This window comes from Mobula birostris, chromosome 5 (genome assembly GCF_030028105.1).
Source record: "Mobula birostris isolate sMobBir1 chromosome 5, sMobBir1.hap1, whole genome shotgun sequence".
Taxonomy (NCBI): domain Eukaryota; kingdom Metazoa; phylum Chordata; class Chondrichthyes; order Myliobatiformes; family Myliobatidae; genus Mobula; species Mobula birostris.
In genome coordinates, this window is record NC_092374.1 from 33,061,744 (window position 1) to 33,133,832 (window position 72,089).

At 41.2% G+C, this 72,089-nt stretch overlaps 1 protein-coding gene across 3 annotated transcripts; it reads left to right on the plus strand.

Annotated features, from left to right (window-relative positions):
• Positions 1-296: 296 nt before the first annotated feature.
• mtx3 (metaxin 3) lies at positions 297-37,335 on the plus strand. Of its 3 annotated transcripts, XR_011885973.1 has the most exons (11): positions 297-687; positions 4,029-4,098; positions 7,893-7,969; positions 11,730-11,822; positions 14,197-14,379; positions 24,833-24,909; positions 28,719-28,876; positions 32,876-32,962; positions 33,966-34,045; positions 35,073-35,320; positions 36,839-37,335. XR_011885973.1 is itself a non-coding variant. In XM_072257821.1 (10 exons), exons 1-10 carry the CDS (start codon positions 607-609, stop codon positions 35,172-35,174), a joined length of 1,008 nt encoding a protein of 335 aa, XP_072113922.1. In that variant the 5' UTR covers positions 297-606; the 3' UTR covers positions 35,175-37,335. The 3 variants fall into 3 exon arrangements, 2 of the variants coding, with proteins under 2 accessions (XP_072113922.1, XP_072113923.1); XM_072257821.1 differs by having other exon boundaries at positions 35,073-37,335; XM_072257822.1 differs by lacking the exon at positions 32,876-32,962 and having other exon boundaries at positions 303-687; positions 35,073-37,335.
• Positions 37,336-72,089: the final 34,754 nt, after the last annotated feature.

Below are 72,089 nucleotides of genomic sequence, written 5' to 3' on the forward strand. Positions count from 1 at the left end.
ACACACCATAGCAAATTCCTAATGGCAAATGAAGTTGACTGATGATTAGTTGCAGATGCCCGAACCCACACTCCCGTCATCAGATTGTTGTTTTGTGGGATCTTGCTGTGTGCTATTGTAGCATCTGTGTTCGCTCGCGTCAGACTAGTGATTACACTCCAAGAATATTTCACTGGCTGTACTGTGATCTCGGACTTCCGGAAACTGTATTTGTGATGCCACACGATCCAAATTCTCTCTTTACATGGTAAATACAGAAGAGATTTACGCAATTGTGCAGGACCCCTTTAAGAACGATTGTTGCAAATGGGCTTTTTTGTTTGAAAATAACTTATTTAGAAGCAACTCACCTTCTCCAATATGGAAAATTAACACTACCATAGTTTGTGCCTTCAAACTGGCATTGCCTATTTAAAACGAACGACCCAAGAACTAAAGAATAATAAATAGAAGGTCGCATGTGATTATTCAGTGGGAGGGGAGAGAGTTGGAAGACCTGCATTGCGTAGCAGGTTGAGCGCTGGTAAGAGCAGGCAGGTTGCCTGCGGTAGCGGCTGCCGGTTCGCCAGAATCAGCGAGTGGTTCCGGCTCAAGTGGAGCGGAGGCATGGCGTCGCCCATGGAGCTGATGTGCTGGGGAGGAGACTGGGGACTGCCCTCTGTACACACCGACTCGCTCATCATCTTGGTAAACAAAAACCCCACTCGCTTTTGTTTCGGGCGTTAACCGTGCAAGTTGTTCCAAAGGCGCTTGGGAGTTGCGTGTTTAATCGCTTCTCGCGTCGGCAGCGGATGCTCACTGACGAAGAGGAAATAAAATATATAACATTAGTCAAGCAGTAAAATAAGAAAGCGAGGCGTTAAACGAGTTCCTGCTTACGTGTGTGCGCGTCGTGGAGGTGTGTGACCTGCCATTCAAGGTCATGCCGCCCCTGGCAGAAAGGGGTGTCTGGGGTCTCCAAGGGTTTGTATTCTATATTGAGTTCATGAGAGCTAAATACGTGTTTTATTTTCTCAGAGAAGACGAGTTATGGAAATAAATTGTATCTTTGTAAAATTCTGTCGTCCTGACTCTTTGCAAGTCAGGCATAAACTTTCTGACTATAGAGGGTAAAATGTGTGGGCTAAGGGGGCACACGAGCTATTAAACGCCCGTAGATAATAGACCATATAATGAAACCAATACAAATCACTACCTTTCCTAAAAACAAGTTTATGTGTTATTAGGCTTTAGTATGTGTTCATTGTTTAATCTGCACTACAGAATATGAAAGTGCATATCAGAGAATAGTGCAGATCTGGCATTGTTTAATGCACAGGGAGATAATTAACTGCGGTGTTACAAGGTAATAACAAGATGAGGAATGTGTTAGAAATTTAACTTTGGGAGCAATTGAAAGTAATGTATTGCCAATATAACATGCATTATGAAGATGAGAAGTGATCCAGGAGTGAATGAAATAAAAACTTGACGCATCTCCTTAGAATGGAGGAGCTGTTAGCAAAGAGATGGATGGAGAATACAATTCTGTGGTTGCTGGGTAGAACTTGCTCACTCTAATTTAGAGATCTGCCAAACTCTGAATATGTTGTGAAGGAATCTGGTGATGTAGAGGTCCAAACACAGAATTAAAACAAATATATCCCAATTTAAGTCCACTATGATGTTTATGCTATCACTGAACAGATTTAGGAAGTTCTGTCTTGTAGGAAGGTGAATGAGAATAAATCTCTCAGAAGTGTACATAAATCTTTCCTCTCTTCCCCTCACCTCTTGCTCTGACTTCTCATCTTTTCCCCCTAGTCCTGATAAAGAGTCTCAGCCTAAAATATCAACTGTTTACTCTTTTCCATAGATGCTGCCTGGCCTGCTGAGTTCCTCCAGCATTTTGTGTGTGTTGCTTGGATTTCCAGCATCTGCAGATTTTCTTGTGTTTACACAAATAGTTTAGCAGTTTTAGGTGAACTTTTCCTGTTTCAAGTTAGTTAGTATCATAAGCTACCCTGATTTTATTTTTCTTAATCTTTTGTTTGCATTCCTTTAAAATATATTCTGTGCTTTTCTACAAATTGATTCTACCTAAAATGTTACAGCAGAATAAGGTCTCAATTTATTGAAGAAGGCACAAATACTTCTCTGCGTTATTTAGTGGCTGCAGTAATGGATGGACAGGTTCCTAGGCAGTTACAAAGTAGAAGGAATGTCACAAGTTTCACACTCCCAATTGTATCATTGACAAAACACTTAACTGGATTACTGCTTTAAACAAGCTTCAAGGGATATTGTCCTTTTGTACCTGATGGATTTCTGGAGAGTCAGGAGACCACAGACACTGGAATCAGGTGCAAAAAAAAATCTACTTGGGGAACTCAGCAGGTCGGGCAGCATCTGTGGGGGTGAAATGGACAGCTGACATATCCTTCATCTGGAGTGTTTTTTTCCCTCCACTTTTTTCTTAATGCAGGAAAATAGGCTTTCCCTTGAGGTCTGTGATCTATAATGACTTGAGAAATGTTAAAACTTATGATGTGAAATAAAGATGGTCATTACAAGAGCCGAGAGGTAATGTTGCAGCTATATAGGACCCTGGTCAGACCTCACTTGGAGTATTGTGCTCAGTCTGGTCACCTCACTACAGGAAGGATGTGCAAACCATAGAAAGGGTGCAGAGGAGATTTACAAGGATGTTGCCTGGATTGGGGAGCATGCCTTATGAGTGTAGGTTGAGTGAACTTGGCCTTTTCTCTTTGGAGCGACGGAGGATGAGAGGTGACCTGATAGAGGTGTATAAGATGATGAGAGGTGTTGATCATGTGTATTGTCAGAGGCTTTTTCCCAAGGCTGAAATAGCTAACACGAGAGGGCACAGTTTTAAGGTGCTTGGAAGTAGCTACAGAGGAGATGTCAGGGGGAAATTTTTGACGCAGAGAGTGGTGAGTACGTGGAATGGGCTGGTGGTGGAGATGGATACAATAGGGTCTTTTAAGAGACTCCTGGATAGGTACATGGAGCTTAGAAAAATAGAGGGCTGCGGGTAACCCTAGGTAGTTTCTAAAGTAAGTACATGCTTGGCACAGCATTTCAGGCTGAGGGGCCTGTATTGTGCTGTAGGTTTTCTATGTTTTTCTTTGTCCAGACTTGTACAGCATCTTGCTTGCCCCAGAACTTCCTCATGCTGACCATGTTGGCCACCATTCGGGCAGTTTCTCAACTTCAATTCAGTTAATTTGGCCACCAGCCACCCTTAAACTGGCCACTCCATTATCACTGAAACAGCCCACAGCGCTACATTCCTGTGAGATAGATAATTTGTGTTCCTACATTTCCAGCCTCTTGCAAATTCCTGATGGCCTCTGTGCAGCTTTCCTTCAGCAGACTGATTCCTGAGGTCAGGAATTCCTTCCCTGCCTTGCTTCTGTTCTTTCCTTGAAGCCCTCCTCTTTGTCCATGTGTTTGGTCACCTGCCTTAATATCTCGGTAAAATCAACTTTAACCTGTTAAGTGAAATATCCTGGAAGAGTTTACTGTGTTAAAGGTGCTGCCAAAATGAAAATTAGTTGCATAATACAATTGTGAACTGGGCTGTTTATATGCAGCACTGGAGGTTCATTTACATTAGATTAGATTAGATTACCTTTACAGAGAAGAAACTGCCATAATCTGGCAGGTTTACTCTGACCACAAAGGGAGTTTCAATGCTGAAATCAGATTAAGACCAGGACAGAAATAGCTTTATGCTGTGTTTAACACATTACAGGCAATAAATGCTTGAAAGTGACAGGGAATTCATAAAAAAACACTAGAATTAATCCTACTCACTTGTTTTAAGCATGAAAAATCTTGGTGAAGGGTCTCGGCCGGAAAAATTGACTGTTTACTCTTTTCCATAGAAGCTGCCTGGCCTGCTGAGTTCCTCCAGCATTTTGCGTGCGTTGAAATGTTCCTTGACCCCCGATTATCTGTTTTTAAAAAACTTAAATGATCATTTCCTGTGCTTAACGTACACTTCGTATCTCTTCTCACTGCAGGCTTATGCCAAATTTTCACGGGCTCCCCTGAAAGTGTACTTCATTAATAATCCATGGAAAACACCTACAGGTACCATTTTATGTATTTAAACTGCAGTAAATTTTCAGACTTTATTAAATGCAATCACACGGTTGTCATGGCGTTTACATCAATGTACAGTATAAGGGTGATCTTGCATCTAAAAAGAAAGCATGTTTTCTGATGCACAGGAACTTCAAAGTTTTGCCAGCAGTGAAAAATTATTTATGTTCAAAATAACTATAAGTTCTTATGTCAGCATGTTATAACCTGAGAGAATGGGTTTAAAATAAATTTCAATCATATTGTCTGAAGTACGGTTTCTCCCCTTCCACATCTCATCTCCCCCCCCCCACCCCACCCATCCATCCAAATATACTATAGTGATAAAATTGTAAGAGCCTTTCCAAAGTATTCATCAGTTTCATTTGGAGCTTGATATACATAGAGTATTGTGCAAATATTTTTGGTGCATATATATAGTTAGGGTGTCTAAGACTTTTACACAGTACTCTAGTAATTTTATGTTTTGCACTGTACAGCTGCAAAAAAAATAACTTTCATGTGTGCAAAAGTCTTAGGCACCCTAGCTATATACAAACGTATATGTGCCAAAGACTTTTGCACAATACAGTACATAACTTCCTAATAATCTCTCCAAAATAAATAGAAGCATTTACACACAGGTTATTAAAGATGTCATTTGTGTATAAATGAAATATTAAAATCAAACTTATTCAGCATTTTAAATTGTGTATCTATTTATTATTAATTAAATATAGATTGAATAATGACTTTTTTGTAGTGTTGGTTTGCATCCTGTACTAGGATTTTCTGTTTGTTTTTGTTTTCACATGTTTGGTTTTAAATTTAAACCAATCAGAAAATCTGGATTTCAAAAATGGGGTAATGGTAAGATAATGCATGTATAGTTCTGCTTTGACATTAATCTCCTAAAAGAAAGGTCAAGAGCTGTCTCAACCCCTGCAAGGTTTCTGGCCAGATCCCAAGGATGTCTGATAAACTGAGCTATACTGAAGACATTATCTGAACTGATTTATTTGCTTCTGTCCCCATAACCAAGGTTGTTAATTTACTGAAGAGGAAATCTATGAATAAAAGGCTGTGTATTTGTGAACGGGTAATATAATGAAGATATTTATTATTTTTATTATCATCATCAAAATTTCAAGATAAACTTGTGAGGAAGAACATTCTTTGGGATTTTATTTCCACAGGAGTGTTGAGATTTTTATTGTGTGACTGAAATACAACAATACCTACTAAATTTAGTGCCATCTAAAATTATAAAGCAGCTAGTATAAGAAAGGCAGAGATGTGGACACAAGGAGACATGTTGAGGTATGATTTCCTAACTTATCATGAATGACAATTAAACGATGACAGCTCAACATTCCTGATTACAGGTTTTAGAAACAGAGAAATATAGAAAACCTACAGCACAATACAGGCCCTTCGGCCCACAAAGCTGTGCTGAACATGTTTTTACCTTAGAAATTACCTAGGGTTACCCATAGTCTATTTTTCTAAGCTTCAGGTACCTATCCAAGAGTCTCTTAAAAGATCCTATCGTATCTGCCTCCACCTCCGTCGCTGGCAGCCCATTCCATGCACTCACCACTCTCTGTGTTTTTTAAAAAAAAAACACAAACAAACTTACCCCTGACATCTCCGCTGTTACTACTTCCAAGCACCTTAAAACTGTGCCCTCTTGTGTTAGCCATTTCAGCCCTGGGAAAAAGCCTCTGACTATCCACACGATCAATGCCTCTCATCATCCTATACACCTCTTTCAGGTCACCTCTCATCCTCTGCTGCTCCAAGGAGAAAAGGCTGAGTTCACTGAACCTATTCTCGTAAGGCATCCTCCGCAATCTGGGTTTTCTGACAGTTTGGAAAACTGCCACTTCTTATGTGGGTGAAAAGATATGATAAGCTATAAGAATGTGTAAACAAGGCCTTTTGATGGATATCCAACCACCATAATGTTAACTTGGGGGAAAAAAAAATCAGTGTAAAAGCTGTTTGCTGTGTAGCCACCAAGGTTCCTTAAGCCTTCTCTGCCATTCAAAAGGATGCTGGAAGCCCTGCCCAGTCCCTGCGTTCATTAATTCTTTTAATTTCCAAAACTCTGACCATTTCCACCTTGATGAACATTTGAGGCACAAATTTCTGGATATTCACAGTGCCCCAAGTAAAGGAATTTCTCCTCATCTTGCTCTCAGATAACTGAAAAAAAAGAGCTGAATCCATATCTTAATTTTTGACTCCATTTAAGTTTCATTGAATTTGCCTGTCATTTCTTTAAATTGCAGTGAGCGGGGCATGTTACTTTTTTGTCTATCTTTCCATTTTATAAAAAGAGTAACACACAAAATGCTGGAGGAACTCAGCTGATCAGCAACATCTTTGGAAAGGAATAAACAGTTAACCCTGCATCAGGATGGGAAAGAAGGGAGCAGAAGCCAGAATAAGGGGTGGGGGAGGGGAAGGATTATAAACTGATAGGTGAGGGGAAAGGTAGGTGGGTGGGGGAGGGGGGATGAACTGAGAAGTTGGAAGGTGATGGGTGTAAATGGTAAAGGGGTGAAGAAGAAGGGATCTATAGGAGAGGAGAGTTGACCATAGGCAGCTTGTAGTCCTTTCCTCCTCCACCTATACGGATACGAATTACGGATGGGGATACGAATTGACAATAAACTGGACTGGTCAAAGAACACTGAGGCTGTCTACAAGAAGGGTCAGAGCTGTCTCCATTTCCTGAGGAGAATGAGGTCCTTTAACATCTGCCGGACAATGCTGAGGATGTTCTACAAGTCTGTGGTGGCCAGTGTGATCATGTTGAGGGTAGCAGACACCAACAGAATCAACAAACTCATTCGTAAGGCCAGTGATGTTGTGGGGATGGAACTGGACTCTCTGACGGTGGTGTCTGAAAAGAGGATGCTGTCCAAGTTGCATGCCATCTTGGACAATGTCTCCCATCCACTACATAATGTACTGGTTGGACACAGGAGTACATTCAGCCAGAGACTCATTCCACCGAGATGCAACACAGAGCGTCATAGGAAGTCATTCCTGCCTGTGGCCATCAAACTTTACAACTCCTCCCTTGGAGGGTCAGACACCCGGAGCCAATAGGCTGGTCCAGGACTTATTTCCTGGCATAATTTACATATTGCTATTTAACTATTTATGGTTTTATTACTATTTAATTATTTATGGTGCAACTGTAATGAAAACCAATTTCCCCCAGGATCAATAAAGTATGATTATGACTACTTATTCTGGGTTCTTCTCCCTTCCTTTACGGTCTTGGCACAAAACATTGACTCATTATTCCTTCCCATAGATGCCTCCTGATCTGCTGAGTTCCTCCAGCATCTTGTGTGTGTTACTCTGAATTTCCAGCATCTGCAGAATCTCTTGTGATTATATAAGTTTTTTTTCCCCCAAAAAAGATTATATTCTGGTACAAGAGAGAAAGTGGTGCACATGAAGGAAACAGACAGCTTCAGGGCAAGAGGAGGATATGGGAATTGTCTGAAACTTAATTTTGAAATTTTAGTTGTTACATGGAAATCTTGCCCTAACAAAATGTTTTTTCAGGACCATGTAGCACCATGGTCCTGAAAAACGTCTTGTTTTTACTGTGTACTGTACCAGCAGTTATGATCGAAATTACAATTAAAAGTGACTTTACTTGATGCTTTTCTTCTGAGGTAAAAGTTAAGCCCAAGTATCCAGTCGTCCAGGTAACATTGCAGCTACATGTTATTTATAATGAGAACTGAATTATAATGCTGGTAATTACCTTCCTTTAGGGGACATTCCTGTATTGATTTCCGATAATAAGAATATTGTGCAACCTGATAACATTTTGAACTTCCTGAGGAAACAGGTATGTTTGTTGTGCCAAGTTAATTAAATACAAGTGGTTGCATGCAAAATAATTATAATGAAGGAGGGTGGATTTTGTATGAAGAATGTTTAGTGCAGATGCAGCTTTGTTCAAGGTTATTTATACTACATCTTCAAATTTTGCATGTATAGTTTCATAACTGATTTTTCTGAATACTGTACAGCCAATGATGAAGTGTAGCTCTGGTTGTTACCTGCACTTCATGGATTGCAATGTGAGAATGACCCAATAATTCATGAAACTTTATGCCTAAAACAGCAAAATGATGGCTCTTCAGGTCTTGTTGATCAGAAATGGCAAAGGATCCCAGTCCCCACTGATTTTAATGGTACTGCAGAGAAGCAACTGGAGGCACATTCCTTATTAATTGCTTTAGTTTTTAACTGTCTCTGAATGTCAAAGACCTCTGAATAAAAATTGATAAATGATGTTCACAGCTTTGCTAGCCGATAAAACTGAGTCAGATTTTGCTGAATGGGCCTTCTGTACCTTCGTCTGGTGGGTATGAGTGTGAGGAGAACACAGAAGGTGATCCTGAGGCATTGAACCCACCACCAGGAAGATTAAGTCCAATCTAGTAAGGCAAGAGGCAATCAAAGAATTTAGTAACAAAAATGGCAATCTGTGCATGGAGCCAAAGGACACAGGATGAATACTTTCCATCTGTACTCACTAAGGAGATGTGCATTGTAGCTAGGGAATTTGGGGAGTGAGAAGACAAAATTTCAGAACATCGTTAAAAAGGATGAAGTATTAAGTAGACGGAATAATGATAAATCCCCAGGACCTGATAAGCCCCACCCCCCCATAGCAGCTTGGGATGTAAGGCAGGGGATTTGGCTTCCGAACTGATTATTAAAGTGTGCTTAGCTATAGGTGATATGCCAGATAACATGAGAGCAGCAAATGTCGTTTCTGGGTTTAAGAGCAGCAGCAGGGTTAAGCCTGGTAATTACAGGCCCAAGTTTAATGCCGTGGATGGGAAGTTATTGGGGGTGGGAATGGGTAGAATGAGGTACAGGATTAATCTAAACTTGGCAAAGTAAGGAATAATCAGAGATGGGATGGTTTTGTGTGTGGGGGGGGGGAATGATCCTGTCTGGCGAGTTTCAGTGAACATTATGAAGTGATGATAAATGTGTTGATGAGGGCAGGGAAGTTGTACTGTACCGGATGGCTGTTCACAAGGTCCCACATGGGAATCTGATCAAAAAGTTAGCACCCATGGGATCCAGGACAAGATGGCAAATTGGATCCAAACTGGGTTTTATAATTGTAGGCTGAAAGGTGATAGTCGAGTTATTTTGTACTTGTGATCAGTGTTTGGACTTGCATGAATGATTTGAAAAGAATGTAGTGGGTTTGATTCATAAATTTGCAGATGATATTAAAATTAGAGTGCAGTGAATAGGAATGGAGATGGTTATGGGCTACAAGATGATATTGATCAGTTGGTAAGATGAGTAGATGAGTGGTTGATTAGGTACACCTTGTTAATGCAAATATCTAATCAGCCGATCATGTGGCAGCAACTCGTACATAAAAGCACGCAGACGTGGTCAAATGTTCAATTGTTGTTCAGACCAAACATCAGAATGGGGAAGAAATGGGATCTAAGCGACTTTGACCATGGAATGACTGTTGGTGCCAGACAGGGTGGTTTGAGTATCTCAGAAACTACTGATCTCCTGTGATTTTCACGCACAATAGTCTGTAGAATTTACAGAGAATGGTGCAAAAAAAAAACATTAAAACATCCAGTGAGTGGTGGTTCTGTGGGCATAAATGCCCTTTAATGAGAGGGGTCAGAGGAGAATGGCCAGACTGGTTCAAGCTGACAGGAAGGAGACAGTAACTCAGATAACCATGCATTACAATAGTGATGTGCACAAGAGCATCCCTGAATTCATGTGTCAAATCTTGAAGTGGATGGGCAGCAGATTATAAGTGTACAACCAGTAAAGTGGCCAGTGGATGCACAACACATTGACCCCAGAAATGGATGGGTTACAGCAGCAGAATACCATGGGCGTACATTCAGCGGTTATTTTATTAGGTACAGGAGGTACGTAGTAAAGTGGCCACTCAGTGCATTTTTATTTTTGCTGTCAACTTGCTTACCTTGTTTTAAAAGCAGAGTGCTCTCTTGACTGTAAATGACTTTGGGATGGCTGAAAGGTTTTTCTTTAAATTTTAATCTGTCGACTTCACAAGCGACCTTGTTTTGACCACAAAAGAACATTACAGTATTTTACCCTAAATGAGTGGATTAGGAGAGGCTGAACAATTGGGAGATCTTCACAAAAGGAGGCTTTTCAGTCTTGGGTTCTTTGTCATAGAGCATAGAACAGAGAACATTACAGCACAGTACAAGCCCTTTGGTCATGATGTTATGTGAATGTTTTAACCTACCTGGAGATCAATCTAACCCATCCCTCCTACATGGCCCTTCATGTTCCTATCTGAGTTCTTTTTTAATGGTTTCTTACCACCCCTGGCCATGTATCCACCACTCTGTTTTTTTTAAAAAAAAATTATCTCTGACATCACCCCCCCCCCCCCCCCATACTTTCCTCCCATCGCCTTCAAAGTATGCCCCTCATGTTAGCCATTTCCACCCTGGGAAAAAGTGTCTACGTATCAACTCAATCTGTGCCTCATCATCTTGTACAGTTCTGTGCCAATTCACCCTCATTCTTTAAAGAGAAATGTCATCTCCCATGGGAACAATCACAGTCCTGTTCTCTGCTGTCTTCCCCCCCCCCCCCCACTTCCGTGTATCCCTGCAACTTAATTCTCTCCACACACCCACGAGTTACCCTTAGATTCTTTTGTCACTTACCAAGATCATAGACATAGGAGCAGAATTAGGCCATTTGGCCCATTGAGTCTACTCTGTCATTCAAACTAGCTGATTTATTATCCACCTCAACCCCATTCTCCTGCCTTTTCTTCATAACCTTTGATGCCCTGGCTAATTAAGAACCTAGCAACCTCCACTTTAAATATACCAAATCTACCAGCATGGCTTTGATAAGGGAGGAAACCAGGGCACATAAGAGAAGTTGTGGGTGGAACATACAGACTTCACACTAAGCACATAGCAGAAGTTACAGGGACTTCATGCTGACTTAACACGTACAGCTTCAGGGACCTCGTGTGCTCTGGGCAGCCCTGGTGCCACTGTGCTGTCTTTTTCTGTGGGTGAAGACCAAATTTGAACATTAAAGGATGGGTTTGATAGTATGGATCACAGCAAATAGGTACAATGTATGTGGTCAGTGATGGCCCAGGCAAAGAATTGGTGAAAATATGGAGTTCATTATTAAATGGTTGAAACTAGTAAATATTTTAAAGGAAAGAATGTGGAAAGAGGGAGAATAGAATTGACTATTGGTGTACTATGGGAAGGAGTTAATGTGAGGAATTCATATGTGCATAGACCAGTCTGGATGAGCCATTTTCTGTGTTTCAAGTTCTATGTATTCTCTACAAATCTCTGTCAAAGAAGCACCTAACCAAGGAACATCTAGTCTGTGTCTCAACACGGATGGTGATGGCACTGAAGGTGTGCATTAAAGCTGATTTGCTGATCTCACTGAAAGGATCATTTGAGTTGGCTTCTGGCTGCGATGAGCTGTAAAACAAACAGAGTTGGAAGGGCATTGAATTAGTTCTAGGCTTAAAAACTGCAAGAATGAAAAGGCTTTTAATTTACACTATTTATTTCATTTGACAGAAATATAATGCTGACTATGAATTATCAGCTAAACAGGCAGCTGACACGTTGGCATTTATTGCACTGATTGAAGAGAAGCTACGACCAGCTTTGGTAAAAATAAATTCAAGTAGCACATTTTTTGCTGATGTTACTCAGTTAAATGGTTTACATTTGCATTTCATTTAATCTTGCAGATCTTAATTTAATGAGCCCTGTTCTGTGATCTTTATTTCATCCATCTCAAGGACTATTGAATAATCATGCTTTGGTTAGTCTTCCACGTCAAACATCATGATACACCTGTCCTTGATATCTAGTGATTTTTTTTTTCTTTCCAAAAGGAACCGGGGAAAAGTAAGTTACTTTTTCTTTCCAAGGCAGTTTGAATAATATAAATTTGCCTTTGTGGAATTTGGTTCGCTGCTAAAAATTTTGAGAGTGAAAATTTGGTCAGTGGTTAAATTTAACATCAGAGAATGTACACACCCTGAAATTCGTACTCTTTGCCGACATCCATGGAACAGGAGAAAAACCCCAAAGAATGAATGACAGAAAACATTAGAACCACAAAGCCTCCCCTTCCACACAAAAGCATCAATTCTTCTCCTCCACCTTCCCCCCCCCATATGCTTCAGCAAAAGCATCAACCCCCACCACCCACCTTGCAAGCAGAAGCAAAACCCCCAGAGACCGTCATCTAGGGTCCCACCAAAAAAAACTACTGTCCATCCCAACACCTTGACATCTCTCTGTCTCTCAGAACAAATATAAATAAGACTGGGTTACACTGTATCAAAATCCCTTCAATAGTTTAAATAATGAAATTCAGAATTTGTCAATAGACCAAGGATTAATTAAAATACCGCTAGTCAAAACTGCATAACTTTCTTTGGCCTACAGACTGACCGATGCAGGGTGGGAGAAATAAATTTCCAGTGTAATGCTGGGACATCCCAGCCAATAGCTTTGCTATTAAATCAAGATGAACCCAGGAGCAAAGTCACATTTGCTGGCATCCACTACTCAGTTAATCCCAGGCTTATAGCAGTTTGATACGAGTCAAGGATTTACTAGCATGAAAGCTACTGAATAGCAGTTATTAGCACTGTTGTGATGTCATTGTGCAGGTTTCCAACATTTGTGTCACCTGGCTGACAACTTAGATGCTATTTTAGACACCGCACTTCAATCTGAGTCATTAAAGCAGAAGTATTGAGAGAAGTGTTAAGGGGCCACTTGCATGCAGGTCTTCTATGTTAAACTTTAAATAAGAACTTGTTGACATCAATACTCAAAAAAACGAAATAGGTATTAGTAGCACTTTAAATTTTAAGTGTTAAAACTATATTCCAGTGTCAAAAGTAATACAAGATATTGGCATCCTGGGGTTTGCTGCATCAATGTCTGCCTCCGCTTCAAAATACGGAAAGACCCTCTGCCGCAAGTAATAGTTAAAAGTGTTCCAAGGGCCTATGACAGTTTCACCTTATCTACTTAAAATGGGTGACCCACTTACCTATGAACAATTTTACCCAAAACCCCTCAGATATGAGCTGACGTCTATAGAAATGAAACTCGGAGAAGTGCTAGAATCCACTGGTTATGAGGAATTAAAAGTTCTAAAAAGTTCAATGTAACATTTATTATCAGTGCATGTATTTGTCACCACATACAACCCTGAGATTCAATTTCCTGTAGGCATACTCAGCAAATCTGTAGAATTGTAGGATCAGAGTGCATGAGACAATAAATTGTGCAAATGCAAACATAAATAAATACAATAAATAACGAGAACATGAAATAACAAGATGCCCTTCAAGTGAGATTGTTGGTTGTGGGAACATCTCAATGGATGGGCAAGTGAGGGTAGTTAACCCCTTTGTTTAAGAGCCTGATGGTTGCAGATGGTAACTGTTCTTGAACCTGGTGGTGCGAGTCCTGAGGCTCTTGTACCTTCTACCTGATGGCAGCAGTGAGAAAGGAACGTGCCTGGGTGATGAGGATCTTTGATGATGGATGCTGCTTTCCTACGAGAGTGTTTCATGTAGATATGCTCAGTGGTGGGAGGGCTGTACCAGTGATGTACTGGACTGAATCCACTAACTTTTGAAGGATTTTTGTAGGACCTGTTGCATCTTATTACATTAAATAATTTTAGCAAAATGTTGCAAATTTGGTGGAATTAGATGTAAGGCACACTTTTATAGTTCACTGATTTATTGATACAGTTACTCACTTTCTAATTGACCTTTAAGAAATTATTCCCTCACACATTTAACATGATCAGATTAAGTGAGTCACTTGTTATATTAATAATTCAGCCTAATTAAATTCTGAGATATCCTAATTTGAGTTTAAAACATTCTGTTGAGAAGCAGATCGCCATGGCACCTAGGATTATTGAGGAAGCACCTTCTTACTATACAAGTTTAGAATAGCTTTTGCATGTTATTACTGATAAATGGTGCTTGACAATTTTGTGCAGCTGCACGCTTTCTGGATTGACATCGAAAATTACTGCAATCTGACCCGACCATGGTTTGCTTCAAGAATCCCCTTTCCATTGAATTTCTACATCCCAGGGCAGATGTCAAGATCTGCGATGAATCAGATAATTCTGTCCCGAGGAGAGCCACCCTTCTACAACATCAAGGAGGTGGAAACGCAGGTAAAGGACCCTACTAATTCTTGATTATTTAATAGTCAGTTTAAATTAACATATTGATATTGAGACTCCTAATTATTCAAGCTGTTATTGGAAAACAAAATACTAGAAGCACTCAGCAGTTCAGGAAGCATCTGTGCAATGAGGAACAGAGTTAATGTTCAGGTCAGAGGCAACAATGGCCAAGTCCTTTGTTTAAATGGTACAGAGTTAACTTTGCCTTCTCCTGTCTCTGCACCTGTTTTTCATGTCCATTCTGTATATTTCTGGTCACTGAGATGTAACATTTTGGGCGAATCATTTAGTGAACAAGGTAGGAAAGTTCTGGACTTTGTCAGGAAGGTGAATGGAAAGAGTTTTTATAGATCGGAATCAGATTTAATGTCGCCTGCATATGTTGTGAAATTTGTTAACTTAGCAGCAGCAGTAAAATGCAATACATGATATAAAAAATAAGTCAATTACACTAGGTGTGGGTATGCGCGTGTGTGTATATATAATCTATCGGCTCTTCAAGCCTTGGTATTTCTCACCAGTTACGGGTGGTGTGTATGTGTATTTTTTCCTCAATCTCGGGTCCTCTACCACAGGTCTGGGAGCTTGAGGGCTCAGCTCAGTATCCTTGCTGTTCCTAGTAGTGTGCTCTTCTGGACCCAGATCTCAGATGTTCCCTAGGTTTGTTGGAGTTACTGTCCCAGTCCGGGTGTCACAGCCCAAGTGCTCTTATCACCACTGGGATTACTCTGGCTTTAACCTTCCAAGTCCTTTCTATCTGCTCTTTCAAGCCCTGGTATTTCTCCAGCTTCTCATATTCTTTCTTCCTGATGTTACTGTCGTTTGGGATTGCCACATCTATTGCTTTCTTCTGTTCCTTATCCAGTATTACTATGTCTGGCTGGTTGGCCGGTACCCGTTTATCAGTCTGTATTTGGAAGTCCCACAGGATCTTCGCTCTGTCATCCTCCACCATGTTCTCAGTGTTTCGCATTTGGACCTGGGAGTGGCCACTCCGTACTCCGTGCAGATGTTCCTGTACACAATTCCTGCAACTTGGTTGTGCCGTTCGGTGTATGCTATCCCTGTCTGCATCTTGCACTCTGCTACTATGTGCCGGATGGTTTCAGCAGATTCCTTGCACAGTCTGCATCTTGGGTCTTGCCTGGTATGATAGACCACTGCTTCTATTGCTCTTGTGCTCAGCGCCTGTTCTTGTGCAGCCATGAGCAGCACCTCTGTGCTGTCCCTCAGCCCTGTCATTTCCAGCCAGAGGTAGGACTTTCTTACGTCAGCCTCCTCTGATATCTGGCGATAGCACATCCCGAGCAGTGGTTTGTCCTGCCTTGGCCTCTTGTCCTCTGGCTCTGCTTCACCCACTTCCATTTCAAAATCCCCTGCCTGCTGTCTGAGGTGTTCTCCTAGCAGGTCATCCTCGGGGCCCATCTTCCTGACATACTCATGGATGTTTCGCATTTCTTCCAGGACTGTGACCTTGATGCTTCTAAGTCCCCATCCTCCTTTATTCCAGCGGATGTACAGTCGCTTGATATTTGACTTTGGGTGGAATCCTCCATGTATTATTAGGAGTTTCCAGGTCTTGAGGTCAGTGGCTTCCAGTTCACTCCTTGGCTAGCACACTATTGCGGCTGGGTATCTGTTGACTGGTAGGGTGAATGTGTTGATGGTTCTGATCTTGTTCTTCCCATTCAGCTGGCCTTTTAGGACCTATCCCACTCTTTGGAGGTATTTGAATGTTGCAGCCTTCCCTGTGTCCTTATTATGGCTTCCATGCACCTGCAGGATACCCAGGTATTGGTAGCTGTCTTTTCATCTGGCATGTGGCCCTTGGGTAATTTCTCCAGTCTCAATGAGTTTGCCTCTTTTTACTGTAATCCAGCTGCACTTTTCCAGTTCAAATGACATCCCCATGACTCTGCTGTACACCCTTGACAGGTGGGTTAGTGAGTCAATGGCTCTTTCATTTCTGACGTACAGTTTGATGTCATCCATGTACAGGAGTGACTGATGGTCACTCCAGTCATGAACCTGTACCCATATCCACTCTTTGAGATGATCTGGCTGAAGGGGATTCAAGCCCATGCTGAACAGCAGAGGGGATAGTGCATCACCCTGGTATATTCCACATCTGATGGACACTTGTGCTATGGCTTTGAAGTAACCCCTAGCATTGCCCTCTAATTCCTGATGAAGGTCCTTAGTGTCTTGTTGATCTCGTACAGAGACAGGCGTTCCAGGATCCATGTGCAAGGCCCTGAGTCGTATGCTTTCTGGTAGTTGATCCAGGCTGTGGTTGGTTTGGTTTGCCTGGTCTTGGCGTCTCACACGACTGCTTTGTCTACCAGTAGTTGGTGCTTGGAGCCTCTGGTTCCATTACCAATCCCCCTCTGAGCAGGGCTCTGGAATTTACACACGTTCCTTCAACTTGGTGGCTATGATGCCTGATAGGAGCTTCCATGTTGTTGATAGGCAGGTCATAGGCTGATAGTTTGATGGTGAGGATGCTTCATTATGAGTACTGTCCTTCCTTGCGTTAGCCAGTCAGTTGTGGGAGCCTGCTTCAAGCAGCTGGTTCATTAGAGCTGTCAGCTGTGTATGTAAAGCTGTTAGTTTCTTCAGCCAGTAGGCTTGGATCACGTCAGGCCCTAGTGATGTTTGTTTCGTCATACTTGCTACCCTTTGCTGGACATCTGCTGCTGTGATGGTGATGGGTTCTTCTCTGGGAGATTGTAGAGGCTTGCTTGTAGGTCTTTCAGCCATTGGGCACTGGTGTTATGTGATGCTTCTTTCTCCCACATACTCTTTCAGTACTCCTCAGTTGCTGTTTCGGTTGGTTTAGGTACTGGCATGTTGTTTCTCTAGAACTGTGCAAATACTTTTCCTGGTTCTTTGGAGAAGAGTGCATTTATTCATTTGGTGTCTGTGTTCTTGGTGTAGCTCTGTAGTCTGGTAGCCACAGCTGTTAACCATTGCTTGGCAATTTCCAGGGCTTTGGCTATGGACATGCCTTGGCTACTAAGGGAGTACAGAGGTGAGTCTTTTGTCTTCCCATCTTTCTGTAGCTCAGATAGTCTGCTGACCTCCACCCTTGTGGTTTTCATCTTGGCTTCCAGTTGTCGTCCCTGGGGGTGGGGGGGGTGGTGTCATGACAGTACTCTCCACTGTATTTCATTTTGTTGCCCAGCATTTCTAGAACTGTTGCTGCTGTCAATGCAGATGTCAGGTATTGGTTTCAGTTATGTTGGAGGTTGCATTTGTAAGTACTGCTTCATTGGTTACTTCTAGCATGCTGTCTGATGGAATTTTATGACTTAGTCTGGGGAGCCGAGTTCGTCAATTGGCAGTCTCCAGTTTAGCCACGATCGGCTCTCTGATGGCAGCAGCCAGCATCGATATGCCCCGAGGTGAGGTTCAAACTTGCATTTCCTATGTACAAAGCGATGCTGTTACCTATGCTTCATCTGTGATTTGTGGGGGTGGGGTTTGAACTCGTATTTCCCGATTGGCTCAGTTCTGTAGTGGTGTTGCTGTGGTGCATCGTGATTGTATGTCTTCCAGTTCAAGATAGAGTCCTCTGACAATGTTTGATCACTGGGCAATCAGTTGTTTTTCCGTGAATGTGGGCGACGGTCTTCATTGTTACCAGAGTCCCCGCATGCGCTTGATGTATCCTCTGTTAAAGTAGCATTCCATTAATTCTATATTGCCCAGTCTCATTCGTTTATGGTTTGTCCTGGTAACCAATTTCTCACCAGATGGTCCCGGTTCCTCCACCATTGGTATGGACCTTGTTAATCCAGGCAGTGTCCGAGCCGACATGACTCTTCTTGTTCTTGTCACGCTAATCCGAGGTTTTTGTGGGCCGGATATTAAATAAATAATAGATAGCCTGAACGCTTGAAACCGCAGTGAGCGAAACAGTTCTGAATTACCTTACTGCTTATTTCTCAGCAACTATCAGATATTTTAAAAAAAACTGTTTGCTCTAAGCATGGTGTAATGTCTGGTGGCTATGTAAGTGGACACAACTGACGCGAGTTAGAGACCGTTTGGCATCGTGTCCCAAATAAGTAAAGGGAATACCAGCTATTTTCATGATTAGTTTTTGCTCTTTGAAAGTTGTCCCAAATAAGCAGCTGCCCCCATTAACCAAAGGCCCAATTAACAGGAATCCACTGTATATAAATAAGTAAATAGATAAATAATACCAAGGACATGACTTGTAGAGTCAATGAAAGTAAGACCATAGGTTATGGAATCAGTTTTGTATTGAGGTGAGTGAAGTTATTGGCTGGTTCAGGAGCCTGATGTTTGAAGGGTAATAACTTTTCTTGAAACCGATGGTGTGGGATCTAAGGCTCCTGTATCTGCTTCCCAGTGGCAGCAGTGAGAACAGAGAATGGCCTGAATGGTGGGGGTCCTTGTTGGTGGATGCTGCTTTCTTGTGGCACTGTTCTTTGTAGATGTGCTCAATGGTGGGGGGGTGCAATTCTGGTCAGCACACTACAGGCAGAATGTCGGAATCAGAATCCGGTTTATTATCACCAGCATGTGACATGAAATTTGTTAACTTAGCAACAGCAGTTCAATGCAATACATAATCTAGAAAGGAAGAATAAATAAATAAATAACAGTATATGTATATTGAATAGATTAAAATCATGCAAAAAGAGGAACAATATATATTAAAAAAGTGAGGTAGTGTTCAAGGGTTCAATCTCCATGTAGGATTCAGATGGCAGAGGGGAAGAAACTGTTCTTGAATCACTGAGTGTGTGCCTTCAGGCTTCTGTATCTCCTACCTGAGAAAAGAGCATGTCCTGAGTGCTGGGAGTCCTTAATAATGGACGCTGCCTTTCTGAGACACTGCTCTTAGAAGATATTCTGGGTACTTTGTAGGCTAGTATCCAAGGTGGAACCAACTAAATCTGCAGCTTCTCTCGGTCCTGTGCAGTAGCACCCCCCCCCCCACCCCATAGCAGACAGTGATGCAGCCTGTCAGAATGCTCACCACGGTTCATCTATAGAAGTTTGAGAGTATACTTGTTGAATATTTACCAAATTTCTTCAAACTCCTAATGAAGTATAGTCACTGTCTTGCCTTCTTTATAACTGCATCAATATGTTGGGACCAGGTTAGATCCTCAGAGATCTTGACATCCAGGAACTTGAAGCTGCTCACTTTCTCCATTTCTGATCCCTCTGTGAGGATTGGTATGTGTTCCTTCATCTTGCCCTTCCTGAAGTCCACAATCAGCTCTTTCGTGTTACTGACGTTGAGTGCCAGGTTGTTGCTGCAACACCACTCCACTAGTTGGTATATCTCACTCCTATATGCCATCTTGTCTCCATCTGAGATTCTACTACCAATGGTTGTATCATCAGCAAATTTATAGATGGTATTTGAGCTTTGCTTAGCCACACAGTCATGTGTATATAGAGAGTAGAGCAGTGGGCTAAGCACACACCCCTGAGGTGCGCCAGTGTTGATCATCAGCGAGGAGGATATGTTATCACCAATCAGCACAGGCTGTGGTCTTCCGGTTAGGAAGTCGAGGATCCAATTGCAGAGGGAGGTACAGAGGCCCAGGTTCTGTAATCTCTCAATCAGGATTGTGGGAATGATGGTGTTAAATGCTGAGCTATAGTCAATGAACAGAAGCCTGACATAGGTGTTTATATTGTCCAGGTGGTCTAAGGCCATGTGAAGAGCCATTGAGATTGTGCCTGCCATTGACCTATTGTGATGGTATGCAAATTGTAGTTACAGTGGTAACAATAGCAGGGAGTACGAAAGCAAATTGGCCAGGATGTTACCTAGAATGAAGTGCTGTAGTTAAGAACATAAGAAATAGGAGCAGGAGTCAGCCATCTGGCCCGTTGAACCTGCTCTGCCATTCAATAAGATCATGGTTGATCTGGCCATGGACTCATCTCCACTTATCTGCCTTTTCCCCATAACCCTTAATTCCCCTACTATGCAAAAATCAATCCAACCTTGTCTTAAATATACAACGTTTGTATTTACTGAGGAAGCCTCCACTGCTTCATTGGGCAGAGAATTCCACAGATTCACCACTCTCTGGGGAAAAGCAGTTTCTCCTCATCTCCATTCTAAATCTACTCCCCTGAATCTTGAGGCTACACCCCCTAGTTCTAGTCTCACCTGCCAATGGAAACAACTTCCCTGCCGCTATTTTAGCTACGCCTTTCATAATTTTATATGTTTCTATAAGATCTCTTCTCATTCTTCTGAATTCCAGGGAGTACAGTCCGAGGTGACTCAATCTCTCCTCATCTCTGTAATCAAACTGGTGAACCTCCTCTGCACTGCCTCCAAAGCCAGTATATCCTTCCTCAAGTGAGGAGACCAGAACTGCACACAGTACTCCAGGTGTGGCCGCACCGGTACCCTGTACAGTTGCAGCATAACCTCCCTGCTCTTTAAGTTCAAACCCTCTAGCAATGAAGGCCAACGTTCCATTTGCCTTCTTGATAACCTGCGTGCAACCTTCCATGATTCAAAAGGTTATAAGTAGAGTGCTCAGAGGAGCTAATGAACATTTGATTCTGGGAATGAAAGGTTAATATATGAGAAGCATTTGATGGTTCTGGGATTATACTCACTGGAGTTTAGAAGAATGATTTTGGGGGGGGGGGTGTTGGAATCTCATTGAAATCTACTGAATATTGGAAGGCCTAGAAAGAGTGGACTTGCTGAAGATGTTTCCATTAGTGGGAGGATCTGGGACCAGAGGGCACATTCTCAGAATAGAAGGATGTCCCTTTAGAACAGAGATGAAGAGGAATTTCTTAACCAGAGTGTGGTGAATCTGTGCAATTGGTACCACAGCCAATTCATTGAAATCAGAGATTGATGGGTTCTCTATTAGTCAGGGCATCAAACATTAAGGGGAGAAGGCAGGAGAATGGAGTTGAGAGGGAAAGTAAATTGGCCATGATCATTTGGTGGAGGAGACTCAATAGGCCAAATGGCTGAACTCTTTTCCTATGTCTTATGGCCTTCTGAATAAACTGGGTTCATTCTCACTGTAACATTGGGATGACCTTGTAGAGATTTATAAAACTGAGGGGCAGAGATAGTCCTGAGTATTTTCTTTTCTGTCCCGAAGGCAGGGGAGGCTACAATTAGAGAACACAATTTCAAAGTGAGAGAAGAACTTACGGAAGATCTAAGGGGTGTATTGTGACACATCGGGACTACGTTTTGGCCCAATTTGCCATGGATGTTTCATGGAAACAGAAAGGTGTGGGGAAAAAAAAACAGAGGCAAACTACCATCTAACTGAGTAGTTAAATAAAACACAGAAAAAAAAACGAACACTGCCAATGCTACTACAGTACTATGGGACTGTATTAGTTTCTCATAGTTATGGATAGAGAAATTCATCCAGTGTACACTACTGTGTTCTTTTGATTGACCGTAAATGAACAAAATCAGCGCAGGCACCTAGTGCAGATTGTGGACTGTCTTCAGACAATGCTTTCAATGATTGCATGCTCCAAAACTTCATTTTCATTGTAAAAAATCAAGATGATTGTCGATACTTCAAAGTTCAAAGATTCAAAGGTTCGTTTATTATCAAAGTACACAACTCTGAAATTCTTCTTTGGATAGTCACGAAACCAAGAAAGAAAAAGAACAACAGCAAGATCATCAAGCCGCAAATCCCCCCCCCCCCAACAAAAAAACGAACAAAAAGAGAACAGGCACTCTGACCCTCAAATCCCTACTCCCACATACAAAAAGACGAGAAAGATCAGGTGATAAACACAGAATACAACTAAACTATAAGACTGAGAAAAGAAGTCTATACTTGAAGTCCATATCCCAAAATGCAGAAAATCTGGGCAACATTCTCCAGGCACAGCAACAGGCTCTCCCCTCTCAGGTGGAACAGGCTCTCCCCTCTCAGGTGGCAACGCGATCCCCAGCGATCAAAAGGCAGGCAGTCGGCGTTCACCCTCCACAATTTCCTCGGTGTTTCAAACTCTCTCATGGCTTTGATTGGCGAACAATGAAAGCTTTAATCGGTGAAATGGAGTCGAATGTCGGCTTGTGCCCTGACCCACAGCCTGCCCACCATGAGCTTCGCGCATGCTGCCTCTGCCTCCCAGAATCCTCTGGGAGACTGCGGAGCACTGAAGCATCCAAATATAAATCATAGGCCCCAACCATTCCAGAATCATATCCAAGATGAAAAACAAACATATAATATATTTAAAAAGAAATGAAATATGTGGTTTCATGATCTATCCAGAAGATGACTACCAAAGAAACGTTGTACACAGACACCATCTTGACTGGAAGGTTTAAGAATTCTTCGTAGTGCCTAACTTGTTGAAGTAGTGAAATTGTTTCACTTTCACTCATGGCCGTTTCGGGCATCTCCCACCCTAAGTGCTTGAAACCACAGTGAATATAAGAGTTAATTGTTTTACTGCTTATTTCTTGCCAGCTATCAGTGACAAAAATCACTGCCTACGGAACACAAGTGCATATAACGACACTATTTTAAAAAAAAAATAACTGTTTGCTCTTTGTGTGGTGTAGTACCTAATGGCCACACAGGTGCACTCGACTGATGCTGGTTTGAAACTGTTGACAACAGTCTCCTGTCCCAATTAAGCAGTGTTGTGTCCCAAAGTCCCAAATAAACGAAGGAAATCCTGGCTCTTTTCCCAATTTGCTTGTATTCTTTGAGAGTTGTCCCAAATAAGTGGATGGCCCGATTAACCAATGCCCCAATTAACCAGAATCGTGTGTGTGTCTTTTGTGTGTGTGTGTTTTTTTTTGTGTGTGTGTGACGTTACGTTACATGGGTTCACTGTCCATACAGAAATTTGATGTCAGAGGGGGAAAAAGGCTGTTCCTCTAACATTGAGCTTGTGTCTTCAGGCTGGTGTGCCACCTTCTTACTGGTAGCAAGGAGAAGCGGGCATGTCCTGGGTAGTGGGGGTCTGTGATGACGGGTGCTGCCTTTTGAGGCATCACCTTTTGAAGATTTCCTCGATGCTGGAGAGGCTGGTGCTCATGATGGAGCTGGCTCAGTTGCAGTTTTCTGCTGTTTTTCTGATCCTTTGCGGTGGCCCCTCCATACCCGACGGCGATGAAACCAGTTAGAATGCTCTCCACAGTACAGCTGTAGAAACTTACCAGTGTCTTTAGTGACATACCAAATTTCCTCAAATTCCTAATTAAATACAGCCATTGCTTTGCATTTGGACAGGTAAAAACAAGAGGTGAAGGAGCCTGATGCAGGAGATAGGGGTCTTGGCATGGATGAGGTGGGCTAAGAAAGCCTGTTTTATATATTGTATCATTCTAACTCAATTTAAAACAAATATAAAATTAGAAAAGATAAAACTTAGTTGTACTTTATTAGATTAAGGCCAACAATCCCAGTTAAAAATAAATAAAGCTGTGCCACAACTGCTGACACAGTACACCTGAGTTCTGCTGCACCTCTCCTCACCTGTTCTTGGAAACTCTCCACAGGTTGGCAGCATTTGTGGGGAAGAGTACTGGTTAATCTTTAATGTCTGAGGCCTTTCAGCACTGGGCTAGAGGAAAAAGAATGTCTTCAGTAGGAAAAGTAAGAGGAATATCTTAGAGGGAGACTAAGAAAAACTGAGCCAAGAGGAAGGGCAGGAATTGCCAATTCTGAGCCAGAAGTTTTGAGCTGCATGAAATTGGTGAATTCTCTATTGAATCCAGAAAGCTTCAGCATGCCCAGGTGGAGGATGAGGTGTTATTATGAGCCTTATTATAACGCAGACAGAAATCAGAGTGGTAGTGGAATGGTGAATTAACGTGGCAGGCATGGACTATGCAGACCGAACGCAGATGCTCGGCAATCTGCATTTTGTTTTTCCACTGTAGAGACTATAGCCAATATGGTGCACTAGACTGGAAGGAGTACAAGTGAATTGCAGCTTCACTGTTTGTGTCTCTGGATGTTGGGAAGGGAAGCCATGAAAGGTGTTGCATTTTCCATGGCTGCATGGGGGAAGCTTCTTTTCCTAATCGCTGGCTTTTCAATGTGTAAACAAATGTATAGATCTTTCAGCTTGAATTCTATTCTTTGCCAATTAAGTGATGGTTAGTGGGTTAATGGGAGGGAGAATGAATTCTTGATGAACATCCATTGACTAATTCCTTCCATAAATGCACAGATAAAGGCAAAATTGGGACTGAGTGACAATGATTTCTCTTGCAGTGGAACAGCTTGCCATAACTTCCTACATATATGCAACTGAACATAAAGAAGTGGCAAATGTAACTTATTCTTATAATCAAGAATGTCCCATTAAATCGCAAAGTATTCCATACTGTTTAATGTTATTAAAGTATGTTTAAGAATTGCAATTTGATTTAGTGTATATTTTGATTATTCCTCCTTTTCCATATTTTCTATAGATATACAGAGATGCAAAAGAGTGCCTGAACCTTCTATCCTATAGATTGGGAACATCTAATTTCTTCTTTGGAATAACGTGAGTAATAATAGGGGAAAGCAGCTCTATCAAATTTTAAATGAATTGTACAGTCATTGGGGAAGAACAAATTATGTAATTCATATCACATTAATTCCAGTCAAGATGGCCCCAAGCTGTGATGTCCATCGAGGTCATGGCTCAGACGTGGTTGGGTTTTACATTTGAAGGCAGTGCGGGCAGTTAGGGTTTAGGGACAGGGATGTTGGTGGTTAGAGGTAACGGACAGTAAATGAAGAGTCGATGCAGGAGCCAGAGTCCAGGTCAGAGCATTCCGGTAGAAGGCCAGTGATAAAATAATCTCCAAGAGTAAGAGAAGCCTCACTTGTGCCTTAGCTACTTTGTCCAAAGCTTTAATTAAAATGGTATTTATAACTTGGGAATACCAGCCCACAGTTGCAGACTTGCACAGGCTTCATTGGAAGTATAGCTGTTATGTCTTCAAAACATTAAACTAGTTCAAAGGAAGACACGGGAGTCCAAAATGCAGGTCTAACTTAGGGTTTACTTTAAGCGAGGCGCCACATATCACGTGGTAACGTGATGACGTATGTATTTTGCGTAGACATATAAACCTATAAAAATCATTTAAACAACAAGAATGCTTACTCAAACAAGATTACTCAAATACTACTGAAAAGTAAGTTCACAACACTTCTCCCTGCTTAACTATAAGCTCCAACTCAATCTCAACTATATACACGGCATATTATATAATGCAACTACTATATACAGATGTCCACAGCATAGTAAATTTTAAATTGTCCCATTCAGGTCTAAAGATTTAATCCCTGTGGAGGCTTTCTTACTGTTGTGAAATTACATCTTTCCTGGCGAGGAAGGTCACTCTGCTTGGCAGGTGAGATTTGTGGCTGTGAAACAATCTCAGGTTCTGGGGCCTCCTCCATGATGGTTGTAGGAGTTGACTCTGAAACTGCAAGAAGGGGTTCTGACAGCTCTGGATACCATTTTTCTCCATTTCTCTCTCTGGATCTATTTCAATCCCTTTCTTCTGCTTTCTCACATTCCTTCTCTTTCACACCTTTCTTGTTCACATTCTTTCTCTCCATCCCTTCTCTCCTCTTTCTTCTAGTTTGTGCACCTTGATCTTGTGAAGATGTATTTAGTTCACTGGAGTATTTTCTTAATATTCCTCCTGTTGCTCCCTTTACAATCCGATCTCTTCTTTTGATTTCCTCATCCACAACATCCCCTGTTTTCGTATCTCCATTGACTCCTAGCTTTCTGTCTCCTAATTGAAGTTCATGCAAGAACCATAATGCATGGCAGAGTAGATTCTGGATGTTTATACTCACACAAGTTGAAAGCTTGCCGCTTTCTTGAAGCTCCTTGAACTCTCTTCCAGGTTAAAACATAGCCACATTTCATAAGAAACTGCATTTTTAACATATCAGAAGCTTTCTCAGGTATGTTGTCTACCAAATCTGTTGTAGTCGGACCACTGCTTTCGTCACTTTCACATTTCCTCTGAGTAGCATGGTCCTTCCTTGGTCCAATATGCTTTCCAACCAGCATCACAGAGGTTGGCACCAGCACCTGTTTGACTTCTGTTGGGCAATGGTTCATAGTTTACAGCATAAAGACAGTTGTGGCAGTACCTTTTCTGAAGTTGCTTCCAGATGACTTTATTGTAGGGAATGTGGCATGCAATACGTGGCTGGATCTCCCATCAGTCGTAGTTGTCTCAGCCACTCATGCCCCAGCAATGCTGGTCCGTCTTTTTCTACCACATGCAAGATCAATGTGGCTTATTGGTTGCTTTATTTTACTGTTACGAATGTCATTCCCACAGGGGTAATCTTTTCTCCAGTGTAAGTTCTTAGTTGGCTCTCTGCAGGCTTCAGTTTAGTGTCTTTGAAGGGCTGTTCAAACTCATTTTGTGGAATGACTGATGCAGCTGAAATTGTGTCTAATTCCACTTTAATTAATTTGCTGTTCACTTGTGGCATAAGCCATATTGCTTATCTATTGTTAATTTTCGCACTGTAAATCTACACAGTCCTGTGTCACTCTGATCCTTATCAGATTTTTCATCAACAGTGTGCAGATTAGTGCTCTCTTTGAAGCTGCAACTTGAATTTTTATTTTCATCTCTTCCCTGAGCAGTCCATTGTCTGCCTGACATGCTCTTTGTATATGTTCTAGTTTGTTGCATTTTCTGCACGTTTTGAATTTAAATCTGCATTGGGCTGGTGTATGTGAGCCCCTCAACGATGACACAGTTTGTTCAGCATGGTCAGTTTCTGTTTAGACTTTGCAATTTTGTTCACAATCACTTTCATTCCTGACTGTAACTCGATTACATCTCTGTTTGGAGTTTCCATTCAGACTGCAATTTCAACTGCTCTTTTAAATGCAAGTCATGCTTCAGTAAAGAGCAGTTTTTTCTGTGAATGCTTTCTTGCAAGATTCTACAGACTAAATGACCTCTCAGTACATCATTAAACCCATTACTAAACTGACAATGCTCAAACAATCTGTACACTGAAATAGACTCTCCTTCCTTTTGATTCCGCGTATGAAACCTAAAGTGTTCTGTAATCAACAATGGCTTCAGTTCTAAGGGCTCCTACATCACTTTTACAATATATGCAATATATTACAATATATCTGCTGGTTTGGTAGGACCAGTCAACTTTGAAGCAAACTTTATGCCCTTAAACCAAATGCACTTAGCACAATTGGTACTTGTTTCTCATTGGTTATTTCATGTGCTTCAAAATACTACTCAATTTGCTCAGTATATAAAATCAATTATCTGTTATGTAATCAAGCGCGTCAATCTTTCCAATGTAACCAGCCACTTGTGCTTTATATATATGATTATCACCCAGTACTCACTCTTTATGAAGCTGCAAATCCTTCCTTTCTCTTTATGAACCCATGACTTCTTCTTTTCTGACTTTTTTAAAAAGAAAAATTCAATTGTGTCTTCCCTTCTGAAGAAAGTGTACTGTGCTGCTTTTTGTAACTTGATGGTCTCTTTTTAGTTTTATTGTCTTGCTGCATTTCAGGTCACTAGCCACCTTGGGCTCATTTTAAAAATACATCGTCGCCAATGTTGTTTTGTAATTTCAAAGCATTAAACTAATTCAGAGGAAGACATAAGAGTCCGAAATGCAGCTCTAACTTTGTTTACCTTAAGAATTCGTATAACTTGTAATGAATTATCAAACAAAATGTTTACTCAATTAATATATTTACAATATTACTCAAGTACTATCGAAATATTAAATGCACAACAATACCAATTTTCAGATCTGTCATGATCTCACTCCACCCTAACTCGGTATCTCCTCCAGTCCTATAAACCTTGTCTACATAGTTCCATTTCATCACTGCTGATGTTAATTATTCTCGTTCAAGTGACTATATTGCCATCCATCAGAGACAAAATTGCTTTGCCTTTCTTTTCCAAAAAAACTCCTTGGGTCATCATCATTCACACTTGATTTATTATTGCTGGAGGAAAAGTAGTATTCAGATGGTTGTGTTTTTTGTTGAGATCAGGATAATTTTTGTACCTTGAAGTCACTGATTTTTGCATGTAATAGGAATACGGATGGTTTTCACTACTTTTCAGAGAATTGTTAGAGTGCCTGAGTTGATCATTTGCCCCCTCAAGCTTAGGCTGGCTTTATAGTGTTCAAGTCAATCCAATCCTCATTGGAGAATAATTTTCTTACAAGTTTAAAATATTAACCCAAAACAGACTAAAGTATTGATAGCAAACTTTAACAGTAGCAACTATAATCTTGTTTTATTTATTTTCCTTGGTTCCTCTTCAGGCCAACGAGTTTTGACGCCTTTGCATTTGGGTTTCTTGCTCCTCTATATAAAGCAGACCTGCCTAACGCTCATCTCCAGAAGCACTTGCATCAGCTCCATAACCTTTGCCACTTCTGTGACAACATCTTAACTCAGTACTTCGTACAAAGCTCCTCGGGTAAGTCGCAGAGCACCGTGGGTGGAAAACAGTGCGTATTATACCCAGTTTATTCATCTATTTCAGAGAAAACACAGTGACATATTTCAGATTATTTACTGTTCATTGAATGCATCAGGAATGGCATGACAGTAAGTCGATGGGAGGGGAAGAAGGGGATTTGGGAGACCATTGGATTTATCATGATGTACAGTACCTGTGAATTGATTGGATGCTCAATTCAGGGACATGACATAGCTGCCGACTTCAAGCAATTGAATTAGAATGATGTAACAGTTGCGGTAAGAGTGTGGCTAATGGAGTGGCCCTGTGGTTTCCTGCACTGTCATCCATTAGCTACACAGCTGATACATTGTCTTCATTCCGGGCCTCCTGGCCACTGGTAATACTCCCAATCTAATCTAAGAATAAATGCGTTGACCCAAAGGCCAGTAATAATATCCCACTGCCTTTTATTGCACTACTCTGAACATAGACGAGTAAAAGTGCAGAAGTGCTCTGGTTCAGCTGACTTCAAAAGGTAGAAAAAGTTTATCCTACGTAAACACAAGGAGTTCTGCAGATGCTGGAAATTCAAGCAACTCACATCAAAGTTGCTGGTGAATGCAGCAGGCCAGGCAGCATCTCTAGGAAGAGGTACAGTCGACGTTTCAGGCTGAGACCCTTTGTCAGGACTAACTGAAAGAAGAGCTAGTAAGGGATTTGAAAGTTGGAGGGGGAGGGGGAGATCCAAAATGATAGGAGAAGACAGGAGGGGGAGGGATGGAGCCAAGAGCTGGACAGGTGATTGGCAAAAGGGATATGAGAGGATCATGGGACAGGAGGCCCAGGGGGAAGGAAAAGGGGGGGGGAACCAGAGGATAGGCAAGGGGTATAGTCAGAGGGACAGAGGGAGAAAAAGGAGAGAGAAAGAAATAATGTGTGTATATAAATAACGGATGGGGTATGAGGGGGAGGTGGGGCATTAGCAGAAGTTAGAGAAGTAAGTGTTCATGCCATCAGGTTGGAGGCTACCCAGATGGAATATAAGGTGTTGTTCCTCCAACCTGAGTGTGGCTTCATCTTTACAGTACAGGAGGCCATAGATGGACATATGAGAATGGGATGTGGAATTAAAATGTGTGGCCACTGGGAGATCCTGCTTTCTCTGGCAGACAGAGCGTAGGTGTTCAGCAAAACGATCTCCCAGTCTGCGTCAGATCTCGCCAATATATAGAAGGCCACATCGGGAGCACCGGACGCAGTATATCACCCCATGACTCTCAGGTGAAGTATCGCCTCACCTGGAAGGACTGTCTGGGGCCCTGAATGGTGGTACGGGAGGAAGTGTAAGGGCATGTGTAGCACTTGTTCCGCTTACAAGGATAAGTGCCAGGAGGGACATCAGTGGGGAGGGATGGGGGAGACAAATGGACTAGGGAGTCGCGTAGGGAGTGATCCCTGCGGAAAGCAGAGAGGCGGGGGAGGGAAAGATGTGCTTAGTGGTGGGATCCCGTTGGAGGTGGCGGAAGTTACGGAGAATAATATGTTGGACCCGGAGGCTGGTGAGGTGGTAGGTGAGGACCAGGGGAACTCTATTCCTAGTGGGGTGGTGGGAGGATGGAGTGAGAGCAGATGTACGTGAAATGGGGGAGATGTGTTTGAGAGCAGAGTTGATAGTGGAGGAAGGGAAGCCCCTTTCTTTAAAAAAGGAAGACATCTCCCTTGATCCTGGAATGAAAAGCCTCATCCTGAGAGCAGATGCGGCGGAGACGGAGGAATTGTGAGAAGGGGATGGCATTTTTGCAAGAGACAGGGTGAAAGAGGAATAGTCCAGATAGCTGTGAGAGTCAGTAGGCTTATAGTAGACATCAGTGGATAAGCTGTCTCCAGAGACAGAGACAGAAAGATCTAGAAAGGGGAGGGAGGTGTCGGAAATGGACCAGGTAAACTTGAGAGCAGGGTGAAAGTTGGAGGCAAAGTTAATAAAGTCAACAAGCTCAGCATACGTGCAGGAAGCAGCGCCAATGCAGTCGTCGATGTAGCGAAGGAAAAGTGGGGGACAGATACCAGAATAGGCACGGAACATAGATTGTTCCACAAACCCAACAAAAAGGCAGGCATAGCCAGTAAAAGTTTATTCTACTTTTTTTGGGTGGTTTGATCGATCCTACCTCTTCCTCTGCCCCAAATTGTTATGAGAACGGGAGAATGGGCTACTCTTGTGAACCACCTAGTAAATGAATATAAATGGTGTTTACCGAGCTTTGGATGTTCCTCAGGCTGTCTTTCTGTCTTTCTGTCTTGCTAATGGAGTGTGAAGAGGCATTTTATACATGGACCCTCTTGTCTTTTTAAAATCTATCTTTGGTTCTGCCACCTTTTATGTCACATTTGAATGTAGCTTTATTAAATTTTTGGTTTGCTGTTGCATACCGTATGCTGTATCCACACACTCTGTCTGTTAAGTCCCAGAGGCTTCAGTTTTCTGATAGAAATACTTCATCAAATATATTTTGAAAGCAATTATAGATTGAAGAAACGGCATCATCCGGGACAAATCAGCATAAACATTTCAAATGGAGATGAAAGGGTGTACAGGAGTGAGATATACCAACTAGTGGAGTAGTGAGCAGCAACAACCTGGCACTCAGCGTCAGTAAGGCGAAAGAGCTGATTGTGGACTTCAGGAAGGGTAAGACGAAGGAACACATACCAATCCTCAGAGGGATCAGGAATGGAGAGAGTGAGCAGTTTCAAGTTCCTGGGTGTCAAGATCCCTAGGGACCTACCCTGGTCCCAACATATCGATGAAGGCAAGACAGTGACTATACTTCAGTGACAGTGAAGAGGTTTGATATGTCAACAGAAATGCTCAAAAACTTCTGCTGTACCGTGGAGAGCATTCTGACAGGCTGCATTACTGTTGGTATGGGGGGGGGGGGGGGCTACTGCACAGGACCAAAAGAAGCTGCAGAAGGTAATAAATTTAGTCAGCTCCATTTTGGGTACTAGCCTACAAAGTACCCAGGACATTTTAAAGGAGTGGTGTCTCAGAAAGTAGTAGTAGGCAGCCGTCGATCACGGGATCATGGGTTTGCGCCTCTGGTGGACTGTGTCCTCTCCAGGGTGCAGGCCTGAGCGGGAAGATTTGAAGAACGGGCTGTTGACCATGTAGCAGGTTCCCCCTCTCCACGTCACTGGTGTAGTCCAAGGGAAGGGCAAGAACCAATACAGTTTGGCACCAGTGTCGTCACAGAGGTTGCCAGAGTGAAGTCGTAAACAATATCAAGCTGCCTTGGAGACCTTGGCTCCAGATTTCTTACTCGGGGTTTACTCTTGAAGCCTTTCCCATGGGTGGGTATAGTCGCAAGGCAGCGGAAGTTTAAAATCAGAGTTTTCCTTCTAGCCGGACGGCTGTCCAAACCTGACAAGCCTCACCTGCCCGAAGCAACTGGTTTTGAGGCACCAGTGGTCCATCTTTGCCCCTTCTCGTCAGTAGAAACAGTTCTGTCGGGCCTAGTAGCTAAGCCACACATGAAGGCCAAGAGTTGGACTGGGTTGTCAGAGGCTGTTAGAGTCGCACGCCATCTGGAGCACTTTATAAAGCTCCCACTGCCACCATGGCTACGACAACCTTAGGAACCCTTAATAAGGCAGAGTTCATAATTAAGGACTCCCAGCACCCAGGGCATGCCCATTCCTCATTCCTACCATCAGGTAGGAGGTACAGAAGCCTGAAGGCACACACTCAGCGATTCAGGAACAGCTTCTTCCCCTCTGCAGTCCGACTCCTAAATAGACATTGAACCTGTGGACACTACCTCACCTGTTCAATATATATTATTTATGTTTTTGCACGATTTTTAATCTATTCAATATACCTATACTGTAATTGATTTACTTTTACTTTTTTCTTCTGTATTATGTATTGCATCGAACTGCTGCTGTTAAGTTGATAGATTTCACAACACATGCTGGTGATAATAAGCCTGATTCTGAAACATTTATTCTTTCCAGCATTATATTGCGGTCTCAACATCTACAATTGGTCTGAGGTTACTCTGACAGCACGTTCCAAGCATGTAACCTTTAAGGCAGAGATAGGTAAGGGGAGTAAATCCAAGAGAATGAATTTGCAAATTCCCTCCCTGAATTGTAATTCAGAGAGAGAACTTGAAGGGATGATTGAAGCATTCCTTGAATGTCATTGTGCCTGAATTCCAGAAGTTCTTGACCAAAGACACTAGAACAAGACCAACCTGAGGTCCACAAACCCCTTAATGGTTTTGCTCCACAGCATGATAAATGTTGGGAACACTTGTACTAGAAAGTGCTTTTACCACAAGGACTGCAGATGTTCCAGGTGTGATGGTTCATGGTTAGTTAGAGCTGACTGATAAATGTTAGCCTCACCAGAGATATCCACATCCTGTAAGATGCATTTTCAAATAAATTTGCATCTCTTTAGCAGCCCTTTTCATTGTCAGTGGGGGAAAGGAAACTCAAATGGGGTTAATTGAACACTACCTGTTAAGCCTGTGCTTGCTTTAAACTTTAATCCATATCTTCTTCAACCTGCAGCTAATTTTTGAATTATTGTACCCAAAGGTATTCATCTTATTGATGTAAAAATCTGTTTTGGAGCAGATTTTACACACTTTCAGTCATCTGGTTTCACTTTCACGTCGAAGATGCTTTGGAATGCACTGCTTCATTTGATGAGACCATTGTAATATTTACTCTGTGCCCCTAACAAGACCAGAATTATGCAAAGCAGTCAGATTAGAATTACTGAGGAGCTTGAAATCTTGTAACTCTTTACTTGTCCCTTCGCAGATCATTATTGCACACGACCAGAAAATCAGTTGAAAACGTAACATCTTAACTTAATTTTGTACCTGAACACTTTCAAAATACACAGATTTTGCAGAAATGGATATGTATAGGAGGAGTTTATTGTATGATAATATAGTCTGCAGGTGACTCTGAGGAGGCTTCCTTCCAGAGCATGTAGCAGGTCTTGTGAAAATAGTCTTTTTGACTTGATCTTGCTGAAATGTTTTTCTCACGGCTATTGTTGGTTCTTTTTTCTTCTTTTTCTGTTTAGTGACCCCAGAAGAGATGGTGGATGAAAACCTGCAGAAGCTGACCCAGCTTGTAAACAAGGAATGCAACCTGATTGAGAAGGTTAATTAATCCTTTTGGTCACTTTCTATTGAACTGATCTATTTTATGAAACTCTGAAGCTTGTCCCTATTAACCCTGTACGTTCGATGAGTGTGTCGACGGGACCAGACAGAATAGCTGTTTGGCAGGAACTAGATGGGCCGCGAGGCCTGGTTCTCAGCTTTACTGCTCTATGATCTAGCGTTACTACCTGACCACGGCAAAAATATGTTGTAATTGCACTCTAGTGCTGAGCTGTGTCATAAAACAAGGGAGATTACAGCCCTTTGGTGCTGTCAGAAGCAGGACAGCCAGAATAACCTTGTATTTGAGCTAGGGATAGGAATCTTTAGTCAAAGACTCTAAATCATGATGACTCTTGCCTGATGATGTGTAGATGCTAGATAGGGGAAGAATCTGTTTGCATTGGCTTCCTGTCGGCTGACTATTCTGTTAACTAAAGCTAGCTGAAGTTGCTTGTTGTAAGGCCCTAGAAAACTGGAGGGCGAATGACAAGCATTGTCATCGCCATGGAAAGATGGAAAAAGAAACTTCAGAGTATTTCAAAGTTGATCCTTTTGTCAGGCTTTCTCTGTTTCTAGTACCACTAATTCTGTTTTTACCAACACTAATAACTTGTACCTTGTACTTTCTGAAGCTAAAGTTGAACGCAGAAAATACTGCCAGTTATGTTAGTAAATTTTCAGATCCTAGCCTTCAGGTTTTCAATATAGATTTGTATTGCAAACGTAAATCAACTCTGGCAAAAAGAACACTATTCATACTAGTTCACATTCTACATCTGGTCGTATTAATCTACTTTGTAATCTAACATTACTGTTGCATCAAGACAGTTGCTTTAAATAGTTACATTAACCTAATCCCACTTGTCCCAGAAGTATTGACATATTGTGTGAATGACTTTTTTAAAAGCAAAATCTGTAGAAGCAGAAGAAATCAGTAATGTTAACTTGCATATAATTTTATATAAATATGTTTAAATTCTTTAAAAAATGAAAATATCTGTCAGATTTTTTTTTTCTTTTAGATGGATGACAATCTTCGCAGCAGTCCCCAGCATAAATCCCAAGGAGCAGCCCCCTTAAAACTGACAGCCATGACTAGTGAAGTCAACTCATCACAGCACTGATGCCTTGACCATTCTCGTTGCCTAAGAATATTTGTAGCAGGTCTGGGAGTAACAGGTCTTTAGTATGCCGACAGATTGGTAGGGAAATGGAGGTGGAAGGAAAAAAAGTGCCATTTTGAGAAGATTGCACTGAACCTGTGTGCAAGGTGAAGATATCCGGAGTTTTACATAAAACATTGGAGCCTGATGTATCTGTTAATTCTAATTCAGCAGCTGGAACAAAAGAAACAATATCCTTTCCGGCACAGTATTTCAGGCACAAATCTGATTTTTGTTTATTTTAAGTTAATATGTTTTAAATGACAATAGTCTTCTATGGGTTTCTAGATTCAATTAGTCCTGTTGGCATGCCAGTTTTGATAGCTTTGACCAGGTGGTGGCCAATTCTGGAGGCAAGCGTCATCTGGAAAGCAGCAGTGTTTGCTAGAATAAGTCTCTGTTTCAGTTCTGCTGTTTGTCCTAGACAGAAGCTGTCCAGCTCTGGCCTGATAGTCATAAATGAACAACTACTACTTGTAGCTCTCATTATTGGTAGCTTGCTTTGAACAGCAAAAGCATTACCTTAGGTGATATTTCTAAAATGCTGCGGTTACTTGGGCCTTAATCAATGCAATAGTAACTCCATAGCTTTGGTGATTACTTCGTACAGACTTATAAATTGTGAATAATGTAGTTTATGATTTTACTAGTTTCCATAAATTGGTTATTAAAATACGGACAATGTTTGAATGTAGTTAAGAACTTCATTGTTCTTTGAAGCAACATAAGCTTTTAGAGAAAAATGTGTCTTGAGCTTTGCTCTGGTGCAGTAATGAATGTAATGGTTTCTGACCCATGAATGTGTGACGAAGCCATCTGACTCATTTCAGAAGTATATCCTATCAAATTTAGTGCAGGTACTGCAGGGAAAAATTGCTTTTGAAATTGAATGTGTTACCTTAGCGTAATGAATTTTAATCTCAGTTGCAATTGGGATCACTTTTAGAGTGGAACAAGTTTTAAGATCGTTTTTAACTGAGCCAATCGAAATCCAGTTCAAAAGTAGTGAATTGGTTAAAGCATCCTTGTTTAGGATGTTTAAATTGATAAATGGACACACAGAATGTCAACAAAGAGACTGCCGATGTCAAAACTCTGGAATGAAAAGAGGAACGGTACAAGATGCTCAGCAAATTAGTCAGCATGTGAAGAAAAGAAATGGTACTGTTTTTGGGTCAAAAAACCTTTGTCAGAAAATTCAGTTCATTTTTCTATTGTGACAGACCAGCACATTTGGAAAATGGTCATTATTTTGCCATTAATGACAAATTTTATAAAGTATAGGTTATGCCTTGTTAAAATTATTCTGTTTCCTCTCACATTCCAAAGACGTACCGGGTAGGATAGTTTGTAATTGCCCCACGGTTAGGTTCAGGTTAAATCAGAGTTACCGGAGGTTGCTGGGGTGTGTGGCTCGAAGGGCCAGAAGTGCCTATTCCACACTATATCTCTAAGTAAATGAATAAGTAAAAGTTGAAGCGATTTTTGTTTTCATGAAGAAATAGGGATGAAAAGCCAAAATGTTACATTTATAATAGTGTTCAAACACTAATATTGCTATGAAGGTATAGTATTTGTGTTTATATTGTATTATGTTTTTAAAAAAAATCTCTATTTAATTTCAGGATTTGGCAATATGGACATGTGTGTATTTGTGCACTCCCAGGTGCTCTGTGAAGTGTTGCTGATAATCTAAAATGTAGGAAAGCTGGGGAGTTCCTACAGAAAACTGCCCCCATCATTGATTTCTATAGCACTAAGAGTTTTAATTTTGCAAGTTTCTTGTTAAGCATTAGGATATTTGCTTAAGGATGTTTGGTAAATTTGACTGATTTTTTTTCCATGAGAATGTAGGTGAACACGTTTTTATCAAGAGTCGTTCTTTCTACAATGTCCTGTTTTAAATTCAAGTAACTAGTTACAGTTTTGTTTTGTGTTTTAACTTTTATGTTCTTGGCATAACTTGACCCAGTAAGAATGCAATTTGTTTTCAAGCATCATGAATGTGGTTGTACTCAGTTTATATTATAAATGGTTAACAGAATTGAGATTGTAGATAATTTAATGCTGAGGCTGCCTGTACTAATATAGTTAAAAATATAACAACTACTGTTGCATATTGCCCTTTACCTCCATACCTATAATTTGTTTCAAGGTGGCATGAAGTTAGACTGGCAATGCCTACATGCTTGCTGTGAATATTTTCCATTGTGACATTTTTTTCTATTCCTTTTAATGGTTCCTGATGATGTAGAATTTAGCTGCAATTTTAAAAGCTGAAAACCTCCTGTGCAGTTATGGGCACTGGATATGTTTGCTAAGGTTTGAAGTTGTTTATTTAATTAGATTTGGCGGGTTGCTTTCTTAAGTTTCAAATATTCCTCATCCTCGCTACAGTGTAAAATTTGCCATACTGAGGTAGGGTGGAAGTTGAGCTCAACAAAAGGCAAAAACTGAGGAGCCTGCATGCTTTCTAGAGTGACAAGTGTAGCTCTGAGAATTAATCTATATGTCTTGGGATGTAAAGAAATAATCTATATGTTTATATTAATCTATGTAAAGATGCACCATTTTATGTAAATAAGAGTGCCCCTTTAAAAAGCAGCTATGGGTGCACATATCAAGATAGGCACTAAGACAACTAACTAGGAATGAGCAATTAGTGCTCCTCTTGCCATATTCCAAGAATTAATATATAAAAATGGGTTATACTGTGTCTGCAACAGAAACGTAATATGCAGAATTATCTATTTCTTGGTTGTAGTTCAATTCAGACTCATTTATTCAATATACATTTAATCAAAACATTTAGTTTCCAGCAAGCAGTTGGAACAACCTCTGCAAATTGAGTTTAAAATTCGTAAGTCAATACGTGACCCCTTCATGGAGTTTATTGCAAAGATATCACCATTAAAGTTGTATTCAGAGCAGAGCGCGATGATACTCTACGTTGTTTGGGTTACTACATGTGCACAAGGAAGAGAGTTTGCATTGCCACCAGTTGATAACATTGCCAATGACATGTTCAGATCCTGATTATTTATTTCCAGCCTGAAGTCCTTGAAGGCTGGCCAGCCTTATCATGGGCTCTTAAACAAATTCCTTGTTTCAGACTATACTTTTGGTCCAGGCTTTTATTATGTTCATTGTTATTGACAATTAGAGGGGCTAGAAATGGCGTTACATCACTATCCAGTGAATAGAGGGGTTCAAAGGTCTAGATGGATTGGTAGGGTTTGTTGAACCTCCCTGCATCCAATTGAAAAACTAAGCATGCATTGATTCAGAAAGTAAGCAAATGTTTTCATATAAAAATAGTCCAGTAATTGACCATTGACAGAATGTGCTTTAAACAAGTCTGGCATTGATGTGAGCAGCATAATTTCTAACTACGCTTTTAAAACCTTATTTCTACTATAAAGACATCTAATCAGAAAAAAATCTTGAATTCATTACTTCCCCAAATTTATTTAATAGCAATCTGTCATTAACACCTGATGGATACTTTGAAAGCATCAGAAGGTGGTTTGCAGCTCAAAACGCATGTTGGAACGGTGATGTGCATTGAATTTGCCAGATCTTGCACATTGGAAGTATTTACTTAATTCGTTCCCAGGAAATGGGTTGAGAGAAGGAAACAGAAGTTGCCACCCACTTCAACATTTGTACTTGGCATTGTGGTGGTGGGCTGCCTTCTGGAAAGACTGCTGTATGTGTAATGATTCCTGTTATTTCTTGTAGAGTTTGGTACAATTCAGTAGCACTTTACATTATTTTGGGGCAGAATTAAGAAACAACTGTGTCCTCTGGGCACCTTTTAGGGGAAATGTTAATACACCAGTGGTCTTGTTGGTAGATTAATTGACCACTGTCTATGAGTGGGCTAATGAGCGTGTTGGTGTGTGGCCAAGTGGTTAAGGTGTCAGTCTAGTGATCTGAAGGTTGCTAGTTCGAGCCTCAGCTGAGGCAATGTGGTGTGTCCTTGAGCAAGGCACTTGACCACACATTGCTGTGCGACGACACTAGTGCCAAGCTGTATTGGCCCTTTCCCTTCCCTTGGAGAACATCGGTGGTGTAGAGGGGAGACTTGCAGCATGGGCAACTGCCGGTCTTCCATACAACCTTGCCCAGGCCTGCGCCCTGGAAACGCAAATCCATGGTCTCACGAGACTAATGGATGCCTATAAATGAGTGTGCTAATGAGTAGTAGATTCTAGGGGAATTGATATAAATGTGAGGAGAATAAAGTAAGATGTATGATGATGAGCATGAATTCGGACTGAAGGGTTTGTTTCCAAGCTATACCTTTCTAAAGCAGTCTGCCAGTTTCATGACATTTTGCTAAAATCAAATTTTATTTATTTATGTAAATTATATTTCTAAAATTGCCATGTAAGGCACTAATTAGTCCAGACCTCTGGATTGCTAACTGAGTAATAACCACTACTACCTTAATAAGATCTTAATTGTTGTTAAAAGGTGAAAGTTAAATTGGGCTGTGCATGGAGCTTTGGTTTGTCCTTCAAGTGGTGTCAGTTTCAGAGATCTTGTGTGAAATACTTAGAGCCAAAATACATTCAAACCTTTTGAAGTTGGGACTTGCGCACCATGATGCGTGCATTACAAAAGGCAGAGGTTGCAGAATGGAGAAGAATTAACAATTTCAAAAATATAATGAAAAGCTGATATTTAAAATGTTGAAATCAGTTTTAATATTTAGAAACCTATTTAGAATATTAGTCTTCCAGTTGAGTCATTCTAACCTCTGAGTAATGTGTTTTTAATTAAGCCCCACAGAAGCCTGTCTGGATACAGAGAAGGGAATCCCTTTTACATTTGCAGCTAATATATTAGCTGCGATTGTACTTTCGAAGCTAAAAGGCCATTGCTGTAGCCATTACTCATAGCTAGTTAAATAGAAAATGGTACGTGAGGAAATTATAACCCTCTCTCTGGATGCAATAGCATTAATGTGTTGTACCTGAATTGTTGATGGATACAGCCAGGAAAGTAGCCAGTTGGAAACAAGACAAAATCTGCAGATGCTGAAAATCCAAGCAACACATACAAAATGCTGGAGGTTTCATTGTGCCCGTGCAGGTTTTTTGAACATGTCATCTAATTCCTCTTATTCTCCAGCAAGCAAAGTGATCTGGTATATGAACAGTTGTGTAACTTTGCTGGAGAAGTGAACTTGTGTTGATTTATATTTAAATAAGGGCTGTGATATTTAAATTTCTCTTGGATTTGCGATAGAGATGTTCCAAATGTTCTGATGTCTCTCTTGATATGTGAAACCGCAATATGCTGGAAATGCAGACTAGGCCAAGTAGCATAACCGGGGTGGGGGCAGGGGGAGAGAGATGGAGTTAACATTTCAGATCAATGACGTTTCCTCAGACCTGACATATTGTTGGTTTCTCTCTCCATAAATGCTACCTGGCCTGATGAGAATTCCTGATGTTCTCTGCTTTTCGATTTCATATTTTTGACAACTGCTAGTTTTTTTCACTCCAGAAAGGCAATGCCTTGTTTTTCCCCAATTATTAATCTTTCTAATTTTCTTGTCAATAAAGTCCCTTACTATTTCTGTTTATTGGCAGTGGATTCAAGACTGTTTCATGTCATTTCCAGTACACAAGTGTAAAGGAGAAAGAAATAATTGTTACTTCAGATCCAATGCATTATTAAACACACAATGAGATAACATGATAAAAATAAACATTATGTAAATACAGTACATAAGATGTCTTGTATGCATTACTGTATGTCTATAAAGTGATCCTAGGTGGAGGAGTGATTGTACATAGGGTGACTGACAGAAAATGATAAAAGTAGTGGTGGTTCAGAGTGTGGAAGGGGTGTGTTAGTGGGTAGAGGTGTCGATTTGCCTCACTGCTTCGCAAAGGAAAGTGTTTTTGAGTCTGGTTGTCCTGACATGGATGCTACTTGACCTCCTCCCTGATGGGAATAGGACAAACAGCCCAAGAGCAAGGTGGGTGATGTCCTTCGTGATGTTGCTGGCCCTTTTCTGGTATCTTGTCTATATGTACGTATAAGGGCCAATACGGCTGGTGCCGGCCCATGTATTGGGCAGCTTTGACTATGCACAGTAGAGCCTTCCTGTTCACAACAGTTCAGTTTCCGTACTATGCTCTGATGCAGTTTGTTAGGATGCTCTCCACTGTGCGTCTGTAGAATGACGTGAGCAGGGGCGTGCATAATCCAGTTCTCTCCAGCCTCCTCTGACTGAAGAGGCGTTGAGCTTTCCTGATTGTGCAGAATGTGCACGCGCAGGAGTTAGAAATCGCTTGCAGTAGTTTCCTCTGCTGTGGCGCCGATGTAAAGGGGCTGTGAGTGGAGCTCTGAAGTCGCTAACCATCTCCTTTCTTGTTAACCTCGAGGAAGAGGATATTTGCCTGGCCCCAGGCTCTTCCACCTCCTCTCTATAGGCCGCCTCATTGTGTTTTGTTTGATGACCATTGTTGTGTCATCGAACTTGACTGTGATTCCTCAGGCACTTGGCTGAACGGGCAGAGTGTACGCCAGTGGGCTCAGCACACAGCCCTAGGGGTGGGGGGCACCCATGTTGAGGATGATGGGGAGGGGGGAGCAGTTGTGCATCCTGACTATCGGAGATCTGTTGGTTAGGGAATCCAACAGCAAGACGCTCAGATACTGCTCCTGCAAAGTCGGTGTATGTGATATACATGCAAGCAGAACAAACAATACCGTTTGAAGCACTGGCTCTGACGATCCAGACCGCTCGCTGCATCTCTGAACTGGCAGGCTGTAATCTGCTGCTGATGCCATCACTCTCACTGGATGCGCCTGTGTCATTTGTGGCTTCTTGCCGGTTAGGAGGTTAAAAAGAAACATTAGGAAGGAATTTAGATCCGTAGATTGGTTTGAATACACTAACAAAAAAAAGAATTAAAATTACTGTCGACAATGCTGGTACTGAGATTCTGTGGCAGCCTGTTAATCAGACACACAAATCCTGGAGAAACAGCTGCCAGCCGATATCACCCTGCGTTGAGCACTTGAATGGTGTAGGAGAGGAGCCGCAGGTAACCAGGCAACGCAGATTAAAGCAGTTGGCAAAGGAACGAGAAGACAGCTTTGCATTTAAATGAGTGGCAGGTTGGTTACTTTAAATTACCTTTGGTATAGGTGGAGAGTAGGAAAATGGGTCGGAGTTGCCGGTTGTGTAGAAGAACATTGGTTACTGTAAAACAAGTGTGGGACAGGGAGTGATGGGATTCCTGGGCTGGCGTGGACTCAATGGGCTGAGATGTGAGAAAGCAAGTTATGATGCAGAAAGAGTGTTGAAAGTACCCTCCTTCCCTTTCTCCCATGGTTTAATCTCCTATCTCACATATCTCCTTCTTCAACCCTTACCAGCTTCTCACTTCATCTTCTCCTCTCCCACCTTCCTCCTCACCTATCACCAGCCAGCTTGTGTTCCTCACCCACCGCCTTCTCCCTCCCTTTCAACTCGAAACCCTTCGTCAGAACTGTTTATAGATGCTGGCTGACTGGCTGTCAGCATTTTGTGTATATTCCTCTGGATTTTCAGCATCTGCAGAATCTCCCTGCGTTTTGGAGAAACATGAGATTTGCTGGGGTAAGAGGTGAAGGGATACTGATTGCAAAGTCTTCAAAGCACCAGCACAGGCATGAAAAATATTTGCTTCCTGTGTGATCATGCAATGGTTGCATTGGGTTTGTGACAGCTGAGTTTCGAACCTCAAAAGAAAATGCTGAATTTTTAGAGTGCACTAGAGGATGTAAGATGTCTTTGAAGATTGCACACCTTTTACTGTGATGTATTTTTCTATGCCTTTGCAGCTATTGCAGTAAGTGTAAGGAAAGTCAACCAAATAAAGATTTTGAAGAAGTGTGTTTGTGTATAATAATATTACATCACAAAGTGACATTGATTATTTTTTTAAAGCAAGCATTCATCAGTAAAATTTCTTCTTAAAATTACACTCCTCCAGAAAATGCACACTAGTCCCAAAACCCGGAGGTAGAAAGATTCCAGGAGTGTCGACTTGGCCTAACTCCAATCCACTACTCCTCTCTATGTTGGAGGACAGTGTCTTTGCATGATTTGGGCTATGGGTCTGCTCTGCCACTTGCCACTCGGGCAATTAGCAGTGTTGCTGAAGGAACATCTGATGAATGAAGAGGTTGCCTTCATCTCTTCAAAATTGAAATGCTTTTACTGAAAACTATGGGTACAGAGGTCCTCCCTCAAAGTTCCCTAATTAGAATTATTAGCACACTTTTATTGTTAAAGTAAGACATAGGGACAAAATTAAGTAATTTGGCCCATTGAGTCTGCTCCACTATTTGCTAATGGCTGATTTATTTTCCAGCTCAACCCCATTCCCCAGTAACCTTACTAATCAAGAATCTGTGAATCTGCTTTAAAAATGACTTGTCAACATGTTTGTTTGTGGCAATAAACCGCACAGATTCACCACTCTCTGGCTGATGATATTCTTCATCATCTCCATTCTAAAGGGGCCCTCTGGTCCTAGACTCTCCCACTATTGGAAATGTCTTCAGCCTGTCCACTCTACCTAGTCTGTTCAATATTTAGTAGATTTCAATGAAAACCATATATATTCTTCTAAACTCCAGTAAGTACAGGTCCAGAGTTATCAAATGCTCCTCATACATTAAAAACGCAAACAACAGGGTAGATGCTGGAAATTCAAGCAACACACATCAAAGTTGCTGGTGAATGCAGCAGGCCAGGCAGCATCTCTAGGAAGAGGTACAGTCGACGTTTCAGGCTGAGACCCTTCGTCAGGACTAACTGAAGGAAGAGTTAGTAAGAGATTTGAAAGTGGGAGGGGGAGAGGAAGATCCAAAATGATAGGAGAAGACAGGAGGGGGAGGGATGGAGCCAAGAGCTGGACAGGTGATTGGCAAAGGGGATATGAGAGGATCATGGGACAGGAGGTCTGGGGAGAAAGACGGGGGGGGGGAACTAGAGGATGGGCAAGGGGTATAGTCAGAGGAACAGAGGGAGAAAAGGAGAGTGAGAGAAAGAATGTGTGTATAAAAATAAATAATGGATGGGGTACGAGGGGGAGGTGGGGCATCAGCGGAAGTTAGAGAAGTCGATGTTCATGCCATCAGGTTGGAGGCTACCCAGACGGAATATAAGGTGTTGTTCCTCCAACCTGAGTGTGGCTTCATCTTTACAGTAGAGGAGGCCGTTGGATAGACATGTCAGAACGGGAATAGGATGTGGAATTAAAATGTGTGGCCACTGGGAGATCCTGCTTTCTCTGGCGGACAGAGCATAGGTGTTCAGCAAAGCGGTCTCCCAGTCTGCATCGGGTCTTGCCAATATATAGAAGGCCACATCGGGAGTTCACCTGTGAGTCGGCTGGGGTGATATATTGCGTCCAGTGCTCCCGATGTGGCCTTCTATATATTGGCGAGACCCGACGCAGACTGGGAGACGGCTTTGCTGAACACCTATGCTCTGTCCGCCAGAGAAAGTAGGATCTCCCAGTGGCCACACATTTTAATTCCACATCCCATTCCCATTCTGACATGTCTATCCAACGGCCTCCTCTACTGTAAAGATGAAGCCACACTCAGGTTGGAGGAACAACACCTTATATTCCGTCTGGGTAGCCTCCAACCTGATGGCATGAACATCGACTTCTCTAACTTCCGCTAATGCCCCACCTCCTCCTCGAACCCCATCCGTTATTTATTTTTATACACACATTCTTTCTCTCACTCTCCTTTTTCTCCCTCTGTCCCTCTGACTATACCCCTTGCCCATCCTCTGGTTCCCACCCCCCCTCTTGTCTTTCTCCCCGGACCTCCTGTCCCATGATCCTCTCATATCCCCTTTGCCAATCACCTGTCCAGCTCTTGGCTCCATCCCTCCCCCTCCTGTCTTCTCCTATCATTTTGGATCTCTCCCTCCCCCTCCCCCTCCCACTTTCAAATCTCTTACTAACTCTTCCTTCAGTTAGTTCTGACAAAGGGTCTCGGCCTGAAACGTCGACTGTACCTCTTCCTAGAGATGTTGCTTGGCCTGCTGCGTTCACCAGCAACTTTGATGTGTGTTGCTCCTCATACATTAATCCTTTAATTCTTGGGATCATTTTCCCAAACCTCCTCTTGGGCTGACCTAATGTCAGCATTTCTTTTTTACCCAATGAGGCCCAAAATTACTCATAATACTCCAAGTGCAGTCTGACTAAACTTGCTTTTATATTCTAGTCTCTGGAAATGAATACTAACATTGCACTTGTTAGCAATTCAACCTGCAAGTTCACCTTTAGGTAATCCTGTAATAGGATTCCCAAGTGGTGATTGTGGACCGAGGCAGGGGTAGTGGCTAGCTCCTGCCATCATTTATATGCTGCAAGTTGTTAAAACACCAGCAAAAGGTGTGGGGGGGGCGGTGGTCAGTAGGGAAGCAACCCCAGTGAATGCATGGCTTTTGGATATGGTGGAAGTCTATCCTATATTATTGAAGACCAGGGTGACAAAATGGAATTCAATTCAGGAAAATGAAAATGATTAATTTGGGGGAATATACGATGCATTTATTGGTAAATGTTGGCATGTGGCCAAGTGGTTAAGTCATTCGTCTAGTGACTTGAAGGTCGCTAGTTCAAGCCTTGGCTGAGGCAGTGTGTGTGTCCTTGAGCAAGGCACTTAACCACATATTGCTCTACGATGACACCGGTGCCAAGCTGTATGGGTCCTAATGCCCTTCCCTTGGACAACATTGGTGTCGTGGAAAGGGGAGACTTGCAGCATAGGCAACTGCCAGTCTTCCATACAACCTTGCCCAGGACTGCGCCCTGGAAACCTTCCGAGGCACAAATCTATGGTCTCATGAGACTAACGGATGCCTATAAATAAATATTGGTAATGAAGTGCAGAGGAATGTTGCAATCTGTATTTAAGACCTAGGAGCAGAATCAGGCCATTCAGTCCATTGAGTCTGCTCCACCATTCCATCATGGCTGATCCTGGATTCTACTCAACCCCATACACCAGCCTCCTCACCATATCCTTTGATACCCTGACTGATCAGAAAATGATTGACTTCTACCTTAATAAGACCATAAAGGTATTTGTATACCTCTGTGGTTGATAAGGTAATTAAGAAGGTACATAGGACATTTAAGGTATGTAGGATAATTACAATAGTTAATTTATGGAATACAAGAATAGGGTGGCCATCCTTGGTCAGTATATATCACTAGTTAGACCACCCAATTTCAACCAGACATGGTGACTGCTCTAGTTACATGCTTTAATTACAATCAGACATGGAGAACTTGGTGCAGATAAAGTAGATGCCAAAGTTGCCAATGTTGGAGAATTTTAATTAAGAGACAAAATTAGCTCTGCTGCATCTGACCTCTTTGGAACTAAGGAACTAAGGTTTTTAATATTAGGGTAGGTAGTGCGAGTTAGAAGGACTTAGTTTCCCTATTAAGATCAACAATTGAGCAGCATAGATATAAGCTAATTGGTAGTAGAGGAAAATTTATTTCACCTGAAGGATCCCTGAAAGATTAGTTGATCACTCCCACCACTGCAATTGGTGATTGTTTAATTTGTCTATGTAACAAAGTCTAGAGCTCCATTGGCTGTGAATCCCATTATAACATGGTGAGGATGCTGGAGTTTTGCACTCTGTCATGGGTTGTATTTTTGGAGAACTGCTTGACTGGGGCCAATTCAGACTGGTTTGAGAAGAAAGTTTCCTCCTGACAAGCTGAGAAATGCAGGTATGGGATGCATTTTGAATGGGTTATGTGTGGGATTTGCCACCCATGATGTAATTGGAACACATGATTTTCCTTCTGGATAGGTTTTGATCCCACACGATAGCTGATCACCAGCTGTGGAGCTGGCTTATGCAGATAATTTTATAACTCTGCTCACTGTTGTTCCTCTTTTATTATATAAAAAAGGCTTGCAATACCAATTGCACCACAGGTAACCATGGTAATTTGCCCACTTTATCCCACTCACAGTTAAAATGCAGATATAATAAATTGGATAATTTATCTAATTTGCATAATATTTGGCCTGACGATTTTTTTTTTTGTTTGGCAGGAGGTTGGTGGGATGATTTTTTTTCCCTCTTTGGAACTACTGACTCTGTCGTAATGAACAATTGCCGGGTTTGTGTAATGAAAGCATGGCTGTTAAAACGTCAGGCACCTGATCCCATGATCCACAAGGTAGCAGCTGGTTTTTGAGAGTTGAGAGGCCTCAACAAGAGATGTATAATATGTCCATTAGCTGTTCCTAATATTCAGTCCTTTAACTTCATTCCAAGAAAAATAATGTCTTTTAAATGCACACACAGTATAAACATTTATTTAAGCAGGTTGATGTATTGAGGAAAATAGGTTTCTTCATTTGGGCCTTTGATGTAAAGGTAACTTAAAACCAGCCTGCACTTCCTTAAAGGTGCCTCATGGTTAATCTTACAGAAAATTTTATAATTGAAGCCGAACTGAGAATCACACAGAATGAAGGAGAATTCCAAAGTTTTCTAAAAGTCTTGGAGACCTGTTGTGTAGCAAATGATGTTGAGAATCATATCCTTCTCCCCAGAACCAGGAAACATCGCAGATGAATGTCCAGAAACCACTGGAAGGAGGTAGCTGCAGGGGTCATTGCTGGGAATTGTGGCCAGTGGTGGAAACAAAGGCAAACACGATCCTTGAACTATTGTGTATCCTGCTCCCTACTTTCTGATCTGTAAGCTGCGAATAATGTTAAAGTACAACTCCACCTTACCAGCTTCCTCACTACAATCTTATTAATCACAGGGATATCAAAATGTACAATGAAATGCATTGTTTGCGTTCACAACCAACACATTCTGAGGATTGCTGGGAGCAGCCCACAACTGTCACCACATCTTCTGGCAGCAAAATAGCATGTCCATAATATTTAGCAGAACAACATGCAGCCAATATTTTTCCTCTTGATGATCTTTGATTTCAATTGAGCCTGGATCCATTGTTTCTGCTCAGTCAAATGCTGCCCTGATCTCCAAGGCAGGTGCTCTTGCCTTGCCTCTAAATGCAGATCTTTGGTCCATGGCTTTGACAAGGTCTGGAGCCCAGCTGTCTGGGCAAAACTCGAACAAGCAATGGGTTAAGTGCCCCTTGATAGCACAGTTGGTAACTGCTTCCATCACTTTTCTAAAATCAAAGACAGTTGCCATTGAAGAGGTCTTTGAAGTGATTTTTTTCCAATAGGCTTGAATTGCCTCTCTGTCCTTGATAAAGTCACTGATGTTCCTGCTTCTCATTGGGATGAACCCTTTTAGTATTGAAGAACATGTGCACACTGTGGCTCTTGGTCAGTTGCTTAGCTCCTGTGGTCTCTCCAAAAATCATCTGCTCTTTAGATCATAGATTTGCCCTGGCCTTCACAAGATTGTGGAGCTGTTTCTCTCTCCCTGACAAATGTGCTAGTGAGGCAACATTGGCAGTCAATTCACTCCTTGATCCCCTGAGCATTTCTCATCACACCAGCTCTGACATCGGAGTGAACAGTGAAAACAGAGCCAACAATAAGAATGGAGAGTAACATACGCAAAACGCTGGAGGAACTCGGACGTCTGGCAGTATCTGTGGAAAGGAGTAAACATAAATAATTAGAATGGAGAACTGGATAAATACTTGGAATGTTTTACTGTGAAAACAGATGAATAGAGCTACACCAGAATAATATGCTGAAAGCCGTCCTGAAGATTCAATGTATCTGTGATTAATAGTTTATTTATAGAATTGACACCTCACCCTTGTGTATTTTTTCAATATTTTACAACATGCTTCTATTTCCCATGTAACCTTTATAGTTCATATACTGGGGAAACTGAATTTCTAAGTTTAGTTTGAACTAGGTCACCAAGGGGAATACCGTGTAGATGGTGAGAAGCAGCTAAAATTTGCTCAATACTTTCTGCTTTATTAGCATTGTGCTTCATTAATTTGGGTAATTACTGAGTAAAGCCCTCTTCCTGAAAATTCGCTATCTGCTCCACTCACAAGGGGAACATGTAGCATGTTTTGAGTGGTGCTGCATTACCTCCTATTGTATGTCTCGTTCAGTTTTAGTAAGAACATCACCTCATTTGTCCTTCCCTTTTTGCACTATTTATTTATTTTTAAATATTTTTTATTACAACAGTAATTTTTTTTACACATTGCACTGTACTGCTGCTGCAACACAATAAATTTCAAGACGTATGTCAGAGATAATAAAGCTGATTCTGATTAGTATCCACAATGAGTAGTTACTGCCTGTTATGCTGCTGGCATCTAGGGCTGCAATCCACAATGAACAGCAAACAAAATATAAATCTAATGGGCAAGTATAATTCAGCCAAGCTCAATTAGTTTCACTCTTCCCAATTTTTGCCACGCTGACCTTACATACCTTCTCATGCTCAGCTGAAAAATAGCGGATACCTTTGAAAAGACTTTTATTGTGAGCCCCAGAGAAAGGAATGGAACAGCAAAAGCAGAAGTAAACTTTCAAAATCAAATAAAGCAAATGAATTGTGCTGAATAAGCTACATTTTACTTCAATAATGAAGGCTCTTCCTTAATACATTATTTACATCACTTGGCTGACTCAATTCCTGATGTTTGCACGAGCCACTTAGTGGCTGGAAGGTGTACATAGGAAGAAATGAGTTAATGTGCAAAAAATGTTGATGTCCCATTTTACTGAGATTTATTTGACATGAATATTATGTAATAGACTGAAAATGCATAAAATACAAAGCATATGTTGATTGACCATGATTTCTAAAAGCTGACAGTGGTCGAGGAGTACTTGGATTATTCTGTAGAATTAGGTAAATGTTTTAACCTTATCCATGTTATGAGAAAGCCTTACATCAATTGATCTCTGGTTGGCATTTCTTATAGAGCAGTTAGTTAAAAAGAACAGATGTTAGTTTCTTTTCAAGGACCTGGCACAGAGTAATTTGGCATTCATAGATATCGGAAAACTAAAGTTTCTATTTCTTTTAATCCAGTGGTGGAGTGTTGAGATGGCTCCATTTGAATTTACTTCTTATTTAGAAGGCTTGCATTTACAAACTGTATTTTAATAATATGTCCATGGGCGTGATCATTGAAATGAATTTCCCTTTTAAATTGGAATGGGTAATTAGGTAGCTGTCCCTAATATTCCCCATATGCTTCTATATGGGAATAGATTATGTCATAGAAGTTTCTAGAATAGGCATATTGGTCATTTTGAGCATTTATTAAGGAAGTGGACTTTAAACAAAGTTGGGTCTGTGCCAAATTAAACTAACTTAGGACCTACACCTGCATCTGCTGCTGAGAAGTTACTATGATCCATTTCACCTGCTATGTTGCTACTCAAGCCAATTGCGAGCTCAAGCCACTGAAAATTATGATCTGGAAAAGTCACCTCCTCAGCCACACCCAATGTGGCTACATTACTGTTCTTGAAATTTAAAAATATTTCAATATGCATATATTTTTGGAGTTTGACAAATACTTAATCAGAAATACATTTGGTGGCCATCTATTAGGTACCTCCTGTATCTAATAAAGTGGCCACTAAATGTATGTTCATGGTCTTCTGCCTCTGTAACCCATTTACTTCAAAGTTCAACATGCTGTACATTCAGAGATGCTCTTCTGCACACCACTGTAGGAACATGTGGTTATTTGGGTTACTGTTGCCTTCCTGTCAGCTTGAGCCAGTCTGCCCATTCTCCTCTGACCTCTCTCATTAACGGGGTACTTTTGCCCACAGAACTGCTGTTCACTGGATATTCTTTGTTTTTCGCACCGTTCTCTGTAAACTCCAGACTGTAGAGTCTAGAGACTGTTGTGTGTGAAAATCCCAGGCGATGAATAGTTTCTGAGATAGTCAAACCACCCCATCTGGCACCAACAAACATTCCATGCCCAAAGTCACTTAGATCACATTTCTTCCCCCCCATTCTGATGCATGGTTTGAAAACAACTGAACCTTTTGGCCATGTCGGCATGCTTTTAGATATTGAGTTGCTGCCATATGATTGGCTAATTAGACATTTGCATTAATGAGCAGGTGTACCTAATACAGTGGGCACTGAGTGGAGGCTGCTTAGAGCAACTGAGACAATTGACTGACAATTCAATTGTACAACTAAAGTGATTAATGTTAGGTTAATTGAATCTTTAGGAGATCGTTCAGCTCTACCTTCTTGTCGGCAGCTAAATAGCTCCATTCATCAGTTCTCCTAGAAAACCCTGTTAAGTATTTATCCACTTCTCAGCTTAAAATTATTGTTGACTCTGCTTTATATTCCTCATCAAACAGTGAGATTCTTTTTCAAACACTTTTTATAACCTCAGGATATCCAAAAGTGCACTACAGATTTGAAGTGAAATTAAATGTAAGAGGTATGCAGGCAGTTTGCACAGATTAATGAGTGAATACTGAAGAGATGTTGTTTGTACCTTTTGAAATGGTCAGGACTCTGGAGGTAGCTTCTGCATTCTTCTTTGAACTAGTGCACAAAATCTTCTACGCCTGCTGGATAGAGCAGAGAAGCCTTCAGTTTGACATTCAAAGTGAACAGCTATGATCAGTACATCCACCTGAATTCTTGCCCCACTCACCTACGCCAGGAGCAATTTACAGTGTCCATTTACCCTCCCAACCGACATTCCTTTGGGAGGTGGGAAGGAAACAGAGCATGGTGAGAAAACCATGGACACTTGACACAGACAGGGTCGAAGGTCAGGATCGAACTTGGGCTGGTGAACTGTGAGGCAGCAGCACTACCTGCTACATCACCATGCTTCTATTTATCTCCCTTTGCTTCAACTTTCTAGTCCCTGCCTAAATGTTAAGAGGCCTCATCTTAAATCATTACTTCCAGTGTTTTTCACAGCCTAACAACCTTCTAAAGCAAAGGTTCCCAACCTTTTCTATGCCTTGATCCCTTACCATTAATCGAGTTGTCCTTGGACCTCAGCTTTGGAACTGCTGCTCTAAAGAAAGCAACCTTCTAGAGGAACTCATGTTGATAATTCTTCTCTACCCCACAGATATGTTCTCCTCTATCTCCCAATTTCACCTCTTCTCTCTTCCCCCACCTGGGTTTACCAGCCCATCATCCTTCACTCCCTCCTTAGTCCAGCTATTGTCTACCAGCCTCTTCCCCCTCTCCTCTTTATACAGGTTATCTTCCCTCTCCACTCTCTGTTCCAATCTGAACCTTCATCAGATCCTTTCTGCCCCCATAGATGCTGCTTTACTCACTGAGTTCCTCCGTCTGTTTGTCTTCTGCTCCAGGTTCTAATATTTGCATAATCGACAATTAAAAAAGGTTTCCCCTTCACCTAATCTTATATGTTGGACCAGTCACCCTTTAGAAATAGTCTTCTCTGCATCATAGAACAATAGAACTATAGAACATTACAGCACAGAAACAGGTCTTTTGGCCCTTCTTGGCTGTGCTGAACCATTTTTCTGCCTAGTCCCACTGACCTGCACCTAGACCATATCTCTCCATACACCTCTCATCCATGTACCTGTCCAAGTTTTTCTTAAATGTTAAAACTGATCCTTTTTATAATTTTAAACACTTCTCTTAAGTGATCCCAAGACCTTGGTTCCAACTAAAACAAACCGTTTTTTCCCAATTACCATTTTAAGTTTGTATTACTTAGCCATCTGATTAAAGTCCAGATTCTTTTCAATCTGATAAATCTCTCCTATATTCTTTATCCAGACATCTAGTTTAAGGCTTGAACAAATTTTATTGCAATATTGTAGTGTCTACATATCATTGTGAAGAAATCATGAAAAGCAGAATTCCCCGAAAAGGGTTCTCTGAAAGTCTATAGTCCCAGTTGTTCCACCCCAGCCACAGTGCTTCCTATTTCTAGTTTGTTTCTGTTTTAGACTGCCAAGCCAGTTTCTATCCAAAAATATTAATGCCAAAGATTAAAAATCAATGTGTGTTTTGTAGAACATAGTCTTCTTAGGTTACAGGACAATGGAGAAAAGATGCAGTCATCAAGACAACCAAGGATAAGAAGATTTAAGAGTGTACAGTAACATTATTGGGGTGCCATGGTAGTGTAGAGGTTTGCAGGACACTGTTACAGTCCAGGGCATTCCAGACGTCCATTCCAGCACCGTCTGTAAGGAGTTTGTACGCGTTTGAATGTGTGGGTTTCCTCCAAGTGTTCAGGTTTTGTCCCTCAGTCCAAACACATACCAGTTAGAATATCAAGCAATAGTAAATCAAGGCAACTGGACTTGCTGTGTTGTCTAGAAGACGATTCCCCACTCTTCTGAGAGGCTTCTTCAGTTCTAATCCATAGTGTGTGGTTTTCTGACTTACAAACTCCGCGAGTTGTCCAAATCACCGTCATGTGATTGCTATACCTTTAAACAACTCAAAGTTTATAGAACATAGAATAGTACGGCACAGTACAGGCCCTTCGGCCCACAATGTTGTGCTGACCCTCAAACCCTTCCTCCCATATAACCCCCCACCTTAAATTCCTCCATATACCTGTCTAGTAGTCTCTCAAACTTCACTAGTGTACCTGCCTCCACCATTGACTCAGGCAGTGCATTCTACGCACCAACCACTCTCTGAGTAAAAAAACCTTCCTCTAATATCCTCCTTGAACTTCCCACCCCTTACCTTAAAGCCATGTCCTCTTGTACTGAGCAGTGGTGCCCTGGGGAAGAGGTGCTGGCTATCCACTCTATCTATTCCTCTATCATGTCTCCAAAGAGTAAAGCCCTAGCTCCCTTAATCTCTGATCATAATTCATACTCTCTAAACCAGGCAGCATCCTGGTAAATCTCCTCTGTACCCTTTCCAATGCTTCCACATTCTTCCTATAGTGAGGTGACCGGAACTGAACACAGTACTCCAAGTGTGGCTTAACCAGAGTTTTATAGAGCCGCATTATTACCTCGTGACTCTTAAATTCTACCCCTCGACTTATGAAGGCTAACACCCCATACGCTTTCTTAACTACCCTATTTACCTTTGAGGCAACTTTCAGTGATCCGTGGACATGTACCCCCATATCCCTCTGCTCCTTCACACTACCAAGTATCCTGCCATTTACTTTGTACTCTGCCTTGGAGTTTGTCCTACCAAAGTGTACCACCTCACACTTCTCTGGATTGAACTCCATCTGCCACTTCTCAGCCCACTTCTGCATCCTATCAATGTCTCTCTGCAATCTTCGACAATCCTCTACACTATCCACAACACCACCAACCTTTGTGCCGTCTGCAAACTTGCCAACCCACCCTTCTACCCCCACATCCAGGTCATTAATAAAAATCACGAGAAGTAGAGGTCCCAGAACAGATCCTTGTGGGACACCACTAGTCTTGGTCGGGACACCCATGCCAAACAGGTCAAAGGGTAGAGGCCAGACTAAGAGTGCTCCACCAGTATTCCAGGTTCGGGGGTTCAGCTCAGGGCTAACAACCCTGACTGGGAAAACAAAATTATTATGGAAACAGCAATGGAGAATCCTTCTATGTCTTTGTGTGACAGTATTCCTGGGTCTCCACCTGGAACCTGCATGATTGACAAGAGTGAAAACTGACCTCCTGACATGATGAAGGAAGCACTGAATGCCGCCAGAGATGGAGGACCTTCATTGCTGCAGTAGAGAGAGGGAGAGAGAAGTTTGACCACACTTGTGAACAGAGCTATTCAGCAAAGTCGTTGCCCCATCTGGCTTTTGCAATATTAAGGAGAGCACATTTACTGTGCCGAATGCAGTGCACGGAAGTTGAAGAAGGGTAAATAAGTTGCTGCTTCTCATAGGAAGAAGGTTCAGTGATCCTGCAGAGTGGACAGGAGGAGATAAAGTGACCGGTATTGCAAACCCTGCAGTTGCATGAGAAATTGCCAGGCAAAAGAGGGTAAATACTGGTGGTGAAGGAGAAGTGACTCCAGGGTCCCGGAGTCCACAGCCCTTTCCAAATGCTGAAGGAAGAACGCAGGGGAGATGCATCAGACAGTGAGATCCCAATGAGCTTTCTGGAAACTGTGAGGAGATGGAAGCTGAAGTGGAAAAGAGAGAGCAAAAGTATGCAAAATAAAACAGTCGAGAGTCCTGTAAATTACATTGGAGGAAGATCCCAGCAGAGGAGAAAGAGAGTCATACAATGCCTTGAATTTACCTTGTTTAAGCATAGGCTATGTCATCTGCTCCTACTGGTTTGGACAAGGTGAAACTATTTAACAAGGTTTTATATTATATAGTCCCACAAATTACAATCAAATTACAATCCTGTCACATTGTGACTTGATCTTTCCTTGTCAAGGGTATGTCTTGCCTATTTTTCTTTCTGAGGTGCAATACTTTACTCCAGCAAGACAGAGACATGATGTAAAACACTTAGCAGAGATGTGCAGTCAGCCATACTGTCTACCGTGCTTCCTGATTCCACGGTAAATGACCCATAAGTGTGCAGAGTGCACTGTACTTTAGCAGAAGAAGCTGTGGCCTCGATAGGTGCCAGGCCAAAGATCAGCTTGTGATGTCGTTGAGACAGGCACATATTTACTCACAGTAGGCAAGTTAAATATACTGATGCATCTAAAGTTAAACTGTGTATGAAATCATTTAGATGTTGTAATCTGAATGTTTTAATGATCACCTTTTAAGGTTTTTAACATCTAATGTTTTTCACATGAATTAGTATTACAATCCCAAGGATGATGTGGTGTGTTGCTGGTTTGTCACGGTATAACTAAATTTTCCAGAATTTCGGATATTTAACCTTCTGATAATCAGAGATTCCAAACACATGGCAGAATCATTGTGATATCCTTGGAGTTTAGCTCTTGGAAGGAGAGAGCCACAGGGGAAAGAAGGGTTACCTTCTGTTATGCTCATTTGTTGAAAATAGATTTTCCATTGTGTAGGATTTACAGAAAGTTTTAGTTTAAGTTATCTTTAGATTCTTAAGTAAAACTGTTCAATTGAAAAGAAACCTCTTTAGAGTTGGTATCACTGAGTTTGCATTGAAGTTCCATCACTGTGTGGGTGTTTTACATAAACACTGGGTACACTGCAACCTGTTCCTTTGGATTAAACTTCTGCATGGCAGTTGGCACATCTTTGTGAACGTGAAAGTTGTCTTGGATGGGTGGTCTACTTATTTTTTCAGTCCCTTGCCAAAACATTTCTACTCGGGGAGTCTTCTGCTGGTTTTGGAGTCATGCACTGATAAAGCTGGATAGATAAGGGATCTCAACCTGAAATATCGACTGTTTATTCCTCTCCATAGATGCTGCCAGACATATTGAGTTCCTCCAGCATTTTCTGTGTGTTAATCTAGATATATTCCTGTTACAAAATGCTGTAAAATTCTCAACTGGGGCTGTAATGATGCTCTAGGCAATCTGGAAAACAGCTGGCCTTCAGAAATAGATAAAAGAATATTTGTAAGGTGAATTCAAATGAAATGAAATTATCAAATCTAATTTATTTCTATTTACAAATGGGATTATCTCTGATTGAGATATTCTCAATTATTAGTCTCAGTTTGAGAACAGTACTCTAATCAAATATATTGAAACATTTATAGCAATGGCAATTCATATGTTCATTCCCTGATTCATTTTCACAATAATCTGTTATCTTGTGGCCAGATCATTTATGACAACATAGGAAATCGAAGCAGGTATAAGCTATCTGATGATCACAGTTGACCATCTGCCTCACCTACTTTCCTGCCTGAACCCTATGTCCCTTTGTTTCCTTAATGTAAAGAAGTCTCTATCGTTTTCAGCCAACAATTGAGCATTAAAACGCCCAAGGCCAAAACACTGCAAACATTCTTTCCTTCTGAGTAAAGAAATTTCTTATTTCAGATTAGACTGTCTGATCCCTGGCTTTAGCCAATGCCTCTCGGAGTTAGGTTCTCCTGCCTGTGAACCATCATCCAGCCTGGTCAATCGTTATTTGGATTTTCTGTGGTTCACTAACATCACCTCTCACACTTTTAAATTCTAGTGAGCATAAGCCAATTCCACTCAACCTCTCTGTATTTGACAACCCTGTCAACCCAGAAGTAAATCTAATGAACCTATGTTGCATAATCTACAAAGCCTATTCCAGAATGAAGTTCAGGTGGCAGGCTAGGTAGAGTTTCTTTAAGATCTTACAAGAGATTCTGCAGATGCTGGAAATCCAGAGCAACACACACAACATTCTGGAGGAACTCAGCAGGTCATCTAAACACATGTATTATTTGTCCTGTAACTGCTTTCTGTGCTGGAATGTTTTCTATATATCTTTCATGAACCACTTCAGACAGGTCTTCTGTACACCAGATTTTACACTTACCAGCTCTAAGCAATTTTATGTGACTACGTAACTATTTCAAAGTCAATGTTGAGTTTATTATCATATGCACAAGTACATGTATGCACAGGTGAAATTAAAAACTTACTTTTAGCAGCATCGCAGCTACTCAATGGAATTATTGAGCTATTTTCTGACTCCTCTGTAAAGATTTTCTAACATTTGACCCATTGTGTTTCTCTCACAAAATGGCCCATCCATTTACAGCTGTGGTGGAGGACAGGATTTATTACTCTGCATTTGTTAATAAATAACTATATAATGCCATAACCAAAGCTCTAAACATAATTTCTACCTTGGGGAACCTGTTCCTATGGGTCTAATAATCCCATTTGTAATATTGATTTATAATACTCTGACAGTATTACTCTGACAGGCTTTCAACACAATATTCAATTTTGTCCACTGAGACACAAGGGTAAGGTCTGATCTACAGGCAAAGTAATTTGTTTGAAGATGTTAGTCCTCACCTGAGACGAACAGAATTAGAATCAGAATCAGATTTATTATCACTGATTTATGTCATGAAATTTGTTGTTTTGTGGCAGCAGAAGACCATAAGGCACAAGAGCATAATTAGGCCATTCCATCATGGCTGATTTATTATCCCTCTCTACCCCATTCTCCTGTCTTCTCTCCAAAACCTTTAACGCCCTGATGAATTAAGAATCTATTGACCTTTGCCTATTCTCCTAATCTGTCTATGTCCTTCTGCAGACTTCCTGCTTCCTCAAAACTACCTTCCCCTCCACCTATCTGGTATCATCCTCAATTGTGGTCACAAAGCCATCAATAACATCATCATCATTGATATATAACGTGAAAAGAAGCCCAATCCCATGGAATACGACAGTAAACGAGGATAGGCTACCTTTATTACCACTCTTTGCTTCCAGTTAGTCAGCCGGTCTTCTATCTGTGCTAGTGTATTTTCTGTAATATCATGAGCTCTTATCTTGCTAAGCAGCCTCATACTTGGCACTTTGTCAAAGGCCTCCAGAAAATCTAAGTAAATACCATTCACTGACTGTCCTTTGTCAATCCTGCTTGTTATTTCCTCAAATAATTCCAACTGGTTTGTCAGGCAAGATCTTCTCTTAAGGAAACCATGCTGACTTCGGCTTATTTTATCATGTGCCTTCAAGTATCCTGAAACCTCATCCTTAATAAAGGTCTCCAATCAGAATCAGGTTTATTATCACCTGCATGTGATGTGAAATTTGTTAACTTAGCAGCAGCAGTACGATGCAATACATAATATAGAAGAAAAAAAAATAATAAATAAATTACAGTATGCATATATTGGATAGATTAAAAATTGTGCAAAAACAGAAATACTGTATATTAAAAAAGTGAGGTAGTGTCCAAGGGTTCCATGTCATCTAGGAATCAGATGGCTGAGGGGAAGAAGCTGTTCCTGAATCACTGAGTGTGTGCCTTCAGGCTTCTGTATCTCCTGCCTGATGGTAACAATGAGAAAAGGGCATGCCCTGGGTGCTGGAGGTCCTTACTAATGGACGCTGCCTTTCTGAGACACCGTTCCCTAAAGATGTCTTGGGTACTTTGTAGGCTAGTACCCAAGATGGAGCTGACTAAATTTACAATCCTCTTTCCAACAGCTTCCCAGCCACAGTGGTCAGGCTAACTAATCTATACTTTCATTTTCTCTGCCTCCCTCCCTAATAGAGTGGAGTGACATTTGCAATTTTTCAGTCCTCTAGAACCATTCCAAAATCTAGTGATTCTTGAAATGTAGTTTCTATTGCTTCTACAATCTCTTCAGCTACTTCCTTCGGAACCCTGGGGTGTAGTCCATCTTGCCCAGTACAGTGAAATACATAAAATTGCTATAAATTACAATAAGAATATATATTAAAAATAAATAAATAGTACAAAAGACAACAAAAGATTGAGGTAGCGTTCATGAGTTTATGGACCATTCTGAAATCTGATGGCAGAGGGAAGATGATGTTCCTAAAACATTGAGTGTGTGTTTTTAGACTCCTATACCTCCTCCCTAATGGGAGTAATTAAAGAGGGTGTGTTTTAGAAGTTGAAGGCCTTTAATGATGAATGCCATGTTCTTGAGACACTGCCTCTTCACGATGTCCTCGGAGCTGGGGAGTCTAGTGCCCATGATGGAGCTGGCTGAATTTACAACCCTCTGCAGCATTTTCTAATCCTGTGTTTTGGTGTCTCCAATACAAATAAGAAGAATATTTGACATCTAATATTTTGGCATTGCAGAAATCTACAAACCTGAGTGTCTGAGAAATTGAGAATTAGCAACAGGATTTCGCCACATCCCTCTCATGCATATTCTATCAGTCAATAAGGTCGGAGCTGATTAGTTAATCACCATGTTTCTATCTATCTTTCATCCATCCTGAATCTGGATGAGGAGAAGTGATAGGCAGATACTTGTAAAGTAAGGGAGGGAAGGGTGGAAATAGTGACCAGGTGGGATGTGATAGGTGGAGACAGCAAAGGTCTGCAGATGATGTTTTGTTAGGTTTCCTAATTATGGCGATCTTGTAGAGAATGTGGTCCAGATGTCCTTTAGGGAGACAGTGTGCATCCCAAGAGAGCCATGGGTTGAGACTCCAGACCAGAAAGGAAGAGACAGGTGGGTGACTATGGGAAGGAAGTGCAGGGTAAGAGGTGCACGCTATCTGGGGCATCAGCCTCAGAGTTGGAAGTGTCCCACCATTTTGAACATCTAGCGATGCTCAACGATGACCATGCCATGAGATCTCCGAGGTGGTATGCGGGACAGAAGAGCCCCACAGGACCCTCTCTAATCCTAAAGCTAAGCTCCGTAAAAAGGAACCAGTGATAGTAGGGGACTCAATTATCGGGGGGGGGGGGGGGTGAATCTGGTGTGTACTGACAAGGAATCTTGTACAGTGTGTTGCCTTCCAGGAGCACAAGTAGGAGGCCTTACTGTACGAGTAGATAAGCTCCTGGCCAGAGCTGGGGTGGAAGTTCTGCCTATGCCATATGCCAGTCCAGCTAAAATGGAGGAGATTAGAGACTTAACACGTGGTTCAAATCATGGCATAAGTTAGAGGGGCATAGGTTTATGTGATATTGGGGGACCTTTTGGGCTAGACGGAACCAGTCCCGCCAGGACATGTTGCATTTCAACTGGGGGGGGCACTAATCTACCAGGCAGGTGTCTATTTCAGTTAGCTGAGGACTGTTTAAACTTGGGAATTGGGGGTGGGGGGGGGGAAATGCAGGGAACTTAGAACAGACCAGGATCAACTGTTTAAACACTTTAGTGGAGAATAGCACATAAGGACATAAACCAAATATAGGCTTCAAACATATAAAAATGGGTTGGAATAGGATGAAAAAAGATCAGTAATAGACTAAGTATGGTCTGTATAAATGCAGGAAGTATTCAGAATAAAATAAACTGGAATTATATGCAAGTGCAAATATAATAGCAATAACTGAAAACTGGCTGTCCTCAAAGGATGGTTATGAATACAGTATTAAAGGATATACTTAGCAAAGATAGGCAAGATGGTAAAGGTGGAGGAGTAGCCATACATATAAGAGAATTTAAACATGAAGCTGCTTATGATAAGAGATGAATCGAGACTTAGTGAATACATCTGGATGACAATTGAAAGCTCTAAGGATAGAGTGACGGAGGAAAGGGAAGTTGGCTCATAAATACAGAAAGCTTGGAGACAGTGCAAAAGGGAGGATAGGCAGGTGACAGAGAAGGGACGCGCTCGGACCAATGGTTTGAGATGTGTCTACTTTAATGCAAGGAGTATTATGAATAAAGCGGATGAGCTTAGAACGTGGATCAGCACTTGGAGCTTTGATGTTGTGGCCATTTTAGAGACTTGGATGGTGCAGGGGCAGGAATGGCTACTTCAAGTGCCAGGCTTTAGATGTTTCAGAAAGGACAGGGAGGGAGGCAAAAGTGGTGGGGGTGTGACACTGTTGATCAGAGATAGTGTCACGGCTGCAGAAAAGGAGGAAGTCATGGAGGGGTTGTCTATGGAGTCTCTGTGGGTGGAAGTTAGGAATAGGAAGGGGTCAATAACTCTATTGGGTGTTTTTTATAGACCACCCAATAGTAACAGGGACATTGAGGACCAGATAGGGAGACAGAGTCTGGAAAGAAGTAATAATAACAGGGTTGTTGTGGTGGGAGATTGTAATTTCCCAAATATTGATTGGCATCTCCCTTGGGGTTTAGATGGGGTAGAGTTTGTTAGGAAGGTTTCTTGACACAATATGTGGATAAGCCTACAAGAGGAGAGGCTGTACTTGATCTGGTATGTATTGGGAAATGAACCTGGTCAGCTGTCAGGTCTCTCAGTGGGAGAGCATTTTGGAGATAGTGATCACAATTCTATCTCCTTTACCATAGCATTGGAGAGGGATAGGAACAGACAAGTTAGGGAAAGGTTTAATTGGAGTAAGGGGAAATATGAAGCTATCAGGCAGGAACTTGGAAGCATAAATTGGAAGCAGATGTTCTCAGGGAAAAATATGGAAGAAATATGGCAAATGTTCAGGGGATATTTGTTGTGGGGTTCTGGGTAGGAATGTTCCAATGAGATATGGAAAGGATGATAGGGTACAAGATCCGTGGTGCACAAAGGCTGTTGTAAATCTAGTCAAGAAGAAAAGAAGAGCTTACAAAAGGTTCAAAAATCTAGGAAATGATAGGAATCTAGAAGATTATAAGGCTGGCAGGAAGGAGCTTAAGAATGGGGAGAGCCAGAAGGGGCCATGAGAAGGCATTGGCAAACAGGATTAAGGAAAACCCCAAGACATTCTACAAGTATGTGAAGAGCAAGAGGATAAGATGTGAGAAAATAGGACCAATCAAGTGTGACAGTGGAAAAGTGTGTATGGAACCGGAGGAAATAGCGGTGGTACTTAATGAATACTTTGCTTCAGTATTCACTACGGAACAGGATCTTGGCAATTGTAGGGATGACTTGCAGTGGACTGAAGAGCTTGAGCATGTAGATATTAAGGAATAGGATGTGCTGGAGCTTTTGCAAAGCATCAGGTTGGATAGGTCACCGGGACCGGACTGCATGTACCCCATGCTACTGTAGAAAGTGAGAGATGAGATTGCTGAGCCTCTGGCAATAATCTTTGCATCATCAATGAGGACAGCAGAGCTTCCGGAGGATCGGAGGGTTGCAGATGTTGTTCCCTTATTCAAGAAGGAGAGTAGGGAAATTATAGGCCAGTGAGTCTTACTTCAATGGTTGGTAAGTTGGTGGAGAAGATTCTGAGAGGAAGGATTTATGAACATTTAGAGAGGCATGATATGATTAGGAATAGTCAGCATGGCTTTGTCAAAGGCAAGTTGTACCTTACGAGCCTGATTTAACTTTTTGAGGATGTGACTAAACACATTTATGAAGGTAGAGCCGTAGATGTAGTGTACATGGATTTTAGCAAGGCATTTGATAAGGTACCCCATGCAAGGCTTATTGAGAAAGTAAAGAGGCATGAGATCCAAGGGGACATTGCTTTGTGAATCCAGAACTGGCTTGCCCACAGAAGGCAAAGAGTGGTTGTAGGCAGGTCATATTCTGCACGGAGGCCGGTGACCAGTGGTGTGCCTCAGGGATTTATTCTGGGACCCCTACTCTTTGTGATTTTTATAATTGACCTGGATGAGTAAGTGGAGGGATGGGTTAGTAAATTTGCTAATGACACAAAGGATGGGAGTGTTGTGGAGAGTGTGGAGGGATGTCAGAGGTTACAATGGGACATTGATAGGATGCAAAACTTGGCTGAGAAGTGGCAGATGGAGTTCAACCAAGATAAGTGTGAGGGGTTCATTTTGGTAGGTCAAATACGATGGCAGAATATAGCATTAATGGTAAGACTCTTGGCAGTGTGGAGGATCAGAGGGATCTTGGGGTCCGAGTCCATAGGACACTCAAAGTTGCTACGCAGGTTGACTCTGTGATTAAGAAGGCATACAGTGCATTGGCCTTCACCAATTGTGGGATTGAATTTAAGAGCCGAGAGGTAATGTTGCAGCCATATAGGACCCTAGTCAGACTCCACTTGGAGTACTGTGCTCAATTCTGGTCGCCTCACTACAGGAAGGACGTGGAAACCATAGAAAGGGTGCAGAGGAGATTTACAAGGATGTTGCCTGGATTGGGGAGCATGCCTTATGAGAATAGGTTGAGTGAATTCGTCCTTTTCTCCTTGGAGCGACGGAGGATGAGAGGTGACCTGATAGAGGTGTACAAGACGATGAGAGGCATTGATCGTGTGGATAGTCAGAGGCTTTTCTCCAGAGTTGAATTGCCTAGCACGAGACGGCATAGTTTTAAGGTGCTTAGAAGTAGGTACGGAGGAGGTGCCAGGGGGAAGTTTTTATAAGCAGAGAGTGGTGAGTGCGTGGAATGGGCTGCTGGCTGCAGTGGTGGAGACGGAAACGATAGTGTCTTTTAAGAGATTCCTTGATGGCTTCATGGAGCTTAGAAAACTAGAGGACTATGGGTAAAGCCGAGGTAAGTTCTAAGGTAGGGACATGTTCTGCACAACTTTGTGGGCTGAAGGGCCTGTATTTTGCTGTAGGTTTTCTATGTTTCTATGTTTCTAAAGAAATAACATTGGGTGTATGTTATAGACCCCCTAATGCTGATAGTGATTTTAATAAAAAGCTCTATCAGAATATTAAAAACAAGTTCTGAGAGTGATAGTATAGTTATGGGTAACTTTAATTTCCCAAATATTGAGTGGGAGAACCCAGTGACTAATGGATTACAGGAAAGTGAATAATTGAGTTATTAAATGATTTTTTTTGACCCAGTATGTTTATGCACCAACAAGAGGGGAGCCCTGTCTAGATTTGATATTCTCTAAAAATCAGGATAGAATTTTGAGCACGGACGTTGTTGAGCCTTTAGGAACAAGTGATTATAAAAGTATTAGTCTCAAAGTTGTTTGGACAGTATATCAGTAAAAACCAAAGCCATTAAATTGACTTTCAGAAAGGCAAAGTTCGTGCAGATGTGGCAAACATTTTAGAAGGTAAACTGGAAAGAACTGCTTGACGTTGAGTCAGTTGAGGAACAGTGGGGTCAATTTAAAGAGGTAATACACTCAGTGCAGGAGATGTTCATACTCAAGGTCGGGAGAAGCAACAAGAACAACAGATCAACTACATGGATGAATAAAGATATACATGAAATTACTGAAGAAAAGGGAGCTATACAAGGAATACAGAATAAGTAGTAATGATAACCGTAGAGCATATGAAAATATGACAGCTATACTCGAGGGAAATTTGGATTGCCAAAAGGCAAGTTGAGAAGGATATTGCTGATAATACTAAGATTGACCCTAAGAATTTTTTTCAATACTTTAGTAGTAAAAGAAGAGTCAAGGAGAAAGTTAAGTGTATCAGGAATAATGGGGCGTTAAATTACGCAGAGAAGGACATACGGACACTCTTAATACTTATTTTGCTAAAGTATTCACCTGAGAAATGTTAGCAATATGCCAGTAAGTGTAGAGAAAAATAAGGGTGTTTTAAATTACTTAGAGATCTCAGAGAATGAGGTCCTGCTTCAGCTGAAAAGGCTGAAAGTTAATACATCTCCAGGGCCAGACAACATATATCCAAGGGTATTTAAAGAGGTCTGTGATTATATATACAAACCTATAACATGCAATTTTCAAAGGTCATTGAACACTGGTGAAATCCCAAAGAACTAAAATGGGCTAACGTTGTCCCAGTATACAAGAAGGGGGCCATACTGACCCTGGTAACTATAGACCAGTAAGCTTAATGTGTTTCACAGGCAAGATAATGGAAGCAATAATAAAGAATGGAATGGAAAAGCAGTTGATGAGAACATGCATGTTAGCAGAAAGCCAGCATGGGGTTCATGTTTTCCTAATATGCTGGAGCTCTATGAGGAAGCAACTAAAATTTTATGATAACAATAATGCGGTTGATATCATTTACTTGGACCTTCAGAGGGCTTTTGACAAGGTACCTCACAAGAGATTAAACAAATTACAGGAGGTAGGGATTCAGGGTAAGGTGTGCAAATGGGTGCAGAACTGGATCAAAAATAAAGAACAAGTTATGGTGAGAGGATCATTTTCACACCTAGATGTTAAAAGTGGAGTTCTGCAGGGATTGGTTTTGAGGCCGCTGCTGTTTTTAATTTTCATTAATGATTTGGATAAGCACATAACAAATAAACCAGTAAAGTTTGCTGATGACACAGAATTAGGGGATGAGCTGATAACATTCAGGCAGCAGAATCAATACATTAGATCTAAACAAAGTCCAGATGTGGACCTGTAAACGACAGATGAAATTTAATGTCAGTAAATGTAAAGTGCTACGAGTAGAAAGTAGAAACAATGGGGGGGGTCTTGAGTTAGAAAGTGCAGTGTATGAGAAGGATGTGGGTGTAGGCATCCTGGTAGACTCATCACTATCAACATCTAGACAATGCACAGAAGTGATTAGGAAGGCTAATAGAATGTTGGGCTATATAATGCACTCAGTGGAGTTCAAGTCTAGAGATGTTCTCCTTAAGCTGTATAATGCACTTGTGAGGCCAAACCTTGAATACTGTGTACAGCTTTGGTCTCCATATTGTGTGAGGGATGCAAAGGCACTGGAGAGAGTTCAAAGAATGGCGATGAGACTCATTCTACGTCTGCGGGTCGAGAGCTATGAAGAAAAATTGAAAGAGTTCTTTTTAGTCTAAGTAGATGTAGAATGAGAGGAGACATGATAAAAGTGTTCAAAATCATTAAGGCTATAAGTAGGGAGGATGCCAGCGCTACTTGAAAATTTATCCATCATCAAGGACACGGGAGCATTGTTGGGGACTGGTTAAAGGGAAGGTTATTGGGGTCTCACTACCTTCTGTCCAAGACCTCTTTCAGAGTCGATGCCTCTGGAAGACACGGTACATCATTAAAGACCCCTCACACCCTCTCCATGAACTGTTTGTTCTTCTGCCATCAGGCAAACGTTACAGGAGCATCAAAACTAAAACCACAAGGCTACTAAACAGCTTCCTCCCACAGGCAGTCAGACTGCTAAATAGCTGCTCTACCTGACTCTGCTTTGGACACTTTTAACTTGCACTGGACACTTATAACTTGATTTTAACTGACATGTGGCTGTTGTGTTTTACTATTTATTGTTATGTTTATTATTTAGTGTTGCGTTTGTTATGTTATGATTGCACTGCTCCTGAGAAACGCTGTTTCATTCTGCCCTGCAGAGCTCATGTACAGTTAGAATGACAATAAAGTTTTTTGAATCTTGAATTTCAGACTAACATCAGGAAGCATTTCTTTACAGAGAGAGTTGTGGACACATGGAACAAACCACCTGGTTGTGTAGCTGAGAGCAGTACCTTAGAAACTTCTAAATCTAAACTCGATAGTTATCTCAACACGCTATGTGAATTGGAATCTTGGAAGCTTTGTTGGGCTGAATGGCCTGTTCTTGTCAAAAACTTTCTAATGTTCTAATTATTTCCTGTACCTGCAAACTAGGCTTTTATGAGTCATGCGCTAAGACAACCAGATGCCTTTCAGAGATGAGCAACCTCTCGTCATTTAGATAATCTGATATTTTTAAAAAATTGTTCCTGCTAAAATGGATAAGTTCACCTCTTCCCACATTGTGTATACTCCACTTGTCAAAACTTTTTCTCCTCACTAACCTGTAGTTCTTGTAGCCTCTTTACTTCTTCCTCATCTTCCTTTCTACCTGTCTTTATGTTGTAGGCAAATTTAGCAGTTCATGAACTCATTCATGCACCTTCATCAGTTCACTTACATAAATTGTAAATTGCTGAAGCCCAGCATCACATGTTGTGAATATGTGAATAAAATAAGGACTACAGCTACGTATAAAATGTTTGAAAGAAGAAGAAATAAGGAATATAAGCAAAGAGGAATAAGGGGATATATTCTTAATCACTATATGTGATTAAGAATATTGCTGTATGAGGATGTATGGTTTAAATTGTCTTCTTCTGTCTTGTAATTTCAATCTTTAAAAGGTTCTTCAAAGGACCCAAATAAAGGGAAAGTTTTGAAATAAAGGCCAACTATCTTCTGACAGGCTGCATCATGTCTGGTATGGGGGGGGGTGGTGGAGGTTTGGGCTGCTGCACAGGATCAGAAGAAGCTTACAGAAAGCTGTAAAATTGGTCAGCTCCATCTGGCCTCCATAGTATCCAATACATCTTCAAGGAGTGGCGTCTCAGAAAGGCGGCGTCCATTACTAAGGACTCCCAGCACCCAGGTCATGCCCTCTTCCCAACGTTAACGTTAGGGAGGAGGCACAGGAGCCTGAAGGCACACACTCAGCAATCCAGGAACAGCTTCTTCCCCGCTGCCATCCGATTCCTAACTGGGCGTTGAACCCGTGAGCACTACCTCACTTTTTTTATTATTTCTGTTTTTGCACTATTTTTAATTTAACTAATGTACATATATACTTACTGTAATTGATTTACTTTTTTAAAAATATATCATGCATTGCAATGTACTGTTGCCAGTATGTTAACAAATTTCACGACACACGACAAATTTCACGGTGATATTAAATCTGATTCTGAACTATCCATTTGCGTTCTTCACTACTTGCAGCTGCATTCTAACTTTTGGTAATTCATGTCCAAGAACATCTAAACCCCCCTGCAATGAAGAATTCTGTAGAATCTCTCGATTTAAACAATGTATTCTCTTTTATTCCTATAATACCCCTTCACTATACTCAAATTTTGCCTAAACACTTAGTTGCTTCTCTTTGAAGATTTTTTGTATCTTCCTCACAACAAGCTTTTCCGCCTATCTTTAGATCATCAATAAGTTTGGCTTTATCTATGTCTAAGTTTGGACTGTAAAGAGTTGACGCATTCTGATTTATGCACCTCTCCATTAGTTACAGATTACTAACTTCAAAGTGACCCATTTACCCTGACCCTCTATTTTGTGTTAGTTAATCATAGCAATGGACAGGTCCATTATGTGGTGCCGAACTAATTAAAACTATGACTCCTAATTAATCTTATCCCTCTTCCCTGCACATTGACCACATCCCTCCCTTCTCTGTATATCCACGTGCTTGAGACCCTCTTAAATTCTTCTGTGCTATCCGCAGCTACCACCAGTCCTGGCGGTGCATTTCAGTCACCCATTATTCTCTGTGTAACATAACAAAGTGGATCAAACATTTCCTTTGCATTTTCCCTTCTCACCTTAAAAACATTCCCTCAAGTACTGGACACTTCAATCCTGCGTAGAAGATACTGCTCTTGCCTCGCATAATGTTACAAACATCTATCAAATCTCCCTGTAGCCTCAGTTGCTCTAGGGAAGTCAGTCACAACTTGTCCACTCAATCAGCACATATCCTCCAAACAAGGCAGTATCCTGGAAAACAGTCTCTGTCCCCTCTCCAAAGTTCCCACATCCTTCCTATCATGAGGCGACCAGAATCGAATGGAATCTTTTATGTCCATTCACCTCAGGCATCCAACTTCTATGAATTTTTTTGGAAATCCATTTATTAAAAAAATATGACAATCACTGTATAAAAACAGGTCAGATATTCACGTATATCCAAGCAAGTATGGTGCATGATTTGATTTGGAACTGCAGGTGGGAAGCACATCTCTGGAAACAATCAAAAACTAGTTGTGACAGTAGGGTTCATGGGGAATCCGCTATTTTTGGTGATAAAATTATTCATTCTTTATCTAGGTGACCTTGCTAAAGCTGCCAAGATTTACTTGTAAAGTAGATTTTTATTTTTTAGACATGGTTGGAATTGTCTTATTGAGTACCTTTGCCAGCTCACAATTTCTCCCATTCAATAATCAGTAAATTAAGGCAATTATACTCCTCCATATCATGTGTCTCCAACTTTAGCCACTGCAGCTTAACTCTCAAAGACTTTAACCTGAATTCTGATTGTTTTATGTTCTATTTTTCATTCTAGTATTTTTATAGCTGCCTAGTGTATCCTTCACTATTTCTTGGCTAGGAAAGCCATTAAATAGGCTGCTAAATCTTACACAGTCTCGACTGTGCTCAGTCGGAAAGGAATCGCATGAAGTCTGGTGCATAAGGTTAGGATTGTCAGGGTTCTCCACAGTGGGTATTCTGTCTGCAGACAGCTGAGAGCTTATAACAACTTGTTATTAATGCAGGCCAGCCATGCAGAATATCCTCAAATACCCCTCTATGCCATACCTGTCATTCCATTTGTGGCTACCAAGAAACTGATGGTATGAAATGTACTGTTAAAAACTCACTAGCCCAGACTTAAAGAAGAATTCCAAATAAAACATAATAATGACTCCTCAAAATGTCAGACAAATAAAAACTATATGTGCTTAGAAAAATACAGACTTGCAAAAATATCACAGCAAAATGTAATTTCTTTAGTGCACTCTAATTACTATATTACATCAAAGAAGATCAATTAAAGAGAAAGGCAAGAGTAGCAGTGGAACCACCCTCAAATCAGAAACACCTGGAAAATTAGTCATTTTATTAAAACCCCACCAGGTAAAACAGGTGCTGTTTGTACTTCAGTTATCAGCCACAAACAGCAGGATGAACCCTGATCAAAGAGCCAGAGTTCATTAATTGGAAAGCGAAATAAAACACAGAATAAAGGGAACAATTTTAACACTGGTCATTAAAAGACTCCCAGGGTTTGATGTCAGATAAAGAGAATTTGTTATTGTATGGAAAAAGAATGCAAAATACCCAGGATAGATTGGAACTGTTAAAAATCACCATTTTATTGCCCTCCTCATACCTATACTGGCACAGCCACCATCCTAGTGAATTTTCATATGCCCCCTGCATCTACCGAGAGGAGTTCTCTTGCCAAGAGTCACTTATCACTTCCTGTCAGAGTACCCACAGGTTCAGGCACTCCTGTAAGTGGCATCACTTTATGTGCATAAAATCAATAGTTCCATTTAGTATCAGAGAACTGTATGCAATATATATAAATTCTTGAGTCTATTCATCAGTCTCTGTATATAAGCTGCTCTCAACTCTCAGCAGTTACTTGTGCATAGTGTCTCATAGGATTGCTTTTATATTGATCGTGCTTTTCTTGCTTATTGTGTTTTTTTCATGCTGCATCAGATCCAGAGTAACAATCACTTTGTTCTCCTTTACATTCATAAACTGGGGAATGACAATAAACAATCTTGAATCTTGAATTTTAGGCCATCATTTCTACTATTTTTGGAGAAAGCATTAAACCCATATTTATCAAAATTATATACAATCCATGTGCACATAACCAGAAAACTTAAACAGCTTTAAGTCTTTTTCTAATTTAGAAATTTTAATGACATCATTATATAGATGTACATTAACTGTTTCATTATAATGTATAAATGGGTGACTAGACTAAATAACAGACGGTTAAGTGGTCCCAAATTGATTCAGAGCCAATGTATTCATTAGCAGCAATGCTGCATATGTGCTTGGTAGCGTCAATAATTGGTCCCACATACCACTGAGTCATCGATTTTCTGTGTGTAGGCAGCTTTCTTTGACTATTCATGAGACATTGACAACACAGGATCAAAACTGCTTTGATTGTACAGGAAGGTGGGGAGAACTCATTACTAATGAATGACAATAGGAGAGCGAAGGCAGGCTTATATGAAAATAATGTGGTTTGTCAGAAGAAAGGTTACAGTTTACAGTTTGTAAAATGCAAGTGGTCAGACTTTAATAATTTAATACGTAATGGATGACTAGGATGACATGTTGAATATCCAAATTGCTTTCAATGTTTCCTTTAGGTTTTACCCCTATCCTACAGGGTGAATTATAAAATTATCATCATTATGTGTTGTCATATGACGTAGGCAATCATGGTCTTTCCATGACCATGATTGTTCTTGGCAAATTCATCTACAGAAGTGATTTGCTGTTGCCTTCTTCTGGGCAGTGTCTTTACAAGATGGGTGACCCAGCCATTATGTATACTCTTCAGAAGTTGTCTGCCTGGTGTCAGTGTTCGCATAACCAGGACTTGTGATATGCACCAGCTGCACATATGACCATCCATCACCTGCTCCCGTGATTGGGGTGCTAAGTAGGTGCTACACCTTGCCCAAGGGTGACCCGCAGGCTAGCAGATGGAAGGATCACCTTACACCTCCTTTGGTAGAGACGTATCTTCACCCCACCACCTATAATTATAAAATAGCAGCATTAAAAATAAACCATATGACTTACTGGAGCAGATAGCATTTTACCAAGTCCTTTAAATTTCCTACCTTTACACCATCAGTTTCAGATTTTTTTTGAACTGGTTTACATATTGTACATTTTTTTTGTATGACATTTCCTTGCAATTATTCCTAATTTGGGCCAAATGCTCTGGATAACTATGCTGCTG

Bases quoted from the DNA above. Each gene is read 5' to 3' on its own strand.
- mtx3 (XM_072257821.1), top strand. From the start codon at position 607: ATGGCGTCGCCCATGGAGCTGATGTGCTGGGGAGGAGACTGGGGACTG. The intron at 688-4,028 runs GTAAACAAAAAC...TTCTCACTGCAG, and splicing joins CCGACTCGCTCATCATCTTG to GCTTATGCCAAATTTTCACG. The intron at 34,046-35,072 runs GTTAATTAATCC...TTTTTCTTTTAG, and splicing joins AATGCAACCTGATTGAGAAG to ATGGATGACAATCTTCGCAG.